The sequence below is a fragment of the Mchenga conophoros genome, linkage group LG9, assembly GCF_057382185.1.
Source record: "Mchenga conophoros isolate Kocher_MC1m ecotype Shallow Benthic linkage group LG9, M_conophoros_male_GT1.1, whole genome shotgun sequence".
Taxonomy (NCBI): domain Eukaryota; kingdom Metazoa; phylum Chordata; class Actinopteri; order Cichliformes; family Cichlidae; genus Mchenga; species Mchenga conophoros.
The window spans coordinates 8630062-8702150 of NC_140534.1; the positions used below are offsets into that span (position 1 = coordinate 8630062).

A 72089-nucleotide genomic window follows, 5' to 3' on the forward strand; every position below is an offset into this window, starting at 1 on the left:
ACCTTCAGTAATAGTAATAAATCACACAGCAATAGTACATTCACGTTGTTGTAAAAAGCATGATAATATATTAAGTAATCCAAAGTATTCAGAATACGTTACTGTCATTGAGTAACGTAATGGAATACGTTACAGAATACATTTTGGGGCATGTATTCTGTATTCTGTAATGGAATACATTTTAAAAGTAACCTTCCCAACACTGCTCTCCAGTGACATGCGAGTGGCGCTGTGGGCTCTTGCTGAATGAAGCTAGGACAGCCACTGATGTTTCTTCATTAGTGGCAGTTTTCTTGCGTCCACATTTTGGCAAATCCAACACTGAACCAGTTTCACGAAACTTAGCAAGCAGTTTGCTAACTGTAGCATGGGAGATGGGTGGTCTCGTAGGGTGTCTTGCATTGAAATCTGCTGCAATGACCCGGTTACTGCGTTCACCAGATATCAACACAATTTCGATCCGCTCCTCACGTGTTAATCTCTTCGACATGTCAATGGCTGTGAACAAAGAAAAACTTGTAAATAACTCATGAAAGAATAAAGTTACATTGAAACCAAGCACACCATTGTTTTTCTTGTGACATTACCAATAAGTTTGATGTGTCACATGGCCCTCTTCCTATTGAAAAAAACAAAAGTTGTATCCAGATGGCCGACTTCTAAATGGCCACCATGGTCACCACCCATCTTGAGGAGTTTGCTCCCTCACATATACTAATGTGCCACAAACAGGACTTAAATATCACCAACCGTTCCCATGTTATTACGGTGTATCCATATAAATGGCCCACCCTGTAGTATAATAGCAATAGAGTATTAGAAAAATCATAAAAGATAAAAACAACCAGACTCAATCACCCTGATGGAAATAACTGTGTATCCCTTTTGCTAAATGATAGCCTGCAGTCATTTGTTGCAGTTTTCAACAAGAGTCACACATGCCTCCTGAGCATTCCCAATCCATTCTTCTTTGACAAAATGTCAAGCTCCTCCTGATTTGATGGACCTTGGTCTTCAGTTCACCCCACAGATTTTCAATGAAATTTAACTCAGGGCTTTGTGCATCTCAGTCTGGAGATAGTTCTTTGCCAGGAGTGACGTATGTTTTGGGTTATTATTATGTTGAAAGACTTCAGTTAGTTCTGTTTAAGTCTATGTTTCCCTATTTATGTTCCTCCCATGTCGGTGTCTTCCCTACTATGTAGGTTAGTGTTGTGTCTTCAGTGTGTCAGTCTGACCATGGGGTTGAGTGACCCAGTGACACTCAATCCCTCCGATGAGCTCCTAGAGGAAATAATCCAGACTGTGGAATCACTATGCAGTGAGTGGTTGGAGCTACCCTTCACGACCGGAAGGAAGTGAATTGCCAGTTGCATGGATGTATCTTAGGTTTTCCCTGGTTGATGGAGTCGGTACACCCCCTGGTAAGGGACTTCATATCCACCGCCTCGGCTTTCCCTCCACCGTCCGCAGAGATAAGAGTCAGCTCACTGAGACTCTCCCCATTCCCAGGCTGACCTGCTGCTATGTCCATGTTACTACAGCAAAGGGACACCTTTGTTATTTTGGAATAGGCTTGGTCTGCCTTGGGCCTCCCGTGATGCACTGAGCTGTTCTTCTTCACAACGTTAGTGCACTGTAGATCACTGTATTTTATCAATAGTAATTATCAAATTCAGGCTTTTCCTCCCATAGTGTGTCTTTTATTCTCTCTCTCGCTCTCTGCTCTTTTCTCTTTCCCCTCTCCCTCAACTGGTCATGGCGAATGCCTGCCCCTCCCTGAGTGTGGTTTTTCTGGCTTAACATTGCAGCTGCAGCCATGAAAGTGGATTCTTTGATCTGAGAAGTTGAAACCGTAACAATTAGGGCAGAAATCTAAGCACTATCTCTGTGGAACGACAGTCGATGCTTATGATCCGACTAGTCATGCTTACTAGTCACTACTGATCTAGATGGACAAAAACAGCAATTTCATTGAAGAAAACCTAAATCAAAGTGCACCCACCCGAAATTAGTGCACTGGTTCACTTTTTAATGTAACCAAAGCAGTCCACACAATCCAGAAGTGGCTCACCATCTAAAAATAATTGTATTCAAACAAAAAAAACCCATAGACTATTGATCAGACTGTATGGAAGTCAATGCTGATTTGTACTAAGGGGTCAGAATTGAAAGTTTTAAGTTAGATCAGATGGATAGTTTCAGAAAAATTAAATAAAAGCTAGAAGGAAAATTACAAAGGCCAACATTTATTCTGGGCTCAGAATAAATGATGTGATGAACAACAGAGTTGTCTCCAGGCAAAGTCTTCTTTAAATTCTATCTGTTCACAAGAAGTTCATATTTTTCTTTTCGTGGCCTGGCGGCGCCAACACTGGAAGCGCACCAACATAAAGGTCTCAAGCAGCACCTCCTCTAATGATGGGAGGACAGGAGACCAATGTTAAATAAGTTGCCCTCTTTGTCTGTTGTCGCTCCTTTTATTCCTCTCCTCACCTTTTCCGTTTACATTTTCCATTCAACATCTATCTTCATCTCAGTTCACATCTAAGTTTTCCTCAACGTGTTCTTCTTCCCAAAAACAAGCCGACCACTCCTTCACTCTACCCTTCGGTCATTTTATTACCTCTTGCCTAGCCTATTTTCTCTTTTTCAACACCTCAAACTTCCCATCTTTCAAACACAGCAGAGGGACAGAACAAATGTCCTCTGATGTCTATAATGCAAAAGTCAAATTGTATAATGATTAGATCCCCAAGCATTAACAAGTGTGGCAATGCCAAACAATGATGGTCTCTTAGACTGCTGTCTCAAAATGATAATTATAGTATAAAAGATGAAGTGAGGGGAACAGAGGAGCAAGGAGGCAAAGGGAGTAGGAAAGGAAGAGTGAAGATCTGTGTTTCTATTTAAGTGTTCTGAACATTTTAAAAGAGTAGAAGCAGCTGCTATCTGCAGGCAAAAAGAGGCAATCAGTCCAACAAAATGGATTTTGGCAGCTCAAGGTTACTCATAGGACTTTATGAACAGGTCAAGGTGGGGGCAACATAACCTCACATGAACTACACAAAAGAAAACCATTATATTAGTTTTTTTGTTCGTTTTTCAGTTTGTTTGTTTTTTGTTTTGTTTTTTTTTAACTTAATTTAAAAAAGGCCTTTTTTGGAGCATTTTGGCTATTACCTTAGCAGACAGACAGAAACAAGGTAGAGGAAAAAAGGCATGCAACAAAGATAACCAGACAAACTTGGACTGGGACAGCTTAATCTCCAAGTGATTAGTATATAGCACACATAGCCACCACTGCCGAGACCAGATTAATAACTGGCTGAATCAGATAGCTGCAATTAGCCCACTGATCTGGACATTTGATTAACTGCATTTTTTTCTGTGAATTTATACAACTTAATTATAACATAAACTAATTAGTGGTACTCTGGCAGAGAGGCTCATAATTCAATGTTAATTGTTTTAGTTTACTGGAATAGGGTTTTGGGATTATAATTTAATATAACTTAACTTAATATCAGTTGAAAAAATGCTGTTATCTGATGTCAGAAGAGAATGGCTATATGTCCAGTTGCTCAGAAACACTGGAACTTAAAGCAGATGAACTACAGTAGCAGAAGACCAAGTCCGCTAGTCCTCGGCGGTCGACCTGCCATGTCTATGTTGTGTTTGATGTCCTTCTCTCTTGGCATCTCGTTTCCTACTGTACATGTTTGTATGTGTCTGTGGCGGCATTCGCGTTTCTCTGCAACATCAAGCCAGAGAGTGTTTCCCATCTTGGAGCCATACACCTGTAGAGCAATCACACTCACCTGTTGCTGATCAACCAATAGTGTGCTACTTAACAGAGTAGCTGAGCTACGGGCAACGCTGGATCTTTGAGAAACACAGCCAGTTTTCCAGCTAGAAGGTGAAAGTGTTTTGCGTTGGCCGGTTATGTGGATTGTACTAACTGCAGTTAAAATACAGTTTATTTCTGGAAAACATTATTATTTTTAATTATTATTATGGGGTGTTGTGTGCAGAATTTTGATGTGAAAATGAATTTAATCCCGTTTCGAATGAGGCTGTAACATGACAAAATGTGGAAAATGTAAATATTTTTCAGATGCATTGTAAATTGACTCACTTTTCAGGAACATGAGAGAAATGTGAGAGCAGATAAGGTTGCAGTATTCGCCCAGGATACCCAAAATCTGCTGCAGGGAGTTTGCTTGGAGCTTCACCTAGCTACTTGGCATGAAACACTTCATATATGGATAGTTCACAGAAAATACCATGGATATGTATTTTACAACATGCTTACAAGCTTACAACGTGCAAGACTAAATGTTAAGTATGTCCAGTAGTGTTTAATATAGGTCACATATATAAGAAAATGATTGAAATTCTATAATTATAAAATTGAAATCCAAACAATACTCGTGATCTGTTTTGCACAGCACAAAACTATGCTCATGACATCCATGATGTTAACATGGCCTCATATTTGTCCTACTATTTTTACATTAAATGACAACGTGCACATTTAAAGCAAACACTACATACCCATCAGCCAGTCAGTGGGTCTGAGAATATTCTAGTTCAGGGTGATATGATTTTCTCAAAGATATGTTTTGTGGTTGCATGCGCTCATTCAGCCTCTTTGGAAATACATAAAAGTTCGAGTAAAGTCCCTCAATGAATTCCTAGAGGAGCCAAGTGTCGCCTTGCAGAATTGCAACCTAAATATACAATATATGCTTTAAGTCATGTAGATGTAGACTTTGTCATTGGTTTTCCCCATAAAGCCTGTGGTCATAAATCTTGTATTACTTCTATATTTGACAAGAGTCTGTTCATTCCAAAGAAAGCACTGGCACTAAGCGATAGCCACTTGAAATACATACTGTACACAGTATTTGGAAGCCACAATTGCAGGTTTATGTCCATAAGAAGCTCAAGCAATGACATAGTTTCAAAAAAATACAATTTCTCAGCAGTATCGGATTATGTTTGCTGAGATTCGTTTGGAACAGATTTTTGATCATTTTCATGTAGTGATTGTTATGACTCCAACGCTTACCTCACATGGTTCAGGGGCGTTTCCAGGATTTCTGAAAATGGGAATTCACAGGGATAGGGGGCAGTCAAAGGGGGCCTATTAAATTTATTTGAATATTTGGTGAGATACAATTATTTTATGTTTCAGCAAATATACTGGTTCCATTTATTCATTGGGCAATATGGCTGCACTGCCACAATAAAAAACAAAATTAACATGGTAGTAATGGAGCTTGGAAAATAAAGGGAAAAAAGCAGATTATAACTATACTATTACTATACTATAGGCAGTTGAGACAACCACTGTGAAAAATATAACAGGAGTTGGTTTTTCAAAACTTCTAAAATGCATTGTTTCTCATCTATAAATAGCACAAGATAAATATGCACTGTCTGTGCATATTTATGGGAAGGCAACTAAAGTCCTTCCCATCGTAGGCCTGTGTTGGTTGGTTTTGCCTGAATTACCTTTATTTCAGTCTATTGTAACATCACAATATGATTGTTTAATGCGGGTAAAATCTCTGTGTGTGCTGAGGCATAATTATGTTCAATTTTCTTTGGCAGTGCTCTGTTTGCTTCTATCACTGTTCTTTACAATGTAATGGGGGACTAATGCATCTTTCCATTGGCCTCTTGCACTAGTGCCTATTTAAACAGTCAATAAGTCAGGCAGTTCTTATAGCCACCAAATGACCTCACCATTGTCTGTCATATTCAAACAAGATAACCAGAGCAAGGCTGCTCAATAGAGTAGTACATATGTGCCATGAACTGTTCCTTGGGGAAAAAAATTATATGACATGTCTTCAAGCTTCCTATCAATCATAAGTCACCCATGCTGAATCCAATTTAAAAGCACTTGCCCGCTGTTCTCCATGCCTAAAAACACAGAGGATTATGGGAAAAAACAGACAGGCTTCTGGAGCTTTTTACAAGTTGGGGATGTGGTCACAGCCTCTTCTTAGAGTCCCTTAAACTGTTTTCTATTTCAGAAACTCACATGAATTAGTGAGACACATCTCGCAGGTGCTCATTACAATGACCAGTGTCACCCTTTTCCTTTCCTGCTTTAACCGCACAGCTATAAGCTGCGCTCAACTGGATTTGACAAGATGCCTGTAAAAACATCAGAGCTCTTGCCTGAAAAACAAAGAAAGAAAGAAATACAGGAGACACGCTTTTCCAGCTCTTTTCAAACCAGGAGCAGGAGCAGGAAGGAGTCTGCGCACCTCCACATCATCACTCTTGTTACGCATGCACAACCTTAGTGTATGTTTAATCTGGGTGTTAATGGAGTGTTGTGGCGGCTGGACGAACAGTGAGCGGATGCAATCACGATGTCAGTGTGTACAGACACAACTTTGACTTTCTTAGTGTGTCGTCAGTGTGTTTCCATGCAGTCCAATCAGTAACTCAACTCACTCTGCAAAGAAAAAGCACAGAGAGCAGTTGTGTTTATTATGCTGTATTAGGTTTTAGTCTGAGAAGATCTAAGAGTGAGCAGGTGCTTCTGAGCACAGTGTATATTTGTTTTACTTTGTAAAAGACCCAGGCTGTGGGGAACATTTCATTTAATCCCCTTTAAGGAACAGCAATTAGGCAAGTTAATGAGACCCTGAGTATTAAGACCCTCATTTATCCTTCTTTTTCCTTCACTGTTTTCTTTTAGTCTTCCATCCGTCTTCACTAGATTTTTTTCTTCTTACTGCCTTACACACAGTTGCATGTGGTTAATGTTAGAGTTGGTGTCTGAGCTTCATTGCCTGAACCAACTCTCTAACTCAAGCAACATTGGAAGTGTTTTTAATGTACAAGCTGTCTAAATTAAAAACACTTCCAAATGTGATACCTGGAGGGCAGCAAATCATAAATCCACAACAACAACAACAGTGAGAATCCTCTCTCTTGATGCACTCTGAGGCTCTCTTCTCCTGAGAGACTCAGAGTGATTTGTTCAATTCAACTCACCCCAATGGTGTAAAAATAATTCCACTTTATTTAGGTAGGCATTGCACCAAGGCTGTAGACATGCTGGTTGGCTACCTGTCTGACAATGAAGACACAATTTGTTCCCAAAGACAGATAATTGCCCACCTATGAATCACAAATAAAGCACCCCAGGCAATGGAAAAAAATGCCTGGGGTGCTTTAAAATTTGACAAGAACAGCAGAGGTACTGTCAGTCTACACATACAAAGGTAGTATTTTATCAGAGTTCACATACCTGCATTGACAGGCATATTAATAACTTTGAGTGAATTGCGTGAACTTATTTGCTGTGCCTAAATACAGCATATCCTCTCAAATAGAATGTTTTCACTACCCAGTGTTTGCCTGCAGTACAGTGCCAAACCAGTACTGAGAGAGGAAATAGGCTCTCAAATATGCGGTCATGTGGACACTCTAAAAAGGAAAGCATACAGGGTTTTTTTTATTATTGTGACAACATTTGACTTGACATTTTAGAGTCTCTCACAATTGCAAGTCTAACTGTAAAGTTAGACTTGACACAGGAAAAGTACCACTGCTGATAGTGTACACACGCACACACACACACACACACACACACACACACACACACACACACACACACACACAGATATGCAAAGCTGTCCTTAGTTTGGATTTGGTAAGTTTTGACTTAGCTCGTTTGCCATCATGTTTACCAGTATAGTGCAAAAAAAAATAAAAAAAAGAGGCAGAGTAAACTGTGTCAAAACAAAAACATGCCTTCATTTGTTTTGAATGAGTCCTCATGGCCAGTCTATTATCACCAGCAAAGTTTCAAATAACGACGTCAATGTATGTAAGGCAAAAACTCAGACTTCAAACTGCACTAAATACCCAGGTTAGGACATTTTTCTGCTCTTGGCTTTCTAAATATCAAAGGCCACATTCCTAATATGGACATCTAAATGAAGCTGTTATGATACCAAGCACAGTTGACTATGCACATAAAGATCAAACCTTTATAGGGGAACGTCAATCAGGAGAAAGATGGCTTGAAAGGAACCAAAATCCACACAGTCTGAACATGTAAAGACTTCAGTTCCCTTTTAAATATGGTAAATGGCCTGTATTTGTATAGCATCTTACTAGTCCCTAAAGACCCCAAAGCGCTTCACACTACATTCAGTCATCCACCCATTCACACACACATTCACACACTGGTGATGGCAAGCTACATTGTAGCCACAGCCACCCTGGGGCGCACTGACAGAGGCGAGGCTGCTGGACACTGGCGCCACCGGGCCCTCTGACCACCACCAGTAGGCAACGGGTGAAGTGTCTTGCCCAAGGACACAGCGACCGAGACTGTCCAAGCTGGGGTTCGAACCGGCAACCTTCCAATTACAAGGCGAACGCCCAACTCTTGAGCCACAATCGCCCCCAATATGACAGTGATATAGTTCACATGATATATTTCTAATCAGATTAATTGTTTAGAGCGAGAAGACCCTGGTTGGCGAGGCTGCCTGCATCCACGAGGTCTTAAAAGCTCTGCTATATAAGCCTGTCCATGTAGAGCTCTATGTTTTTATGCTAATAGTAGAATTTTAAAGTAGATTCTGAATTTCACAGTGAAGGGAAGCAAGGTTTAATATGTGACCGCCGGATATTTCCGTTAGCAGCCTTGCTGCTTTGTCCTGAACTAACAAGCTATGGAGGACTTTGAGATGCTCATGAAAAGTGAGGCAGGAGAAAATTAAAGTGTGTATTAAAAGTCCAAGAACACCGATTGACAGTAAAGGTTTGAATATGAAACAGCTGACCTTTATGTTTTTTTTAATGAAGGTCCACATGGGGCTCCAAACTCGGAAACGAAGAGCCATGCTGAATCTTTAAGAACCACATGCTGTTAATGTTAAGTTTTAGAGTATTCCAGACACAGCGATGGGGATATCATTGACCAGGGCTGCCCAGTGGACCATGGCCAGCTTTAGTACTGGCAAACTGGCATCCACACCAATGAATGAGTCCTTGTTGAAAGAAATCCTGCACTTTGTGGAGCGCTTTAGTTCCCAACACCCACAGGAAGCTGAACATGTGTTTGAGGAGCCACTCCAGTGGAGTACCACTTTAGTGCCGTCTGATTTCAAAACAGACTACGACATCAGGTTGGTCTAATCATGAAGCGGGCAGCTGGCTGGCTCTCAGTATTATGTGTCTGTGCAGGATTTTCTGTCACCATGGTGTCCAAATGTTTTTACCTTAGACATACTCAAAGCTGCATGTGGACTGTAATTAATTTGTTTTTCAGCTTCAGTAAGATTGAGAACGTTCCACTGTATTTCATCAGAATGTCTGCTCTACTTTAAGTGTGTGGTTTCCTTTGTGTCTCATAGTATGAACCTGGAAAAGTACAAAAACAAAGACTCAGATCTCCATTAAGCATTTCAGGCAATTAAAGTTTCTTTTTTGTTTTATTTCCTACTTTGTGACTCAGATGTTCAGTCCCACGAAAGAGATAGTGAGGGCCATCCACTCCTGCAGCTCTCTCCACCGACTGTTTATGTACGCAGCTTCAGCCAGCTCTCTAAACTGCTTCATCTGGCAGATGATAAGAAGTTGGCGGAGGTTCGGGCATGTCTAGAAGGTAAATTTGAGTCCAATTTGCATCCTAAGCAGTCCAACCACCAGCATTCCTCCATAACCCACAGACTTAATTTGTTTGTCCTCCTTGTTACTCTGTACAGCCATCCAATTATGCCGCCATTGGTAATTCTTTACAGATATGCATTTACTTTAGGGCCACTGCCAAGAAGAGATAAAGTAATATATATTTCTTTGACAGATGGATACATGATGAATATAGTAATACTTATTTCATACTGCCAGTGGATTTGTTATGGAGAGATAATATTAGCTTAGCTTGTAAGAAAAAACAGAGTACATTCAAGACCAGCTGTTTTGATAGATTAAAATGAATCCAACTCACCTCTTGTGTTGTCAGAAAACAGAGAGCTCGTGGTTAGGATTCTTGGTAGGAGCTTTGCCTTTGGCCTGGAGAGAGAAGCCCGTGCTGATGCAGTAAGTGTGGTAGACAGAAAGGAGGAAGGCCTAGCCAACGACTTGGGGGTCAAGGTCAAACTGTTTCTGTTGTTCCAAAACGTGGACAAACAGATCCTTGAAAACCTTCTTAAAGAAATATTTGATATTTATTTGTATTCAGTAATCAGTTATTACACAGACTATGTAAAAACATTTTTAAATATATAAATTACCCTCTCACCCCTGCGTGCAGTCTTTTATGCTTCAAGCTTGGGTCTTCTGCTGGCAGCCTGGGAGCTTGAAGTTCCCATGCAGTATCTTTGCTGTTCCTAGGACTGTGCTCTTCTGGAGAGAGATCTCAGATGTTGTTCCTGGGATCTGCTGGAGCCACTCCCCAAGCTTTGCCTCTGTGCTGTCTTTCAGTCCAGCTTTGTCCAGCCACTGGTAGGATTTCTGGATGTCAGCCACTTCCTCTAATTCATTCAGTTTTTCATTATATTAATTCATCATTGAGATTCAAACTCATCCAAGATTTTTAATAGATACATTTGTGGTATCAATTTCAAACACCTACATGGCTTCGTTCTTGAGTTATCACATCCACAAAATTGGGTGTCCGCTTAGCCCAACCACTGGTCTGATGGGGTGATGACAATACCTCAGATTTTTTTTCCCATCTGCGTTTTACAAAGGGTAAGAATAAAGCACCTAGGCATGCAGACTGCTTTCTGCAAAGCAGTCTGTGAAAGAATGTGTTGCTCAGTCTTTTCCAGCATGCTACTGGATGCTATATGTGGATAGTCAACTGTGATTGGTATTATAACAAACTGGAAGCGATTGGGAATGACAACAACTCACCCATGAAGTTGCAGGGCATGTAAAATCCCAGAGTATGGTCAGAGAATGCTGAGGCACATAATGCGCAAAAGTCACCAACTTTCTGCAGAGTCAATCACTAAAGACCTCCAAAACCATATGTGGTCTTCCATTTACTTCAAGAACAGTGCGTAGAGAGCGACATGGAATGGGTTTCTATGGCTGAACAGATGCATCCAAGCACATGTTGATGCAGTGGTGTAAAGAATTTCCCCACTGGACTCTAGAACAGTGAAAATGCAATATCTGGCACAAATCAAGTGACTGGCGATTTGATAGATAAGTCTGGGTTCAGCGGTCACTGGGAGATCAGTACTTGTCTTACTGAATTGTGCCAAGTGTACAGTTTGGGGGAAGGGAGGATTCATAAAAGGAACTCTTATGCTTCAGTATACCAAAACATTTTGGACAATTTCATGCTCCCAATTTTGTGGGTACAGTTTGGGGTTGGCCCATTCCTGTTCCAACATGGCTACCTGTGCACAAAGCAAGCTCCATAAAGACATGGATGAGTGAGTTTGGTGTGGAAGAACTTGACTGGCCTGCACAGAGTGCTGACCTCAATCTGACAGAACACCTTTGGAAGAAATTAGAGCATAAACTCTCAGTCAGGCCATCAATGTCTGATCTCACAAATACACTTCTGGAAGAATGGCCAAAAATTCTCATAAAAACTCCTAAGCTTTGTGGAAGGCCTTCTCAGAAGAACTGAATCTGTTGTTGTTCCAAAGAGTGGACAGAATAGGTGTATCTGTTAGGCAATATAGGTGTATAGGTGTATCTGTTAGATTCCAGTTTTGCAAGTCATTTTTCAGTCACGCTATTTGCTTCATTGCAGCGGATTTATCATGCTCATAAAAGCATTCAGCAGCATTTATCACACACCAAGTGATAAATGCAGTCTATGTCCTGTGTTCTCTGGTTAAAGTGACACCCTCTACTTCCAAAAAAAAGTACTCTCCAAATCAGCGTTGAAAGATGATGTTGTCACTACGTGGCTTAGTTTTTTAGTGAATGATTTATATTACAAGTAAAACCATGGCTCAGCCTTGGGCTCATGCTGTTCTCCTTCTCCTCTTTAGCAGACCAAACACGTGATGATTTCACCTTTTCCTTTTCCTTCCTTCCTTGGGGACAAATCTGTTGTGAAATGATATCATGCTGCCCTTCATAACTTAAACAATTTAGTAGGAGTAGTAGGAGTTATTTTCCTGTTTATTTTTATTCATCTATTTATTTATTTATTTATTTTTGGTGGGGGTGGGGCTGTGGTGCACCATCTTGACAGGTGCAGGGTGAGATTTGCTACCTTGTGATTGAGCCCTGTGACAGTGCAGCACAGCTGGCACAATGTGCTAAAACTATGTTTAAAGGCATTGTGATCCACATTTTGATCTTTTATATTTCTATCCAAACCTACAACATAGTTACATTTTCACACAAAGCCAGAAAGCAAGGAAACCAATTACACAAATAACACAAAACCTTTAAATTATTTGCCTTCAGTGACTGTTGGTCAGTCTTTCACATCAGCTTGGAGGAATGAAAGTGCAGCTGTAACTCCAGGATGTTGATTGGGGGGTGGTGCGGGGTGGGGGGTGTTATATCAAATTCAAATTTTATTTGTCACGTACACAGTCATACACAGTACGATATGCAGTGAAATGCTTAGACAACTGCTCGTGACCTAAAGAAAAAAAAAATCAACTTCTTGAAGTGTTTCCACATCATTTCTGTTGGTTAAAGATCAATACTTTGACAAAATACAAAACATTTTCTTCATCCTTCTTTGACTATTCTCTGGCAAGATGGGATTAGTGCCTAGATGCTTGACCCACTTTCTCTTTATGTGTAATTCAAGGAGAACTGTCTTAAAATTTTCCATTAGAAATCACTGATGCAATTCAGAAGATCCAAACTTTGATACTTCCACCATATTTCACAGTTACAGTGAAAGTCATTCATTGCAGTGCAGTGTTTTCCTTTCATGGAACAGAATGATTTTCATTTAAACCAGCAGGATCTATTTTGGCTTTGCATTGTTCCAGATGTCTTCTGGCTTGTCCATGTGACCTTTCAGAAACTACAGTTTCTCATTGGGGTGAAGTCGCTTTCTTCTTGTGGTCATGAAATACAAACCATTGTTGTTTAGTGTTCTCCTGATTATGGACACATGGACACTGGCCAGAGTTAAAGAGATCTTTAGCCATTTAGAAGTTACTCTGGCTTCCATTTTTACCTCCCAGTCTACCAAAACCCCCACTGTTTAAATAACCTTGGTCTGTTAACCACTTCTGTGCAATAGAAGATGGGCTTCAGTTTCTTCCATTCATACACAGACTGTCATCATCAAAACAGGGTGATCACTGACACCTGTTTGTCATCCCATTTATTGCAATTGATAATTCAAATTTTATCTTTAAATTTGCTAATTTTCCTTCTGCAAACACTGGATTTTTTTTCTGGATTTAAAAAAACTGTAATTTATAAAATCTTTGTCTCAGTTCTTCAGTTGTCTTCTATTTAACTCATTTTAGAAGTCAAGTAAAAATTCTGTGATTGGGTTGCATTTAAACAGAAATTGTCCACAAACTTTAATGCTCTATTATTATTAGACTTTCCTTTGATCTAAGCAGAAATATTTTAGTGAGTTTAAGACAAGACTGCAGAAAGTACATTATTATAGCAACAAACAAACAATGTGTGTGACACATAGCAAAAGAGCTTAGACAATATTAAGTTGGGATGTATAAGCAGTTTCTAAAACTACCAGAACAAAGCAAAGACAATAAAGAAGCAGATGCATTCAACACAAGTGCTATTTTCCACACCATTAAAAACTGACACCACCAGTAATCTCTTCTGACATTTTTAAGTCCCTCTGTACATTGTTCCAGCTGGAAGAGGCAGCATATTGCAATAAAGCACAGTGCAAACGTATAATCAGATATGAAGCACTGTGCTATGCTGCATCTTCAGACAAGGCTATTCTGTAAGAACTGATTAAGACAGAATTAAGACATTTTAAAATATATTGAATTGCTCAAGACAACAAAAAAACTTACCACTGTATTTGGATGCTGGAACTATATCTGTTATAAACACATCAATGTGCAAAGTCTTGCTCCATCCCTGACTTTTTAAAATTTTCATTATTATTACCAAGAAGTCAGACTTGTGTTTGTTTAGAGTGGCCTTGAGGAGTACTTCTCCAGCCCTTTTAAAGTTTTTCTTTGGACATTGGCTGCTTCTTTGGTCATTTTAGTCTAGTTCTTATCCCTGGCCATTTTTGAGTAATTGTGTTTTGTTTTGTGTATTGGTAGGCAGCTCGACACACCACATTCAGAAAAGTTAGGAAGGTGAGAGATGTCATTATGGAGGCAGAGAGGTATAAAAGTGAGTGTATAGACATCTTAAATAATGTACTTCCATGTATGTTTGCACAAGTTACATAGATTTCCTATGTCCTAGCAAAATATGAAGAAACTGGAGACTCTCGCACACAGGAGTCTTGCACAGTACCCTGTCTGGTGAAAATATTGACTTATTGGCCTCCCACAATGCAACTCCCTCTTATCCCGTTATTGTAAAGAGAGCTTCTTTCATGCTTTGCACTCTTTTCTATTTGAGGATTTTACATGCCGCAACACCTTTCACTCCACCAGTGACTTAGCTGACAAACTTTAAGACTCCTGTTACTGTTTCTTCAACTGAAAATGGTTCACACAAGTTGAAAAAAGTCCACTGAAACTGAAAAGGTGACATTGATGCAAATGAAACCTCAAAGAGGAGCTTTGTCATAACCGAATTCAGCAACTTGTATGATTTTACACTTCCTCTGCTTTCAGATACTTGGAGCTTCTAGCCTTAGCTATTCCAGCTGACATGTGGGCCACATTAAAATTGTGGTTTTTAGAATTAATGAAGCTGTTTTTCACTTTGTTTTCACAGGGCATAAAACAGCAGGGGCAGGAGCATGGATATGAGTGAACAAGTGATACTTACAAAGACCTGGTAACACTTCTGAAGAGCAGATCTCCACACTTTGCTGAGAACACAAACAACCAGGTGGAGTGGAATATAAGCAATTAACATCAACACATTAAGGCTTGTCTTTTTATTTTAGCTGTGAATAATAACTCTCAAAGCAAAAATGTGTGGGTGCTGAAACGCCTCTTTGTCTTATGAACAAGCTCCTTCTCTCTAATACTTCGATTTGATTTCTGATGCTGTGTGACTCATATTCGTAAACAGATTGTGTAATCAGCGTCTGTGCTCTTCCACGCTAGTGAGCTAGTGTCTGGTTGTCACTGTGTTGAAAAATTTCTGAATTGACCTCCTCCCTGTTCCAACATCAAAACAGCAGAGCCACATCCCTCCCACCACCTACCCCCTTCACACTCACACACTCACACACACACACACACACACACACACACACACACACACACACACACACACACACACACACACACGCACACACACACACGCACACACACTTGCTCATTTCCAGACATTGAAATCTGTGTGATTTATTCAGTAGTGCTATTTCCTGCTTTAGAAATTTGACGACATAACAAATCGCCTCAATAATGGACTCCATCTGCTCTCGAAAATCTGTTAATCATTTAAAAACATATTTTTTTTCTTGCTTGAGCTGATGTTTGTTGGAAAATGTGGCATCATCACAAGCTCATCAGGTCCTTTGAAAAGCACTTACTGCTTACTGTCTGCTTTGCATGGATATCAGGTCTGTTTGAGGTATTTCATCACTGTCTAGTTTTTTGTTTGTTGGCTGTCATTCTTATCCAAATAAAGTATGAGTGTAATTAAGAACAATAGTATTTGCACAGCTTTTCAAAGCAAGAATCAAAAGTAGATCAGTATGAGTAATAGCATTTACAAAAGATCAAACAGAATTGACATGTAAATGTATTTACAGTGTGGTTTTGCAGCACTGTGATACATATAAACTACATTTGAGATGAAAGCTGAAGTCATTTTAACAAAACAAAATGTTTCTTTGAATAATTTTTAATTTTTAATGTCGGGATTTATTTGGATGTTTGCTTTACATCTCATGCTTCGAACTGTCATTACCAGGTATTAATACTAATATTAGTATTGCTTCATAGAAATACTACACACTGGCAGCATGGCTCTGCGGATGTGGTGGATGTTTGTTGTCCGCCACCTCTTTCTAAATTTCCCAACGACTGTTGGACGGATTCCCTCAAAACACTTTACAGACATTAATGGTATTCATATGGATAATCCAAATATCTGCACTGACTTTAGCACAATTCTGTTCAATATTATTTATATAAAACTAACAACAGGCTTTTCAAGGTACATTATATTTATGACAAAAAGCCTACAATACTAGAGAGGAAAGTCCAACAATCAAAAAATCCCCCATAAACAAGAAGTCGGTGATAGTGGGGAGAAAGAACTACCGTTTAACAGGAAGAGACAAAACCACACCCAGGGCAACAATCTACTGTGAAACTGTGAGGGGAAATAAGGTGAACAAGGAGATGAAGAAAAACACAAACTATGGTGAAAGAAGGCAACGCGTATCAGAACCTTCAGCCTTTTATTTATCCAGTGAAAAGATGTATTTGTTGGACTGGAACAAAGTCCCATCAGGCTAAGCTCACTTTCTCATTCTCTTTGGTTTTCATCTTGCATCACATTCACGTCAAAATTCTTCTCTTTTTCAGTACTTTGTTTCAAGAACAAATACCTGCCAAATTCTTTAAATTTCCAACAGACTCTGTTGCTCTTATCGAAAGATATTAGCATTGGAAGCAGATGGTTACTCTGATACACTGCATTGCCATTACCATTAAACAGCTGTTCATGTTTGTAGATTTCTAGGCTACATCGGCGCAGTATCGCAAAAAATGGACACAGTTTTAAACACAAGTTTGAAAAGTGATCTAATGTGGAAGTGTCTTAGATCTGCATTGTTTCTAGCAGCCAGCAGGAGGCAGGAAATCTATGGGAAAACATTCTTTTGCTTTCTCAATTTATGACCTCACCGAACACTTTCCTGATGTATTTATGGTCTTAACTGGTAGTTTCACCTCTTACTGAATAAAATATGATGTTCATTTTGTAAATTACAATTATTGTTAGAGTCCAAATAAACGACAAAGCAGGGTCTGCTTTTGGATATGACTACAGTGTGTTTGGGTGGTTATGGCATGAGCCTGCAGTGTCCCTTAGTTTGTCACATCCCACCAGGGTTTGCCACATTCAGTTTTTTGAAGTCACAAAGACAGTGATGTGACAATGCTTGACTCCTCTCTGAGGTCTCAAAACCAGACTTTGCTAATCAGTCTAGGATCTGCACTTACTCTCAGTTTACACCAGCGTGGTGTTCTCTCAGCTATTTTAGCTGATTGTCAAAGTGTGATATTTTGGGGGGCTAAAGTGCATTTTTGCCTTTAAGAGAAGAACTATATATTCAGTGTACCAGTCACTTTTCTGAACAGTCATACTTTCTTTTGTGTTGAAATGAAAATATAAGTTAAATTCTACACGTATTAGGTAAGACTCAAAATATCAATCATTTAGATAGTTTTAGTCTTCATAGCTTTCCCTTTAAAAGTAGTTTCTTCATATTTGTGGCATAGTGGTGATGTCTGTATGTTTTCATACAGTAGGCAATGTAAAGATCTAAAGTGTTCTACGAAACCCATCATAGGGTTTATGATGACTACAATAAACCAATAAGAAGTATGGGGCTGACCTGTGTGAAAGAAAAAAAATCTATAACAAAGAAAGTTATATACACATATTCAGGCTTTTATGTTTCATGAGTGCTCTGTGAAGAATGATGCCTTTAGTCTGAACGATCTAAAAATGATGGACAACAGCCGTATAAATAGCTGTGAATAAGTGTGTGGAGGCACAAATCACTGTCAAGGTCTTTTTTCTCTTGGATTCTTTAACTCCTTTGATATGTGCAGCATGCAGTGTCCTGTAACTTTTGTCTAGATCTCTCTGCCTCTACTTCAGCTAAACCTTTTCATGTGATGCGGCTAGAATGCATCACATTGAAATCCATTTGACTTATTGCTGACAACATCAATCAAATCTATATCATCCATACAAGATAGTGAATAATTGTAGTCCTTCTTGTCAGTCTGGCCCATTGCAGTTTTAATTTGAGAAAGCAACAGTCAGGAACACAGTCTTCCACTGCTCCGCCTCAGTTCCCTGATTGCAGAATGGAGCCCAAACCCAAAAGACGATAGCCAAAGATAACAACACCTAATCTCCAAACATATCTGCTCATTTTCAGTCTGAGGAAGCAGGTCTTTTTTAACAGTTCTATTAGATTGGACAGCCTCAATCAAATGAGCTGCAGCAGCCAACGGAGATGGTGGCTGCAACGCAGGGAGGAAGCAGACTAGCCTTCTCTGTTCAGTGTTGCGGATTCATTTTGACATCACAGCGTGATTGGAAATGGAACATGCTGTGTGTATGCATGCACAAGATGCTTACTGAAAAACACAAAATCCCTGGGTTGTCAATTGTTTTTGTTATTCACATCCTGAAATTAATACAGACTGCCTCACTGCCATAACCATTCACCAGCAGCTGCTGGAATTCTCACACTGACAGATGTTTTATGGCCACTGGCTTCACAATTTGTTGCCCTGCTGATTTTCCATCAGTATGGATAAAGTAATTAGATACAAATCTGCCCCAAACACATGTAAACATTTGGGGTTTAGGTTTTAGTAGTCGATTGCTTTATGAAAACGACAAATGAAGAAACTTGAAAAGTCCTAATGGTGTAATGTTACATGCTATAAAAATATTTTTTTAACTTCAGATTTCAGGCGTCAGCCCTGCTTAGCATTTGTCTCTGGACCTGTACTGGTTTAAGGTTTTTTTTTTACTGCAGCATGTTAAGAAATGTCGAGTGTTCCCTTCTGTGTAAGCAAATGGACTTTGTCCATTTCACATATAATGGAATTAAAGAAAGTTGGTTAGTCTAATAAAGTCAGGATGTGGGTCTCTGGTTGGGTGTATTGACTTATGTTTCCAATAGAAGGTCACTTTGTGTTTTATGAAAAACAAGTCTTTGGAAAAGTGATCAGGCAACTTGGCTCCAGTTTGTGCATGAACACAACCCAAAGAAATACGTTTTAATTATTTTCCCCTGCCCTTAAAAATCTCAAGCTCCTAACAGCCAATGACAGACTGAGCTACTTCTGCAAAAGCAGGTGTCTGTGATTAAAAACTCTCATGCCTGCAAACCTTTCATATGTGTCTTACTGGCGTTTGTGTGTAGGTTGTAAAGTTTGGTATAAAGACCTTGAAAACTTTACCTGAATAACAGTGACACAAAGGCGTTACTTAGCCTGAGCCAAGCTGTAAGGTTTTAGGTGAATGTCGAGAAACAATGAACTTCTTGACATTGTTCAGCCATTTAACCAAGAGAGACCTCTTCTGTGCAAAGCAATGAGAGTTTGTTATTTTATTTCAATACCTCAATAAAGAATAATATTGAGAAAATAAAGATTTTTTCAAGTCTGCATAGGATTGAGAAGGGGCTTTTATGTGAATTTCATGTTTTTATTTGCCACATAGGGTTTTCTAGTATTCGCCTTCTGAGTAGCATGAGCAATTCTTTGTCTGACATAGATATGCGATGACTTTCCGATAATGAGACAAATCATTGCAAAGCGTAAGTGGAAAATACACCACATTGACTGATAAAAAGTGAAATAAATGCGAAACAGATTAATCAGAATAGCTATTTTTGTTTTAATAAGCATAAACTTGACAAATTTACAGCCAGATTACAAAGCACTTCACAATCAGATTTTGCTCATTCTGTTGCAAATTGGAAGAGGTATTTACACTCAGTCTTCAGCTTCTGGCTTTCCCCCTTACCAGCAGGATTCTGCAGTTCAAGAACTATCAACACAAAAGATTCAGCATGTGGAATCGGTTGATGGAGAGGAACAAGGCCAACCCCAGAGGTCTTACGAGCAACAGGAAAAGAATGTGCATGAGAAACTACAGCGTACACTCTACAGGGTAGACCGCGAGAAGATATATGAACCATGTCCACGATGGAGTGGACTTAGTGTCTTTTCTACATGTGGGTATGTGATAATTCCTCACGTAAGAAGTGTCCTGAATTTTTGTTGCATTGCAGAGATTCTTCTTGAATAGCAGATGAACTTTAGATGACTGTGATGCCAGGCCTTCAACACATGTGCTTAGTGCATCTGCCAGCAGTCACACATTATAAAGAGATGGTTATATGGTTTATAAATTTAAGGGCAAGTGCAAATATTCCTCATTACACAATAGTCAGAGTTAATAAATTCTCCATATAATAGAAACCCTTTCTGCTCAATTACAGATGCAAAACTTGGGAAAAAGTATGAGAAAAAATATCCCCAAAAGATCTATCACATATGGTCTTTGATTGATAAATAGATCTAGCAAGGGCTGAGCTGTTGCAGCTGTACCTTGTGATAACTGTACCCATTTGAGGAGAAACTGGCTCAAGATAAAAGTATCTCAATTGCTAAAAAAAAAAAGAAAAAGAAAAAAAAAGTCTGCTGAGCCCTGTCTCGAATTGTTAAATAATGATTATGTTAGAAAAATAACCATTTTCAAAATAGAAGCAGGCATAATGACTCTTATTTTACATCATTACAGTAAAACAGAGGAAAATAAAGGCCGTAAGAGCTCTGAAGAGGATAAAAGAGTCTAGGACAAGGGGCCAAGAACAAGATGAAAACAAAATTCTCTGTGTCTTCTTCACCTGCACACATGTCCTCCCAGACATGGTAAGATAGTTCTGTTTTGTCAGAACCTATAGAGGTTCCTTCTTGCACTGCAGCTGTGGTAAATTAAACTCAGTAGAGGTTAGAAGTGCAAGGAATCTGATTGTATGTCTAATTAAAAACAAAGAGCTTAGAGATTAGTTTGAAAATACAACCAAGATAAACGTGTCTCACTGGCTAAAAAAAAAAAAATCTGCTGAGGTCTTTTTTGAATTGTTAAATAAAGATTATGTTGAAAACTAACCATTGCTAAAATAGAAGCAGCCATAATGTCTCTTATTTCACAGCATTACAGTAAAACACAGGAAAGTGAATGCCATAAGAGTTCTGGAGAGGAGAAGAACATTCTGAGACAGAAAAGCCATGACCAAAATGAAAGCAGAGTTTTCTGCATCTTCTTTACCTGGACACCAGAAACTTCCTTTTTTCTGAAACTATAAGGATTCGTTTTTGCTCTGCAGCTGGGGCAAATTAAACTCAGTAAAGGTTAGAACCGTAGAAGTTCTGATTGTACGTCTAATTAAAACCAAATAGGTCAGAAGTACAGGCAACAAAATGAAACAAATGTAAGTACACCTGTTGCCATGGTAACAAAAAGGAATAACACATGTAATTTCTGATTGAGGGTAATTACAATTACGAATGGAGTTATAAAGTGACCCATGAACAGCACAGCTCTCTTATAATTGTCTAATGCAACGTGACTTACCAAGTAAGAAACCAGACTGCCATCCTTGATGCAACAACAACGGCAGGTGACTACCCAAGAGTTACATCTCTGACTCTGCAGGTCTTAGATAACATTTCTTAGATAACAGGCTGCAAGAGAAGGGCATTTCTCTCTAAGTTGAAAACACTAAAGCTTGGCCCAAATTGGTAAAGATGAGATTCTTTTAAAAATCTAAAATCTTGGCTGAATTTTTATTGTGACTTCATTCTACACTTAAATGCATTAATATTACATGTGGTCTAAGTTAAAGAATTTTGACTTATTAACCATCCGTTTGCTATTTCAATATTGACACAGTTTGTTATATAGTCATATCCCCCCTCCCCACCCCCCAGTGAAAACTGAATTAACTGGATGTTTTTCACCATTTGTGACTTCTGCTTTAAAAACTGTCAGCTGCTAAAATTGTTCTGAACAAGAAGCTAAGTAAAAGGTTTTTCCTTGTTTGGCTTTTGGCAGGTACAGCACATAAGCCATCTCCATACTTGAATGTTGTCTGTATACAAACTGCAAGTGTAATAAATCATTAAGTCACTGACATCAATCTTTGCTGATCATCATTTTCTATACATGCAATAAAGACTCCGGGGTGCGTTCACTCAGTCACACTCATCACCTCACATCAGTGTAGGCCTGACAGCCACAGGAAGGTCTTGTTCAGTGTTTATCATACCGTGTAGTGGAAAAAACCCCATCTATCAGCCAGCCCCGTCTGATAATACGCTCCCCTGGAAATGCTATTTGCATGTACCTGGGAACTGCCTCTCAGTGGGCCCATTTGAATGTGTACCAGATTTCATTGCTCTACAGTGCCATATTTTCATGATACATTCATCCAAGTGGCCCATGCAGCTTTAAAACACCATCTGCATTTCTGTTTGCATCAGTATACAGCAAGAACTTTGACTCTGTATGATAACGGCTCCATTCCCCTCATGATATTGACTCCAATTTTATTTTCCTGCTACTTAAATTCTGTGAAGACTTGAATTTCGGTCTTTAATGGATCTTCTTGTGTGGGATAACCAGCTTTATTTCCTGCTTAAAACACCAGACAAGAGATTTTATGATCTTATATTCCATCCCTCTATTTATCTCTATTGTCTGTCCCAAACGTTTGGTGTTGTAATCTTTAGTCCAAAGCTGGAACTTCCCAGTGAGAGCTCCACTGAGAGTGAAGAGGAAGAAGAGCAGGCATATCGCCATCCAGAGACTAACACAGACCTGCCCTATGAATACTGGCAAGTCCAGTATTCAACTGGTCAAGTATCTCAAGGTATGAGAAGTTCACTCTGCACAACAGTGTTTCCTTCCTCTCATGGATTTCATCCAAAAACAGTGAATTGAACTGAGCCACAGACATACTAGATCTTTTCCTGCTGTCTGTACAAGAATCTTGATGTTGACCTGAATCAGCATACAAATTTCCACAAACTCTCCACAATTGCATTTCAAGGAAAATAATATTTAGCCATGGATGTGCACCAGAACTTATAATGGGATATTTTCCTTTCACATAATTCCACCTGTCTGTTTTGTTCAATCACATCAAGGCACACTCAGCGACAAAAGGGATGTCAGATGAAATGAAGTGTAGGTCTCTCCCATTTAAAATGGTGCTTTGCAGGGAGATGTTTATTGAAGTGGTAGACTCGGCTCGTGGATTCCTGGTTTCTGACACAGGCCTGTTTGGTTGCACATGCGAGCCAAGTGCACAGGGGGAAAGAGCTGTCTGACGGCAGCAGCTGCATGCATCGTTTGCCCACACCGCAGAAGCATAAAAATGAAATGCACTCGTGATAGGTCTGACGGGGCATATGGTGAATATTAATGTGTCAAAACATGGAAGGAAAAGAAAAAGAGGACAGAATGACAATGGCCCAGACTGGCTGTGAATACCTCCGACCGCTTGACTTGAGCAATTACCCTGCCTCACTCAGTGGGCCCAGTTATCTGTTTATGTGCACAGCATCATTCAGACAGATGATATTCAAGGAACGTATTTTGCTGCATGCCTGTCCTTTGGTATTTAGCCGTAACAATACCTCAAATGCTGTTTCAGTTGAAAGAAAATGAGTGTTATTTCAGTGTGTAACATTAGTCTAGATTTCATATTTTTACACAGTGTGGGATTTCCTGATGTTGCTGATTTGGCTTCCGAAGCACATAGCTTGGTGCTAAATAAGATCATTCACAGTGCAAGTAAAACTTTTATAGAAAACACTGCCATAAAGTACAAGCCCTGGTGAATATTTTTAGCTTAGCTAAACAGAATATAATGGAAGGAAATTCCCACTCTAAAAGCAGGCTGTTGCTCCGTTCCAGAAAAAAGAAAAAAAAAGATGTAAACGATACGAAATTCAGATTTAAAAAAAGAAAAACAAAAAACTCTCTGGTTTTTAGATTTTGTGCTTTTCAGTGGGATTGTGGCACGAGCTTTAGGGTTGTGTGTGCAATCCTGCTTCAATACAATGCAACAATGCCGTAACCAACATGTCCCAGCTTTCTATCTGTCTGGACGCCACACAGCACAGTTATTTATGGGGTTTGTCTAGTCGTCATTTTATAATATCATTACCATCAGACACTGAAAGCTACCATGAGCCAAGTTAAATATCTGTTTTATTTTAGGAGGAGATCTTTTTTCTCCTTCTCCTTCGCACTATAGACAGCCATTTGTACTCTAGGATGTTTAACACGTTCATAAAGTGACACATGGATGTTCTGTTTTGTGTTTTAATGATATTTATGTAAGAATATTTGCCGACGTGTTTGTTTTTGTACCCGCATAACGGTGACCTGTGGCTATGCTATGGTAACATGATTGTAAGTGTGTATAGATGAAAACTTTAATTTACGCTCCTTATTCATTAGTTGTAAACTACCTGTATCATAATGTGTTTATGCTTATAAAGGCTGTGCATGCTAGGACAAGAATTCTGCGAATTATTATAAACGCACAGGCTATGGAAAAAATGCAGAGGAGTCAAAAGAAGAGCTGCTTTACTTATCGGGACTAAGCAATGTTAAACAAATACAAATACACTAGCTGCTATCAGTGATGTTAGACATGTGGCTTTCTAAACACAAAACAACAACAAAACAAACACACTCTCACAAAATATTTTGTCTCATGTAAAATATGTTACCAGTTCACACATAAACTTTGTGCTGTAAAGATTTTAATAATTGTCATTTTAAAACAAGAAAATTTGCTTTTTCGTTTTTTCTTAACTAAATGTTTTTTGTCATCAGATTTTTAAAGTTTCTAAGGTGTCACTGTTAGAGCAGACTTTCTCCTTAGCTTTAAAATACATCACATCACACACACACACACACACACGCACACACACACACACACACACACAACATTGTGCTCAGCCCTCATTATGGTTTCTCCCCCTCTGCTGGGCAGTCCCAGTACTACCAGCACTACTGCCCTGTGCTCCTCTAATGACGGCCGTCCTGCTAATGGCTGCACTGAAATTCATCTCCAGTGTGCAAAATCCCAATGTCATGTCATTTTCTCAACAGCAGTGAATTTGGAGTTAATTATGTTGTACTGTGAATAATTATCTGTTCCTGATGCTGCTTTTAATAACTGCAGCACTCAGTTAAAACAATTGTGCTTTTAGTGCCTGTAATGCATTTATAGCATGCCTAATGTGGAGATTTATTTTTACAAAAAACATTGCATTGGTTCCTGAGTCAAGCAACTGTTCAGCTCAAGACCCGAGTCTTTGCAACCCAAAGACCCGAGTCTTTGGGTTGCAAAGACTCGAGTCTTTGCCCAACATGTACTGTGCTCATTTTATGACTGCCAACCCTATTAAGTGATCAGGTTTAATATTACAGGAGATCAAATATGAGTCAAGAAACAACGTGTAATCAGTCATTCTGTCCTTTTAGTACTCTTCCCATGAAAGGGATGGGTTTGTTCTCTCTATGTCTGCTGTAGACTGCACAGAGGTATGAAAACTGCTAAGTCTGAATCATTTTGTGTTACAATAATTGGTATGAAACACTCTGAGTGGCCCAAGTCCCCCTGTCTCCAATCAGGCATTGCTGAAACATTCCTATGTATTTGAGCACCATGCTTAATATGCATGTTAACCCCTGCTGAAAGGAAATATCCCACTGAGCCCCACACACACACACACACACACACACTAGTACACAAACATACACACATACACAAAATGTCTAAATGCCTGAGGTCAACAGGCTATCATTGACAGCACTGTTAACCCCATCCCAGCTCCCACATACTCAGTGCTGTGATTTATAGACCGAGAGAGGCTCAGCCAGGGCAGTCTGTGTCTGCAGTATCTAGTCTGCTGCTCCAGAGGAAACCAGACTAGAATAAGACCTCCATTCAGTACTGTGGAGGCTGCAGCTATTTAGTAGCTCAAGGCCGAGACACCTGCAGTAAAGGAAGAGAAAAAATGTGTAAAGCATCTTTATGTGGCTGATATCAAGTTCACCATTGGAGCTTGTGAATGCAATTGGATCCTCTACTGCTTAATCCCTTCTTAACCCATTTTCTACTGCAATTCATCAGACATTATTATTATTATTACAATTATTGCTATATGATTATTAATGAAGCTTATCAATTACATGGTGACAAATCCAAAGTGTTCTTAATAGGAAAGTGGTTGGGATGTATCTGTCCCAGGTATTTTAATACATTAACTAAGCTGTACAGTATATGTAGTATGAATTTATTTGTATTATGATTTTTTTTTAATGATTTTTCCCTAGCCTCACTGTATGGCTTTAAACAACTCAATGTCAAGGCAAGTTCATTGCCAGGTTGACCAAAGAGCTGTGCAAACTAAAAGAGGCACTTTTTTCTTTCTTTTCCATAATTAATGCAGCTAAAAGGATTCACAGTAATGATACTATCAGAAGTAATTCACATGATATCGTGCTTTGATAAAGTGTTTGCCGCTCTCTGAGTTTTTTTTTTTTTTTTTTTTGGGGGGGGGGGGGGGGTATTTTATTCTTTGCATATTTGCATATTACAAACACGTAACCTGTCTAAATACAAAATACAGTTTTTAAATAAAGATTTAATTTATTAAGGGAAAAAAAAGTTTAAAGGGACCCAGGCCTATCTGACAAAGTATTTCACGCAACATTGCTGTAAGAGTGCATGACTAATACAAAAAAAAAAAAAAAAAACAGAACGGCATGTGAAAAACTTCAGGCCTCACTGGTTTCAGTCAAGATCAGCATTCATGATTCAGCAAAGACAAAGACACTGGGCAAAATGTTCCAAGCCAAAACAGCTGAAAGGCTCATCTCACATTTAACAAAAACATCTTGAGACTTCTGGGAAAATATTCTGTGGTCTGATCAGACAGAACTTTTTGAATGGTTTATGTCCCGTGACATGTGGCATAAAACTAACAGCACTTCATAAAAACTGCATCATACCAACATTCAAACATGGAAGTGGTAGCATGATAGTCTGGGGCTGCTTTGCTGCTTCAGGACCTGTACAATTTTACGCTATTGATGGAACCATGAATTCTCCTCTCTACCAGAAAATTATGAAGGAAAACGTTGGATCATCGGTTTGTGTCTCAAAGCTCAAGAGAATTTGGGTTATGCAGCCGAACAATGACCCAACAATACACCCGCAAGTCCATCTCTGAATGGCTCAAAACACAAATTGAAGGTTTTGGAGTGGTCCAATCCAGACTTGAATCCAATTGAAATGCTTTGGCATAGCCGTAAACAGGTCGTTCATGCCTGAAAACTCTACATGACTGAATTAAATCTAGTCTGCAAAGAAGAGTGGACCAAAATTCCTCCACAGCGATGTGAAAGACTTGCCGGTTTGCCATTTATCACAAATGTTTGATTGCAGTTCTTACTGCCAAGGGTGGCACAACCTCTTGTTAGTATTAGATGTTGATTACTTACATAATGCCAGGTAGGTTTGGATAGCTTTTTTCTCTTTATAAATGAAATCATCATTTAAAAACTGCAATTTTGTGTTTACTCAAAGGCTCAGTCCTTAAAGAAGTTAAATAACTATTTGTAGCAAAGCAGCTGAGAAACATGCACAATGTTATTTCAGTCTGGTAATCACATAGAGGCAGTCCACCAAATCATTAAACACTTAAAGTAACATTATTCAGTATAGACACTGGAAAATCACCCTTCCACAACACAAACTGTTTTGGAATTCATACAACCTCTCCCATTATTATGCAGACTCAGCACAGAGCATCATGTAAACAGATTTGTAGTCGGACACATCAATGTAGTGGCAGCCAGCCTCTTTGAGCCATGTTCAGAGTGGTAGGAATCCTATAAAATGATAGCATCCATATCAATATGCTATATTTAGAAGAAGTATAAGTAAAAATATAATGTTATAATAATTTTTATAAGAGAAAGTTGACCACAGGACAACACACTTCTTACATTTGTGAAATCCTCATCATCAATGAATGTGGGTAAAATGGAAGCTACAGCTTTATAATTTTAAATAAGCACCACTGATGTGTGTCATGAAATTACCTCAGCATCTTCTTTCTGCAGCAACAATGAAAGTTATTAGGGTAATGATAAAAGATGCTGCTAAAACACCAACACCTTTTGTGTGAGAGACTTTAACATGATATCAATCTACCCTGTACTGTCGTTAATAGGAAAATTAGGAAAGTCTAACATTTGAAGATAATTACAGAAAATAATACTAAAATAAACTATTGTTAATACTCTTAATAGTTATCTTTAGGGGTGCTCTGATAAAAAAAAAAAAAAAAGGGTCTTAAATCGCCTATGGCTTCTAGTCTTTGATATTAAAGACCTTTGCAGCCTACTGGTGAATCATGTAGCAGAATTTGCGTGACGGCTGTTGTTACACATTGTTGACTCACTTGTCTTTGCCCCCTCCAAACATGCAAACACTCACCAGGCCTCATGAAACAGATATTAAACTTGCTGGAACTACTTTGAATTTCTTGTTCTGAGGTCGAATGGTGGTTGAATTTGTTCCATCTTGAGCATCTGCCTGTATCACGCTTGGAGAAAGTCAAAGATCTTTCACCATAAAAGATTGTCAGATGTTGTCGGTATTTTAAAGAATGTCGACAAAACTTCAAGACCAAAGCTACCAAGACTGAAAGCACATGATCTGTTTTTCTCCCTGCTATCACTCCTAAACACAGCTTTTTTTGTTGTTTTTACAAGGTACGAAACTCGCCCGCCGAACCCTTTGAAGAGTGAGAGTGAAGGAGACAAAGGAAGCAGTAGATCCACTGCTGTTAATGGACAAATGGTTCACATTTAGGCTCGCGTCATGATATGGGGAACACATGTGCCTGTTATCCTGCTGAGTACTGCTTTGTGAGCGAGATATGATCAAACACTACTTGAGACCATGCTATAGGCCTGACCAGATCAGCCAGCCCCTCCAACAGCTGCTTAAAACTCGCTGGCTGTTTTCTACATATATGGGTAGCTGTTAGCAGAACATGATAGATTCATGTCCTGTTTTTGCGTGAAATAACTCGTGAAGTCTCACAGTTGTTTGTGCAAAGTTTGCCTTGGAATCATAGAGGCAGCCTTGAAGTTACTATAGGAGAATCTATCAGTGCCATGTTTTAATCAGTGCAATAAAGCGAGCAATATTTGATGGTTCACTTGCCAGAATATTTTAGACTGGACGTTTCAGTGACATGCCTGACCCCCAACCCTAAGCCTCCCTGAGCCTGGTTCTGTCAGAGGTTTCTTTTGGTTAAAAGGGATTGTTTATTCCCACTCGGGCTCATCTGGCTGCTGGGGTTTTCTCTGCATTGTTGTAGGGTCTTTACCTTACAATATAAAGCGCCTTGAGGCAACTGTTGATGTGATTTGATGATATATAAATAAAGCTGAATTGAAATGAATGTCAAAGCTGAATAAAACTTTTGCATTTTTTGCTGTGAACACTCAATGTCATGATGGGAAACATTGTATGTGAACCAAGTTTGTTACATAACTGCATGTGATTCAGACTAAACACAGTCATAAACAAGCAAAAACACCACCACTGCCTGCATTTAACCATCACAAAGCAAGAACTGTAACGCTGGTATTTCAAGTGCTGTAATGCTGTCATCATCCATCCACAGCTAGGACATTATGTGGATTTATGTAAAGAGTATATGAAAAAACCAACAAAAACTAGTATTTGGACTCTAAATTTAAGGAAAAAACAATAAAATAAAATTAAGGTTCTGCAACTGCGGCGCATGACAGCATTTGACCACACATGCACTATTTTAAGTCCGTATTGTTTCTTTCTTCTTTTTTCTTTTTTTCTGTTTTTTGTGAACACATTGAAGTTAAGTGGCAATAAAATCTAATCAGTTCCATTTCCTCTCCCATATTTGTCGAGGGGCTTGAATTTAAATCAAAGACCAGACTTTCCTCCCTCAAACCACTTGTTGACTGAGTAGTGTTGTAGTTACTAAGTTGCTAATCACTGGTCTAAATTGATTTGTGTGTATATAGCAACTGACAAAACACACAACTTTTGAATTCTAACTTAAAATTAGTGTCAGGGTTTCAGTGTTAATACTGTCCTTTTTTGCATGAAACCAGAGCACCGTGCTCTTTGTTAGCAAATTATTTCATTCCATCAGTGTTAACCACGACAACGCTAAACACATACAGAACAAGACCATGGCATAAACAAAACAGCAGGAGTAGCATTATAAAGAGAAACAACACAATGAGTGTAAGAGGAAGGAGAAGTCCGAGGGAATGGAGGGAGGCTTTTCTTAATGTTCAGTTATTTCCTCCTCTCCTACTTTTTAATTCATTTGTGTTTGAAATTATTGTTTCAGGATGGTGACCAGACTGTTGACACTCTTTGTGCCATGATGGACTAATTTGATGCAGGAGTCATGCCAAACTTCTGTCGGTGCTGTGCTTTTTTTGGAAATCGAATTTCCCAGAGGAACCCACCCGAGGGATTAATAAAGTTCTATCTAATCTAATCTAATCTAATCTAATCTAATCTAAATGGCTATCCAGGACACAGGTGGCCTTAAAGTCCTCCTTAACTTACTGGATACAGATGAACACAAATGCAAAGTGAGTTGCCATGGCAAAGTTGGACCTGCATGGCCTGCTGGCATGAACAGAGCTGGCCATGTGTGCCAGCCTGTGTTTTAGTTTCAGAAACATGAGTGCAAGGTAGAAAGCATGCTGTTTAAAAAATGGGGTAGCAATTATTCTATAGCATTCCTAATGAGATGTGTGGGTTGGTGCTTTTCAACTGGGTTGTACTGCAACATTTTATCTACTTTTAGTGGAAATGAATATTTGGCTGCTTAAAAAGTTTCTCTGTCATAAAACAAATTTAATTTTTAACTATCCATCCATTCGCTTCTGCTTATCCTTTTCGCTGGGGCCTATCCCAGCTGTCATAGGGCGAGAGGCGGGGTACACCCTGGACAGGTCGCCAGTCTGTCGCAGGGCCAACACACAGGGACAGACAACCATTCACACCTAGTGACAATTTGGATTATCCAATTAACCTATCCCCACAAACTGCATGTCTTTGGACGGTGGGAAGAAGCCGGAGTACCCGGAGGGAACCCACGCAAACACGGGGAGAACATGCAAACTCCACACAGAAAGACCCCGGCCTGATGGTGGAATTGAACTCAGGACCTTCTTGCTGTGCGGCAACAGTGCTAACCACTGTGCCACCGTGCTGCCTAACTTTTAACTAGTCATATTTAATATTAATGTGTGTTCTTGTGATTAGATTGGATCTCTAATCCATCGGGTTATTGTTGACATGAGAGGCGTGCAGAGCATAGTGAAGATCCTGGACTCACCAGTCAAGGAACTGAAGGCCTTAGCTGCCGAGACCATCGCTAACGTGGCCAAGTTCCGCAGAGCAAGAAGAAATGTCAGGTTATATGGTGGTATCAATAAACTGGTGAGTGTAAGCAGAGTAAAATGTAAGTTCAGAGTGTGACATGGCTCAAGCTCTACAATCCCATGGTGAGGAATGCAGCAGGAAAAAACACTGCAGATTTGAGCCTGATCTTTCTGTACTGGTAATAACGAAAAATGTCCAACAGTGGCAGATTTTCCTTGAAAACACAGGTCAGCTTATTTATGATGTAGTACTTTTTTGTACTAACTTCAGAAAACTTGGACACTTTTGTGAAAATATGTGTTTTATTCTGATGAAATCTATATATTAACATAGTTCAAAGGGTAAAAAAATTTTGTTGTTGTTTTAGCTTCCTTGAATCAAAGAATTATGTTCCCTTTTCACACAGTAAATGCCCGATAGTGGTCATCCAGTTTTTTTAAATTAGAAAGTGGGTGCTGGGTACCAGATAGAATGTCTCCTACATCCTCTAACCTGCATTTATGTTTGTTGATGGAGGGACCTTTGATTAAAGCCACCATGCCTTGTATATTTTCCTCAGCCCCAAATCGGATGTTCTCATGTGCAAGTTGCTCACGGAGGCAGATTAATTTCACGCTATGCTACAAGACCACCTTTGAACTGTGCAGTCCGTAATAGCTTTGCCTGGTCTGTCTTGCTGGCCAGGAACTATGGATTAGAACACAGAATGATGGCCATAAATGGTCACACTGGGCTTTTCAGACCTAACATCAACATCTATCCTGACAGTTTTCCACTCCTAGCATCTCTGGTGTTTTCATCCTCTCAGACCCAGTGGTAATAGAACTTTAATTACACCTGTAATCAGGGCCAAAAACTTGCTATTTCCATCTGGAACCATCAATTATTACCCAAATCTTGCAGACAAACTTTTCAGTTTAGTTCCTGAATTTATATCAGTCTCACTGAGTTTCCATGTAGAGATTTTACTCGGCTTTAACTGTCTATCTACATGTAAGTTTAGGGGAGTCTATATCTCCAATCAGGTGGACTGCCTTCCTAATTTAGCCAGCCTGATTCCCAACCAGGAGGACGATATAGAGGTGGCCTGTTGTGGGGCTTTAGCATTATGAACCATTTGTAAGGCTGGGGGTATTCCTCTGCTGGGACCCCAGCTCAAGTCTCCACTTCAGAAAATGCTTATTCCAGTGACTGGCAACCTACAGGAATATGCATCAGAGGTGAGAGGGGCCTATGATTGATAACAATTTGTCAAGTCATACTCTGCACAATAGTGTGATTCTATATTGAATTAACCATCTATTAAAAGTGTTAAAACATATACTGCAAAGGAAATGAGAAGGCTAACCATTTCCCTTGATTTTTTTATTGCACATACATTTATTGAAAGTCCAGAACCAACAATGAGCTGATCCTACTGACATGGATTCTATGCCCAGAGCTTAATGTTCCTAATCCCTTTATACCCCTGAGTTGCAGTGTCATCAAAAAATAATGTAAAGACCTAAGCTGCATGTGTGACTTTAACATTTAACAGAATCTCTGTACGACTCAAGTGCTCAATAATTTAGATGTGAACCAATGTGCCCCAAGTAAATCTGTCTGAATTTCACTTTGGACCAAAGTGCAGGTGTAATCATGACCTACTCTAGAAGAGGTTGTTTTTCTTTTGCAGTCAGTAGCAGTTCCACATCAAAAGCAATACTTTTGCTTCTTTGCCTGCCTATCATTAACTTGTATGGAGCATGGCATTGTTTGAACCTACCATCAGCAAACACTACTATAGCATCAGTCAGCTAACTTGGATGATGACATGCTGAGAATCTTCATAGTCCTGGCTTGCTGTAGAGACTAGGCCATCACTCTGGTATTAGCTGATTTGGGGGTAGTGCAGCAGGTGCAGCAACAAGCGCGACTCTGAAAACAAAACTTGGTGCATCTCCTGTAAATTCTGTTCTCCAGTGGTAGTTTGACAGAATTTCATCTGACATTGCGTTTGCTGTTTTGTTCATTGACTTTCTTTGAGATGATTGAACAGAGCACACAATAAGACACTTTATAAGAAAGAAAAGAAAAAGATAAAGATACAAACACACTCAATGTTCAGATTAAGTATGTATTAAGTGGTGAAATTGTCTGTCAGACGGACATGCTTCTGACATCAAGTACATCAGAAGCATGAGTCAGCAGCTTGTGTATAATAGCTCTGACTCCCGGAAGGAGAGCACAGATCTGGAATCTTCCATTTCTGTCTTTGCTTGAATTAGTAAGTGCAGGCAGTATTAAGAGACGATGATTCCATGATTGTTGGATACGGTCTTTCCATGAAGTTTTATTGATCCCCATCTAAACACATTTTTGAGACATATTAAAATACTCGGCTTTAAATAATAACTCCTGTCTGACAGGTTATTTCACAAGAAATCCCCGTTTTGTTTTTTATTTCATTAATTCTGCTTATATGTAAAGTTAATTGAAAAGTGCTCCCAGTGTGTGGTGGATGTTTCAAGTTTTCACATTACAATCAGATAAAAAGTTTAAACTATTGTGATTTCATTATGCTTGTACACTTTTCTTCTATTAAATGCTACACATCTAACAGTCTAGACAGTGAAACTAAAACAACCAGTGATATAAGATTAACAAATATATATGAGCTGAGCTGCAATAATGATAATAAAAGTCAAGATTAAGTTCAAAACTTAAGACCGGTGGTATCATTCATGGTTATGTGATCTGTTTATTTTTGTCTAACTACAGGAGAGCTACAGGACTGACATTCAGACTTTAGGCATGATCAAGGAAACCTAAGCAGTGACAACAATTAGTATGACTTTGACAAATCACTTGATGACCCTCAGTGGAAAAGCTGGTTGATAGCAGTAAACCATTGCATTATCCACATGTGCCCATTACTTTTGGATCATATGTTTGCCAGGAAGATGTTATTAACAGCAGTCTGTGAATACATCAATAGCAGCGATGGATATAGAGCACCAACTTGCGTGCATCAAGGATGTTATACCATCACCACATGTTATTTTTATGGGGGCTTTCACTCATTCACGACTAGCTGTGTCACTTTTTCCACTCGCATGCTGTTGTCATATCTCTCCTTTACTATTGTCTCTCCTTGAAGTCATTATTTGTATAAAATGTAAAGTTTTTGTATGGATTCTATCCGCTCTGATCTTTTATGTAAGTCTTTGCGTTTAGATTTCAGTCTTTTCCGCTGCTAACAAAGGATCAAGCGTGCGTGCTGATTTTATAGACATAAGTGATGTGTTGGTTAGGGCCTTTTAGAAATGAACCAAAAATGGGCATACTGAAAGAATCAGCTGCAGACTGACTTTCTCTGATTTTCTAATGTCAGTAGATGCAGGCTGACAGGGCCTTTAATCATTTGTCTTGATAGGCAGGGGTTTGTTTAATTGTCATCTAGCCTGGTTCCTATAGTAATGACATTTGTGCGATGGTTTTGGACTTGCACTTTAGTGTCAGATGATTTTTAAATCAGTAATTTTCCCTCTTAAATAAACAATGTCCTCAGAGCATGCCCTGGCAGCTCAACACATTTCCACTAGTACTCTCTTAAAAGAACAATTTAGTTTTATTTATTCTCTTAGTCACTGTGAGTGTGGGACTATAATATACAGCAAGCAGTGACTTAACACCTTGCTACCACATTAATCAATTCAGAATCAAGTCCTTTCAGTTTAGCAAAGGAGCTGATAAACTAGTCTGTTTTAATAATTGCTATGATAAAAAAAAAAAGTACTATACGAAGTTGAAGTCTTTTTCCAGAGGTAAGATTATGTGAAAATCCCTTTTTTCTTATGTATAGTTCCGATTTCAGTGGAATTCTAAAAATAACAAGAAAAAGGGTTCAGTAGCACTCACAAGGCTTTCTGCACTTCATATATCATAACTGACACAATGATATCCTGCATTTAAAGTCTAGGTTAAGTCCTCCCAACTGAAACTGGAGTGTCTGCTGCCACACTGAGTTAGCATGAATACCTTCACTTGAAGCAAAACTACGAGAATATTATCCTTTTAGAACAAGATGGACAAATCAGTATCTCCTTAACACACACTTTATACTTAATGATAGAAGCATAACTGCTAAAGAGAGAAGTTCCCTCTTCATGGAACAAAATAAGGCTTTCAGCGGACGTCTTAGTCATTTCTAAACAAATAAGGCTTTAAAAAAACAACTAAAATTGGGAACCAGGCTAACTGCAGCTTGGCATGGTGATAAAACATCCTAACTGCCATGAGTAATGTGGCAGCTTAATACACTTGCTGCCAGTACAGGCTCTCTGCCATACTTAATGACTTGTCACACTGTTACTATGTAAAACAGTTATCCCGCTACTGATAATAACAATAATAGAAGTAATTATAATGATGCCATTAATCTTATGTAAAGCACATTTAGTGACACTTCATTTACAAACACTAAAAAACACTTTGGTTGCCCTCACTCTAAATTTAACATGTCACAAAGGTATCTTAGTAAGAGTATCAACAGGCCGTAATATGAATAGAGTTCTCTCATTTTGTGGTTTGGTTCCCGTGTGTGTTGTGTTATATTTTGTTTTTTGGATGACATGCACAGTTGGATATGAATGAAGGTGAAATTGGCCACCTCTTCGGGAGGAAACCAGCGTGATGCACAGCAAATGTTTTTAATGCCCACTTGAATCTGTAAGTGGATCTGTTTTTTCGTACTCTCTCAGGCTTATTTGAATCACTTAAAATGTCTAGGTCAGGCAAAAGCTTGGAATGAAGCGACAGAGCCATTACTGTCAAAAAGGAAAGGCTGTTAATGGTAACAGGGTTTTAGGGGCATTTGCTCATTTCAGAATCAATCAGAGGCTGAGTGGCGTACTGAAATGAAAATCATTTTGGAATATGTTTTGTTACAGCAATAATGAGAGGCAGAGTCTGTTTTCTTCTCTTTTCTTTCATTAAGTTCATAGTCAGAGGAAACAGAGCCTGTGGCCCACTGCAAACAACAGCACTCTTAGCTACTTTTTCATTAAGTCAGCTCCCTTTTGCCTCCTGGTTGTCTTGGTCTCGTCTGTGTTATGTCACCCTCTGTCTCTCTCTCTGCTCTCTGCGTCCCTTGCTCTCGATATTTAGTCAGTCTCGTCTCAGTGTTTCTTTCCCCATCTTCCTGTGCCTGAGCCATAAGCTTCCTGTTTTATTGTGACAGTCTCTTGTACTGTGTGCATTATGTTCAGTTCTATTTCCCTTTCTCGTTAGTCTGATTTGGTTCACCTGTGTTATCTTGTGTCTCCCTGATTGCCCATTGTGTTTATTTAAGCCCTCAGTTTACTTAGTTCTTTGTCACATTGTTGTTGGTCTTCCTGTCACTCTCTGTGTTCTGTTCGTAGTAATGCCCCAGTTTGTGTAGGATTCTAAGCATATGTAACTCAGCAATAAAGCTACACTCCAGTGCACGTCTGTCTCCAGAGTCTTGAGATGGGGTTCTCACGCCGTCTGCCACACACCTGGATACAACACTGTGACTGATGCTTTGCATGCTCTGGACAGTAGAGAATGAGGCAGGGAGGACTTGCAATCAAGACAAGGAGCAGCACTTATTAGCCATTTTCTTGATTAATGATGGATCAAAATGAAAGATGATTGATGTCCTGAAATATAATTAAATTCATAATGTAAGTGCGTTTGGAAAAAAGCCACATTGCCATAACCTCATGTTATTCATAGGAGTACCACGATGCCTGGGTCAAAGCTATATGTATGAGGAAAACCTTAGTAGAAAGCCTGCTTGGAAACACTGCAACATTATTTTGTGCAGATTTATGGATGCATCCAGATGTGGCTCCTTGAGTCTGTATGCTGAGGTGTTATGGACACACAAAAATCCTGTAAAAAGCCTCAACAAAAGGGTGAGGGAATAACTTTGCAATGGAAAGTCACAACTGCCAAGTTGCGGACTGTGTTTGCCAGAGCAGTAATGCTCGGGGTCAAGATTGTGGGGTTCGCTTCCAATTACTGACTACCCCTCCATCTTACCTCTGTTCCAGCCCTGTGATGAGCAGACCATAATTGCCTGGCTAAATGATTCTTCTCCTTACCTCACAGACACTCTATGCTCACCTAAGTCATTCAATGCTCTACAACATTTTTTTTTTTAAATAGATTGATTTATCTGTTAATTTCAATCTCAGCAGATAACTTTCTCTTTCTAAGTTCATCATTCCTGTAATATCTTACTTTCACTTCAGCCTGCCTAAAAACTCTATAAAACATCTATAAAGCACAATTTCATCTTTCTCCACTTGGTTAGACTTGGTCACTTGGTTATGACTAGAACAGATGAATGAAAACAGGAAAAGGCAAACAATCAATCATAAAAAAAGAAAATCTGCTCCACAGAAGCTCCACTGTGATTCCTGCGTCTTCAGATAAACTTCCAGTCCTTGCAGTAAAAGCCGCTTCGGGCAGTTTTGTGTAATGTTGCTCTTGCCATCACGTGATTACTTCAGCTGGGATTGGGTTAACAGAAACAGACACAGCCTACTGTTCATTTATCAAAAGCTATGTCTGTGATTACAAGACAATTCTACTGTAGTCAAGTGCAGAAGACACTTCAGCAATGGCACAGGAAAACCATTGTTTTTTGTTATGGTGAATTTCACTGAAGTTATCTTTGGCAGCTCTTCTGTTCATTAGCTGTGTTTTCACTTGCAGGAATAGGCTGTCTGTCAGTGGACCCTGACCAAAACCAAATGACCTTGGCCATCTACAATAGCTTACAGGCCACGATGCCAGCAACCGTAACTGTGAATAAAAACAGTCGTAGAACTTAACTGTACATCAGAGGTTTGTTGAGGTTTTTGCAACCGCATTATATCCCTTTTAAATGTTTACTATAGTTTACCACTCTATAGCAGTGGCAAACAGGAAAAATCACAGCAAAAGAGGGAGGAAGTGTTTCCAAGCCGCAGCAAAGCTTTGGTTATGCAAATAATGTACAAGGGACAACTGTGAGGAACCATGGGAAAGCTGTCTGTACTGCTGAGTTACAGTAAGATATAGGACGTAGTGTGGCTGAGAGCTCTTTATGTTGATTTAGTCAAAAACAGCAGTTACAAAGGAGCAAAGATGAGGTGGGTTGCAATGTGGTTTGCAGATGCAATTAAGCCTAGGCATGCATGCCTTGTGTGGGGTAACACTTTACTCAGTCCTTAAGGACCCCAAAGCACTTTACACTATATTCAGTCATTCACCCATTCACACACACACGCACTGGCAATGGCAAGCTACGTTGTAGCCACAGCTGCCCTGGGGCGCACTGACAGAGGCGAGGCTGCCGGGCACTGGTGCCACCAGGCCCTCTGACCACCACCAGTAGGCAAACATGGGGTTAGTATCTTGCCCAAGGATATTTGGCATGCAGCCAGGAGGCAGCGTGGGATCGAACTACCGATCTTCTGATTAGTGGCTGAGCTGCTCTGCCACCTGAGCTACAGCCACCCCGTTGGTTAAACCACTTCACACTGTGGTCTAGAAATTTCTCAGCAACTATTAAATGTATTAGAAGGTGATTGAAGAATCAAGCCTGTCAAATAAAGTGAAGTAGTCTAAAAAATCTAAAAAAAACCCCAACAACAACACATCATGCCACCATCCAAAGAAACTCATAACAACCAACAGAACAGAGAAGATGATAGTGTAATGTCAGGGCCTGCTTTGCTCCTTCAGCACCTGGGCGACTTGCTATACTCAGTGAAACCATGAATTCTGCTCCCTATCAGAAAATCGTTAAGGAGAATGTCTGGCCATGATTTCATTCCCGAAGCTTAAGCACAATTGGATCATGCACCAGCACAGATTAAAATTTTACTCTTGAGATGTCTGAGGAAGGAGTACCCAGCTTTAGAAATACTCATTGGGTCCGAAGGAAGCCTGCAACCCTTATTAAAAGATATTTAAGTTTGCTTTTTTGCATGATTACATTTCATCAAATCTTGGCTGCTGGCATTACCCAATACTGCAACTCTGATTTACGTCCTCCTACAGTCAAGCGCTGCTCTGTGACTGCAGAACCACAGTTTCTCTTTCTCACTGCAGCTGACCATCTGCTCATTGCTGCTCCAACTCAGACCTGTTTCACCACAGCTGCTGCTTGTCAACCACAAAGGAGAAAAAGAGAAAAAGACATGGCTCTTGGCAGAGAAAACAAGGTCCCCAATACGTGACTTCGATAACATCACATGAACTGGTCTTCCTTTTTATCTTAAGGGTGATGCCATGTTTTAAACATGACATACTGATTTATGCATCCACTTTAGGCAATCTCACCAGCCACTGTGATTGGTTAGGATAATATGTTGTAAGGCTATGTCTCTCTCTGTACATCCAATTAGCTAACATGATCTTTAAAGTTTGCAGTATAATTTACAGACAAGACAAACAGCCTCATATGAGGTGTCTCTTAAAATGTGATATGTCTGACTCACTGTTATTACTAAATTAGGTCCAAACATACATATTCCCAACCTTGCATTGATGTCATACGGTTTTACAAAAGAATGACATCAAGTCTAGGATCTAAACACGGTATCATTAACTGGTCATGCATTGATGCTTCAAGAAATCTCCTGTTTTTAAAATTTGTAATTATGCAGGTAGGTTACCCTTTTATCCCCGGCTTAATGACAGATTTTAAAAGCTTTGTTTATTGTACCTGCTGTGTTAAATATGGTTGCGGTTTAATTCCTAGTGTTTTACTATAGGCCTGCGGTCACTGTTAGGAGCTGAGCTGGTCAGACTAACATACCTAAACCCTGCCCTGTCCAAGACTACATGAGTGAGAAAACACAGTGAAGCAGAGGCCAGAGCACTCTTTATTCTCTGCTCATTTAACCTCACCCTCAATACCGCCGAGCTTTGCGGAGCTTCCATCTGTACCTCATTGCTTTTACGAGGCTGTTAAGGACTACAATACCCGTCTTAATTAGCAGTGGACACAAATGCAGCCTAATGTCAGAATTCCCATTGTTAGTTGGCTGTTAATGCTGTTGTGTGAACCTATTACATTTGTTTGGAGTCAAAAACCAAGGAGCTCAATAAAAAAATTGTCAGCACGATAAAATATAGCCAGTTACTGTGGTAAGTCTCACACAATGGGGAAAAATGTGTTACATTTGTTCATCACGCTCTCCATGTTTTCTCACGATGATCATATTTAGGCCAAAGTGTGGAACCTTTCTGCCTTCACACTTAGCTGTAAACAGACATTTCTTTATTTCAGCAGCCACCTTTTTATGTTCTGCAGCTATAGTTTATTTTGAGACATGTGTGAATGTGTACGGCAGTTTGCTGAGCAATTAACATAACTCACATTTGGCCATTTCTTGCTTCAACCCAACACAGCTAGCACTGTTTTTCAGATTACCAATGATAAACAGTGTTTGGCTAGCTAACACTTACGATGATATATGAATGATACCACACAGTTAGCTACAACAATCCTGTCAGTTAACATGAATTCATTATAACTAAAGAAACTTTTTCTCTAAACCCCTCTTTGGTTGATCATCACAATCATTTTCTCATCATCATTGTCGTTTAGGTCATCCATAACTACAGAAGACCCAGAACAAACATTGATTACTTTCAAGTTTTCCATGAAATACTCACATGTTTGTTTTCATTCTCAACCAGTAGGCAATGTGTGGTTAATGACATAACACTTCCTGAATCTTGTGTAGCTACAAGAGCGAACACACGTTGTTTTAATGCCTCCAAGGTTTGTGGTCTTCTCCTCTAATCCATCACTGTCGGCTGCAACTTCATTGCTAATCTATTTCATACCTGCTTCATGGGAAGACGGAGCAGTTTTGGCGGTCGATATGACGCTTCACTTTTGTTTTGGGGCCGGATTTAAGAGGCCCAGCAGACTCGAATCTGATGTTATGATCCCTCTAGACTGATTTATGTGCAAACGGAAGACAGATGGCGCAAGGGACGTCCCTGATGAGTGTTCACTCGTTGCCAGTCACGGAGATACTGTGATTAGGGAGTGTTTAAGTAATTATGACAACATTCAATGTCGGCCTTGTTGGTGGAAGCACACATGGGGAACACGTTACATGTTATTTATACCAGACAACGGGTGCACTGTGGCGTAATTCTTTGAGTTCTCAGACCTTGACTGCAGTTTTGAAAACAGGCATGTATACTACATGAAATACAGCTCACGCTTAAGTAAACTTCACTCAGACTGAATGAAATATAGAACGACCTGTCTCTGGCTCTGTTTGATTTGGAAAGTGCTCCTCTTTTTGGTTCTGGTTTAAAAACAAGCCACCAATGTAAAGTGTAAATTTGTCTCGGGTTCTATTTATAAATCCATGTATGAAACACTACACATAGATGTATGTGAGTTAACCTCTGGCCCTAGCATCACTGATCTTTTTCCATGGAGAATGATTTGAGTGAGCACACAGTAGAAGGGTTTCAGACCCTGGAAAGAAACCTAGATAAACTGAAGGCAAGTTGCGATGAAAAGCCACTGCTGAAATCGATTGACGCTTTGATCCTGTTTGGTTGTATTTGGATTGAGCCTGGTGCTGGCTGGGCTGATACAGCAGGGGCTCTGAGAAATAAACATGATTAAAAAGATATTATCATATATCTTTCAAGCAGAGAATTAGCTTTAGTGAAAGATCTAAATGAAATCACAATGTAACACTTTTTAAGATTTTCTATATTTGCTTGTTCATTCTTTTCTTTCATTCCCTCTTTTCTCACAACACTTTCATGTCTTTCTCTTTCTTCAGAATCATTGACCAGCTTGATGGAATCCGTCTGGTGTGGTCGCTGCTAAAAAACCCCAGTGCAGATGTTCAGTCTAGTGCTGCTTGGGCTCTTTGTGCGTTGAGAATGCAGAAATACAGTGAAGTGCATATTTCTTATAGTTATCCGTGACTTAAAGTTAATTGGCCTTCTGCCTCTGTCCTGTTCCTGCGAAGTGAGGCACATCACCAGCACATATTTATCCTGTAAATCAAAGAGTTCTGCAGTGTTCGTGTCATTTCAGAAGGGTTATCCTTCTCACAAAACAGAAGCCATCTTATATCATCAAGCTTGTCTCCTAAGCCCTTCCTTCAACCTGCTGCTGCTGGGAGGTTAGCAGGGGCAGAGCTGTGTCAGAAGAGGCTTACATGAACCTTGGACTAATATGAAGCAGAGAAGCTTCCTTGGCACAAAGGGATTGGTGAATTAGGAAGCAGGCGGGGAGAAAGACTGAGTAATATCCTGTGGCATGGCTTCTGATTTCCCAGCTGAAAATCTTCCCTTATCATGCTACTAGCTCCAGAGGCACACAATCCACTACATGGTTTTGAATGTTGTTCATATATGTTTAGATAGAACCATGCACAGAATAGGAATACATAATAGTTTTTAAACAGGACATGTTTCTTATAGAATATACAGCTGTAGCCACTGCGTGATGCACCTATTACAATAGCATAGCTTCTCCAGAGCTCTCCAGAGCTTTCACGAACTGAAAATATTTGGTGCATTAGTGTCACAAAGAAGACCCAGGGCTGTTGAGCTGCTGTATTGTACAAGAATGGGACATGGGAAAAGGTCAGTAATGGGTGCCCCCCCGTAAGAAAAAAAAAGAGAGGATGCTACACAGCGGTAAACATTGCTCCGTTTACCAGGTTTTCTGAGATGTGTTGCTGCCATCCAATTCAATCTAGGTTTTTTTAAGTTATAATGAGCATCTTTATGCTGTTGTTTGAGGTCTTTAGCTTACTATTACAAATCAGTGTCGTCAATCAACCTTAATTTGGGTTACATATCATCTGGTCTTTGATCTCCTGAGCAGCTGTATTGTTTCCAGCCACACCTAAAGTTGTTCTATTAGATTATAGCAGTGATTAAAAGTAAACAGCATGTCAGTAGAACTGTCTGGTTAAGTTTAAACATACTGGACCCAGGCAGGTGTCTTCGGGGGGGGGGGGATCTTTTTCTAGTGGGAATTTTTCTGGCCTAGAAGTGTACGCATGGCAGCCATGTGGAGGGTGAGGGGGAACTGCAGACCCACCGTTGAGTGCTAACAAAGTTTGACAATGTTTGTCTGGATGTCAGTGTGCCAGTTTTTAGGGAAATTCATGAACATGCTTTTTGGGTGATTTTCCTGGGACAGGAGCAATGAGAAGAGCTAAATAGCGCTCTTTACCCATTGACATGGGAAACCTGATACTGCTGCTTTGGTGCATTTGTTATTTAGATAAAAACTCCATGTGGTTTGAGTTAGCAGTTCCATAGTGGATTTATGAAAGAGCCATGGTATAAATGCATCTGCTGGATGCCCCATACGGTACTTTTGCCCCTCCAAGGACACAGACATAGACAGACACTATGCTCTGTGTCCACAGGTCTACAACTTAAGTTGATTTAGTACCATAAAAGTACTCTAAAGACTTAGAAGTGAATCATTCATTTATCTTTGTTCTTAAATCAAGGAAATACAACCTTCCCACTCACACGTAATGGGGTGTATCATTAATTTGCCTTGGATGCTGAGGCACATTTAGATGCTTGATTTATTTTTCCTTTACATAGTAGCCATGTATGCTACAGAAGTCTGATTGCTCTAGAGATGGGGTCAGGGCATGCTGCTGCCATTCTGGGCTTGGCTCACTCCCCTCAGCTTGAGATCACGCACAGCACATAATGTGTTTTCTATTTCATTTCATCCTGGGTAAGAGGAGGGGAGAGAGAGGATAGCAAGAAAGGCCTTTCCGTGTGCAGCCTCATAATGCTGTGGTTTCAAATCTGGGGGCCCGTCCAGGCCATGAAAGAGATTCTGGCTAGTCTGTCGCAGCTGGTGGCTTGAGAGAGCTTCCTCTGTCGCAAGGACTCCTGGCCAGCCATCATCAGTATTCCTGAGGAAGAGCTTCCTGTGCGTCGGGGGGTCAGCTCCTGGCTCTGGCACCCCCCTCACTGGTCTGCACTGCACACATGGTTCATCCTCTGGCACAGCATCACAGGGCCCATACACCGCATCCTGGCTTGATCTCAGCTGTGAGCTCTCTGTAAGAGAGGAGAACACAACAGTACATTAAGCTCTTCCAAAGTAGCTGTGCACTAAAACTGTAAATCAGCTCCTGCCTATTTTTCATTGCTGAATTTGATAGAATCCCATCATCAGCTCTGGATATGTAGATTGATGTCAAGACAGACTCAAAATTAAGCGTACTTTCTGATTTGCATCCAGCGATCCATAATTGTATGCTTTGGAGAAAAATTCGGTTCTATTTTCAAAGTACTGAACATTACAGACTCGGGCACCTTGATGTATTCTTCCGTGGCTTACGATATGGTGAGTTGTGATTTTAAACAGCGGTCTGATGTGCCAAACCAAACTGAAGCCGGTGTCTCTGCCAGCTCTTCCGCTGTGGTTCGCTCAGCGCTCCCCACCAGCTTTTGGTTGTTTGGTAGGCATCACCCCACAAGTCGAAGAGAGTACCGTGAACTCAAACCATGAAGCCATGAAATGTACATTGTTTCACACTGAGGGAAAGGTTTTAAATGTCACCTCTAAGCTTTAAATTCTATGTTTCTTTTTCATTATGACAAATTATGGCCGGAGTAAGGAAAAGGTTGTGAGCATCTGGCTTGCTCAACAAAAGCCAATACACAGGACAGGAAACTGGAATACGAATACACTGCATAGCATCCACCAGTGAGATTAATGACACTGAATATAGCTCTACTTCCAAAAAGGCTGGAATATGGTTCAAAATGTAAATAATAACAATGCACAAAATTAGTCTTTTACAGTGGATCCATGCTGTTGTAATACGTGTACTTGATTTAGTTTTATGTTGAGAAATGTTATTCTGTTGTTGAACCGTTTTTCCAAAGTGGTCTGAAACAGAAAGGACAGTCCTTCTGCATGCTAACTCAAGACTCGGCCTCTTTTGGGATACTTGTTTTACACTGAATCATCATCATCATCATGCAATGGCCTCATTGTTTATTAACTAATCATTTCTGAGATGTGATATTTTTTAACATTACACAACCGTTCCAGTTTTCTCTTGTTACCCATTTCTCAACTCATGAATTAAGTTTCAGCATTTGATCATTTCTCTTTGTGTAAATGATTTGTAAATGCTTGCATTCTGTTTTTATTTAAATTTTTAAAAGGATCCTGCCGTTTTCATCTCTTCTTTCCTCATTCATTGGACTGCTCCCCTCTTCATCATCTTCTGTGTTTGTTTGCAGCTAATAACAGACTTTTTGACTCTAGGATGCAGGAGAAACGGCACGCTCAGTAATCGGTGGATTCCAACTGATTGTTAAATTGCTGATTTCAACAAACAATGAGGTGCTGGCAAGTATTTGTGCAAGTATTAGTATTTATTTCTGCAAAATAGCCAAAGACGAGGGGAATCTGGCAATCCTCAATGATTTCAAGGTCGTCCCATTGCTGGCCAAGCTGACTAACACAGTAAGAACACCTCACTGCTGGGGAAATTCAGTTCAATTTCATTTCATTTATACAGCACCAAAATTGTAAAAATTGCTCTCTGGGATTCAGTAGAATCTTATTTCTCTCGATACTGATAACAGGTTCTGTCACCATCTTGCTGAAACATGCTCACAGCGATGACCTGCTGTGAGCATGTTTAAGTCTTTACTCAAATCACGGCAAACTTTTGGAGAGAGAAACCACAAGAGGTGCCAGAAACAGTCGATTGATGGAAGTTTCTGCCTGAATTTGAGTCACTTAGCATCATTTGGTGAGGTGGAGCTGTGGCATAGCAAAGCCATTTCACATTACTTGTTACTTTTCATAAAAGTAATGAACCGCTGGTTCCTCCATAAAATGACCTGAAATGCGTTGTCTCATAATTACCAGTTAACAATATAAACTTGAGGCTGTGATGCTGTGCCAGAGGATGAACCATGTACCTGTATATGACAAATCAAGATAAATCCCTTGGCCTGTGACTGAAGAAGCCACTTGGATGAGTCCCTTGGATGAGTGAAAACCCTAATTTTAGATGAACAGAATTAACTTGTGTGGAGGCTCAAATAGACTTTAAAGCCACAGTGAAACACAAACATACTCATCACTGCCTTCAATGCCTGTTTAAGATGAGGCTCTGGCTGCTGTTCTTGGCTAGCTTAGTGTTAGAATGCTGTCTGTGCAGATGCTTGAGAAGTTGTATTAGCAGCATAATGCTGAGTGTGCACTTTACCATTGCACATTTGTCCTTTTCTTCAATAAAAATAAAAGTCCACATGTGTGCTATAGACTGTTCCACCACTTTGCTCCTATGGCACACTTAGTAATCTGTATTTATTTAGTCTACTCTTTTTTTTACATAAATAATTTTTTTTTTTTTTATAAAGTTTATTTAAATTTTTAATTATGTGCAATTTTGTTTTCTTTTAGATGCAATATTGAGAGGACTCTGAGCTTAAGAATTTCATTGCCAGTAGCGGTATGCCATTGTTACCTGTATATGACAAATAAAATTTGAACTTGAAATCAGCTAATTGTAATGCAAGTATGCAGGAATAAAAAACAACTTTGTTTCATGATTTTCTTTCTTTCTATTCACCCACCATGCAGGTAACTGAAGAACCTTTGTGATGGAAGTAATAACTGTAATGTAAGTACTGAGTTCAGTACAGTAACTTGCTACATTACTGCATTACTAAAAATGTAATTTAAATACAGTAACACGTTGCTTTGTAACACATACATTTAATGTATGTCACGTCCCTGTGTCAACTGTCCAAGTACCCCAATAACTGCATTACCATCAATGAGAAAGGAGTAGTTACAGTTACATTGCGGTTGTACCTGGATTTCTGCCTCCATATTAATGCTTTTTTGGTAGAGTCAAAAACAGTGATTACTTGTAGTTTATATGGTGTCTTTTAGTATAAATCTAGCAGGATTGCACCAAGGAAAATGTGCTTTGCTCTCCCACCGCCCTTGTTTTACTGATGTGTGAAAAACACTTGAGTAATAAACTTTGAAAAGCTGTGACTATTTTCAGAGCCTTTGACCGATGGAGCAGAAACAAAGTGGGTTTTTATTCGACGGCGGAAACATGACTCCACTTTCTAGCCGTCATGGGAATTCAGAAAAGCAAACAGCTCAGTGTGTGCCAAGTGCCATTTCTACGGTAGACCCTAGATGCCATTACAGTGCAAGTCAAAGGGCTGTAGCTGGGGGTAACTGTTGCTAAGGACTGTTCCTGGACATGAGGGTAAAATGCAGCAGCAATACGGTTCAGGCCAAAGAGTGGGGTCAGAGCTGTTCAAGACCAACAGAGAACAATGTTTTTTTTATGGTCAAGTTTTTCTCCTCTGTCAGCCTACATCCGCCAGCTTTCCTCATCGTGGCAGTTGTGTAGCACTCTTCCAAAAAGGAACAAGCATTGTTTTGTTTAACATTCGAGCCTGTCGGGCTGTTTCCATGCTCAGCTCCAAAGACTGTTTATGTTTGTCTCTGCAAGTGATGCAGAGATTCTGTATTAAGATTACACTGTAACTGATGTCTTGTCACAGATGATAATACACACATAGTTCAGTATATTGGGGAAACATTGTTAACTTCCTCTCTAATTCAATAATGTTTCACAGAACAACTTTACATACAACTTTCACATGAGAAGTCTCCCTGTGAGTATGAGTGAGCATCCCTAAATAATAACAACTATATATATATATATATATATATATATATATATATATATATATATTTAGTGGTAATGCTATTGCAGCCAAATATTTTTTCCCATGTTCATTAAAAGGTCTGCTTTTGCTTGATTTGCTGTTACAGTGTATGTGGTTCCACACTAGCCATAAGTGGTTTGCTGGACTCAGCAGTGGGTGTTCTGAACACGTTATGTCCAATTTGCAAAAGTCATTAAGCTGGATGCCTTTTGTAGTTAAAGCAGTGACAAAAACTGGACAAGCCCTCTTTTTTTCTGCTCTCAGTGTGTCTATATTTGACATTCTAGTGTGAGAAAATGGGTGTATGTATGTGCAAATTCAAGAAATGCCACCCTTTTTAATCTGTCTCTATGTTTGCCCTTATTAATGTACCAGTTAAGAGTTGCAACACTACTCCATAATGTATTTTTGGACTTTTAAAGAGCTTAATTACCAAAGGCCACATAACTGCACCAGCATTACATTTGTTCTTAATCTCAGACATGGAAACACAACACAGGCAGCCTCATTGTTCAGTGTGACCACGGTCTTAACCAGTCTGGACGGGGAAGGCTGATACTTACCTGAGTGACCCCGAGGAAACATTACAGTGAGGGAGCTTGTCAATCTCCAGCACTAAGTGTGCACGGCAATGCTGTGGTTCATGATATACAGACAGCTGCTAGCAAGAATGTGTTAAAATAATATTTCTAATAGTTCTGACTGAGCTGGAGAGGGTTTATCGATTTATTGGTGCAGGGCTCTGTTTTTAATTTACAGCCCTGTGTAAAATTCTGGTCTGCCTCTTGTATTATTGCAACTGTATTTCAAAGAGTTTTTCTGTGCATTTGAGAAGCTCTAAAAACATGTGCAGTGTATAGTTTCAAATAAGCAAAAGTTTCTTCTGCTATGGCCCAGTTCCTAAGATTCATGAGGGAAATTAGGCACTGAAAAGAATGTATTTCACACTGGAAAACACATTAGTGACCCGTCCTTGTCTGTTGGTGAGTCTGTCTTAACCACACAAAAAATGTTCTCTAATTTATTTACTTTGCTCTCCAAATATTAAAGATTGTAAGTAAATGAGTTTAAATGTTAGCTTTTTTATTTTTGGTGAATGTGCTGGATCAGATCAGATCTTGTTTAAGAAAAGTATTTCAGGTGCTCTCACAATTAACATAAGACGCAAGTTAGACTGAGATGAGTTTATTTGACGACCCCTCTTGGTGTCTTGCAGTTTCATATGGACGTGCTTTATTTTGTGTTGTACGCAGAATCAGTGTGCTTTCACCCTGTGCTTTACATCGCTTCCATGGGACTGGGGATTGTTTGCTGAAACCATAAATCCTTGTAGACAGCTTCAGCCAGCTATTTGTACTAAAGAGGCTCTTTCATAAGAAAAGCTTTGTGAAGTAAATTGATGAAAATTACAAAATGCGACTGGTAATTATTGGTAATTTTCAACTGAAAGCATTCCAAAGCGCAGCCTTTGCCAGGTCCTGGTATGTAGTATTTTAAGGCTTTTACTAATCTAAATGAGAAAAACGTTTGCACTTTTGTTGCCATGAGTACACTTCTTACCCAGCAGAGTGAAATCATGTTGCTCAGTGGTTGTGGAAGTGTGCAGCTTGGGTGTTTGGGGGGGGGGGGGGTTCAAATAAATCCAAGTCGCACATCACAGGTTTACTTCTGCAGTTTCTTCTGGGTTTGTGTCAAACATGCTTCTCGTGGGTGCAGTGAGCAGATGAGACGGGCACTCTGTTGCTCAACATGTTTTCGGCATCCACGGAACCTAATGTCGCCTTAAGCCGTCACGCTTCTTGTTGTGTTCTTCAGATTAAGAATTCGAAATATCTGCCCTGAAAGTTAAAAATTTGAATGGTTCCCTGCTTTTCCTCTTCCTCTTTAGAGACACAGAAAAAGCAGTTCAACAGTCTCTGGCTCACTGGAGACTACAGGGAATGTTATTTACCTTGACTTCCCTTACCCGCTTCCCCTCGGCAAAACATTGCTGCCTGTTTGTGCTTTTTGCTTCTTCAGTGGAGTCTGCAACACTGAAATGGAGGAATGGCCTGTTGGGGGATGCTGGTGAAGCTGTAAGGTCTGCTAGACCTGGCACAGGAGAATTTGAACCTCAGATCCCACAGCCAGGCACCATCCAGCAGAGCACGCTTAACACCATGACACCTCCATTGGTGACAGAATGTGCATACACGTGCAACAATATGTGCAGCCCTCCCAGACTGCATGCCTGCTCCTCCCACACCTCACCTCAGGAGGGGGAGCATGGTCCACATGTCCCTTCTTGGAAGTCAGGACTCACTGGAGCTCTCTGAAGTGCAAAAAGCTCGCGGTTCAGTTTTTAAATGTGGAACGAGTGTTCATGTTGCCACAGTCAGGGAGTAGCTAACAAGTGGAGTATTATATTCCTCGAGATCCCAGCTGGGAGAGAGTGCGAGCAAGAACAAAGGGCAGTAAAGAGAGATATGATGTCTTATCCTAGCTGTGCACTTCAGGAGACTTTATTTGGTGAAATCTGAGTAACGTGAGGTTGGCAAAAACGCTGCCTCTGGCACCTCTCAGGCATCCTCTCTTCTCACAGGACAGACTTGTTTAGTGAGCGTCATGTGGATGTATGTTTGCTTTTAGAGGTCTTTTGGATGCTATTTAAAAATCACATAAAACTGGAGGGCAAATGTTTTGCACACACTCCTCGACACTGATGAGACTGCTCTTTGACTTTTTCCACAAAATAATGTGGTTATAAGTGGAAGAAGAACAGCAGTTTCTCAGATTTTAACTGGACATGTGCTGTAAGTTCACAGCCTTTTCGTGCTCATACCCATAGGCTGGCTCACTTTATCTTTCGTGTTTTCCTTTCACGGTTTGTCTTTGCCCTGAAAATCCTGGAAATGCCTTGTCTCTGCTTCTTTGCAAACCACACTGATGTGTAGAGCGGTCTTAAATTTGCATGTAAAACATAGAAAGGTCGGAAGGTGTTTCTAATGCATGCTTTGACCTGGGAGAAAAACTGGTTTTAAGTTGAACTTCCATCTGGAATTAAACGTGCTGTAAAAATGAAGCTTTGCTTGCTCAATTGAATTTTGAATAAGAGGCAGACAATGAGCAGGTGGAGATTAGCCAGAAGTAGAGTAAGACTGACTGCTTCTTGGATCATGTCCTTTGGACAGTGACAGTCTAGATATTGTCCCCTGTGCTGCTCCCGGTCAACATGGATGTGACATTGCAGCAGCGAAATGAGGGGAACAAACACACCACTTAAGCCTGCTGCTACACAGTTTGTTAAAGTCATTTTTTTTCAAAGTCCACCAGAGAGCACAGCTTTTATATGTGGACCTTAAAAGTGCATCAGACTTCTAAGCAATGTATTCATTGGGGCTTCATTATGTTCAGGAGCTGGCAGTGTTTAAGTGCTTAGCCGAGGGATGTAATGTTGCCATTGGTTCGTTATCTATATAAACAAGCCTATGTGGAAGAACTGGAAGTGTGTCACTGGAAACCTCAGTGGTACACCATTGTAATTTTACCACACAGCACACATTGTACAAATTTAGATTCATCCATTGAATCCATCCATTTACTTTTATTTTGATTCAGCCCCACAGCTGCCCACAAACATAATGTAGTGATTTGACTGCAGATACAAGAAAAAAAACATGCCACTCTGTGGTACTCCATATATCCAGTTTGTTCCTTTTTGCTTAGCTCCACATAATAATACCTCTTTGAACATACGAAAACATTTTAAATGTTCAATTTTATATTAGCAAAAAATAAACTTCCAAACTTAGAGATTTCTGGAGAGCTCAAAACTTTGTTCTGCAATAAGACCTAACGAGATCCATTATACAAGCCACTAATAGTCGGATATAATCTGACCTTTGGAGCGGCGGAAAGGCTGTCGAGTGTTGTGGTTCATGCTCAGGTTTTTAATGTCGAGCCTACCCTGCACGACTTCCATGTGAACAAACTTGCAGAAGCATGTGCGCATGCAGCTGTAACCCCTTTGCTGAGCCACGGTTTGGAAGTGGGATATACACGCATGCACACTGAATGCACACAGGGGGACACGTGCCAGTGCAGTTGGAGACAGTCGTTGCACAGCCACCGCTCTGCAGGCCCCTCTGGTCAGTGGGGGTGTGCAGTGATTCCTGCTGACACGGAAACATTAGGAGGAAGTTATTTATATAGGCACTGGATGTTTTAGTGCAGGGGTGTCAAACTCAAATACACAGTGGGCCAAAATTCAAAACTGGAACAATGTTGCGGGCTAACATTAATATTTATTGAAAAAAAATCTTTCTCCAGATATAAGAATCAATCTTTTCTTATTGACTCAAACAAGTTTTGCTGAAAAACTGAATATGGAACAAGCAAGGCTTAATACTAAACGATATATATATAGATATTAGCTGTATAATACCAGTAGGCCAGCTCTAGTAGTAATTTGGTATGGCTTCGCGGGCCAAATGTAATTACACTGCGGGCCAAATGTGGCCCACGGGCCAGAGTTTGACACCTATGTTTTAGTGGGGTTTTTTTCAAAGATGCAAAGATGTTTTTCCAAAGGTGTATAAGTTCACTAAATAGGTGTAGTAGTCCAGTGGAATTTTTTCCAAAGATGTAATAGTCACCTGGCTATGGTTGACTTAATGCTTTTCTACTGTTTCGATTCACTTTGGAGAAACTCTGCTTAGGAAATGGGATTTTATGGGTATCACACATTAAGATGTGGTGGGGAAAATGGGAGACATCACTTTGACTTGATTTAACAGCAGATGCTGTCAGTTTATTGCCTTCTAATCATTACACAAGCAGCAACTTCCAAAATGTCAACCCATCCATCCCCATCTCTCACTCATCCAAAAGTCCGCCTTCTCAATTCAAACTGGCCTTTCACAAATGTTAGGAATCACTGTGTTCATCCCTAACACAGTTCATCCCTAAGGATAGACTTTAAAGTTCTGATGCTGGCCTATAAAGCTCTGAATGGTTTAGGACCAAAATACATCAATGACCTCCTGACCCAGTATGAACCATCCAGATCCCTCAGGTCATCTGGATCCGGTCTTTTATCAGTTCCCAGAGTCAGAACCAGACACGGAGAAGCTGCATTCAGCTTTTATGCTCCTTATATCTGGAACAAACTCCCAGAAAGCCTCAGATCAGCTGAAACACTCAGTTTATTTAAATCCAGGTTGAAGACTCACCTGTTCTCAGCTGCATTTGAATAAAGCACCAAATCCACACTTTAAGCTTAAATTTCAAAACTTACATTTAACTACTGATTTTATCTACTGTTCTGATTTTATCTGTTTTGATTTTATATACTGTTGTTTGTTGTTTGTTTGTTAATTAGTTAGTTAGTTTATTTGCTTGTTTTAATCAATTTTAAATCATGCTTTTTATTTGTTCTTGTTTCTAATGTCTCTGTAAAGCACTTTGAATCACCTTGTTGTTGAATTGTGCTATACAAATAAACTTGCCTTGCCTTGCCTTGCCTAACTCCCCTATAGTGGTTCTCAAACATTGTAAAATGAGTGCTAAACACACCTCTGTGGAGCACCGCATAAACAAAATGTTTAGTTTAGGCCACTCAGGTCAAACCTCTGTGGCAAACATCTTGTCTTGCAGGTAAAGTGGACGCCCGCCTCAAATGGAGATCTTTTATAGGACGTGAGTTGGTAAGAGTAGGAGTTTGAATTTCTAGAAATTGTCAACCAATCAAACTAATTAAGTGATGTGTGGAGTTACTTGTAAATTCTGTATGTGTGAATATGATAGGTTTCCTTTATATTTCATTACTGACAAATAATTGATAATGGTGGGATTATGTGTGAAAGTTAATCTTCGTTGTTTTTCCTTCCCTCTGGAAGGATTATGTGATAGGCCAGCAATTAAAGCAGGCAAACACTTCCACAACCATCATGAGCAACATGATTGGTTCTGATGACGAGGACTGTGTGCACAACGTCTGACTACTGTGCATGGCCAGCAGGAATTATTCACTTATAGACACTGATCACAGCAGCAGGGTTATTAAATTCAGCTTGAATTGTTTAATTGCCATAAAAGAAAATATCTGCAAAAGCCCAAAATACAGTTTGACAGTAGTCAAATTAGCATTTGCGAAATATTGGTAAACATGACAAATAGCGTGATCTTTTTAGCTATTTTAGCTTTGTTTTTGATCATTAGAGGAAGAACTCCTTTGGGCTGCTACTGTTTCATAATATTTTCACTTCACACACATTAAAGCTGCTTTGTTGGCACGTTGTGTTATGGTTTAACACTAAGTAAATGTTCTGTTGTTCTGTTATAATACAGAACTGACGTGCTCATTATGTTCAGTCTCTACTAATGATACTTTAATGATCCACATCTACTGCTTCTGAAAGCTGCTTAAGGCAGTATGCAGTTTCATCCACAGCACATTCAAATGGCACATCCCCTATTTTTGCAAGTGTTCAGATTATTTTACAGCCAGTATTGTAACAAGAGAATATATTTTAAAAAAGCAAGTTTGCCTTTCATTAAGTACGAATGTCTACTGTTACTTCACATCTTCCCTGCTATAACGTTTGTACTAATACTGTTTATGTTCATGGAAATCTTTTGTCTTGTGGTTCACTGAAACTGTTGACTAAAGTGCTTAAGATACATTGTTACAAATATCAATACCGTAAGTCTTTTTAAATATGTTCTTCTGAGAAGGGTTTCAAATAAAATGCTTTACCTCGATCGATCAGGGTGTATTTGTTTGCTTTCTTGTTTCCATTGTCGCAGGGAGCTTTGATCCTGAACTCCTACCTTACATCATTCACCTCATCTGGAGCTCGAGCAACCATTTTTGGAAGCCCTCCTCGCTCTCTGACCATCTCCACAAAAATAAATCTGACTTTCTCACATTAGTTCTTTCTCCAAATTCATACGTATGTAAGAGTAAAACTCTTTGGAGTTACCTTCTCTCCACTAAGTAACTAAAAGAGACCTCGAGGTCAAAACAACATCTGCTTGCTTCTGAACACATCGTCTGTGAAGGTTCTCAGTCATCCAGGTCATCGTAGTCAAAGGAGCTTGAACTGAAGAAGCTTCTCGGATGAGAGGTGAAACATCTTCAAGCAACTTAAAGAAGTCCAGACGCTTTTCTTTGCAAGCTCCTTTGACTTCTGAACACATCCAACCACCAAAACCTGCAACAAAGCACTGAAACAGAATAACTCACTGTTGGTCGTATGGCGTCAATGTGGAATACAGGACATCTTGAGAAATGTTCTGGATAAGTACCCTAAAACAGTCTGAACACATAAATTCAAGTGCTGTTAGCACAAGTGGATAAGAAATGTTTATAACAGTTAGGAACACAATAGAGTGTTTTTTCTCCACGTCAGCAACCAGCAGAGTACCAGAATTTAAATCATAATTTTCCACTGTTTACTTACAGTATTTTCAGATTTTGTAGGGCTTTTATTATAAATAGTAAAATACATTTTATAAACAAGCTCATTATTTTTCTCAGTAAAAACTAGAATGTTGTAGATTTTTGGCTAGTTAGGATCATCTCTTTACCAAAGCAGTTGCATTGGCCTGAAATCAGCAGCAGCTATAAAACAATCTAATGAAGGATTTTTGTGAAAAACACTGAGCTTTTTCCCAAAAGTAGTATTTGTTTGTTTTGTCTGCCTTCGTTGCTGAGTTTATTTTAAAGGTTATTTCCATAATAATAATCCAGTACTCGCCCCCCCCCCTACACAATGCAGTAGTAGTAGATCCTTCCTTCGTCTGATCCTCCTGTTTTCTGTTCCTGTTTCTTATAAACAGCCCATGTCAGGCTCAACAGTCTTGCAGTAAAAGACTGCTGGCTTCTACTGCCTCTCGCTGCCTCTCACTTGTTTCTCAGTTTCTTCTGCTCCCGCTGTCCTGGTCCCAGTTAGCTTAAATGCAAAGCACTCAACCACAAAGGGCTGCCAAAAGTTCTCACGGGGCTTCCATCATTAATATCAGCCACGTGCAAAAATTAAAAATTAGCAAAAGGCTGAAAATGTGTGGTTGAAAATTGTCATTGCCATTTAAAGATTAAGCACTCCCAGCTGTTTGTGGGGGTCACTGGAAGAGCACAGATGAAGGAGGAGTGGATGAGTGAGTTTATTACGCTGAAGAAGCGACTTCCTCCCAAAAACACAAAAAGTAGGAGCTGGAGGCAGCCACTGTCTCTAAAACAGTCAGAGCAAATAAATTCTAAGTGATTAATGGATCTTTAATTCCATGTAGTGAGATTTGTGGCTTCAGCAACATGAGCAAATGTCAAAACTCATTCTTAAGAAATGTTTAAGCGAATATCATTTAATTTTTTAAGCAAACAAAGAGGAAAATCTGTTTTCTTCTTTTGCAGCAACTTAGTGGCAACTCTGCTCACATGGATGTTTTATTTCATTAAGTTTCCATCAGCTCTCTTTCTTTTAGAAAAACAAGTTGTATAAATCTACTATTAACCAGTGATTCCACAGGATACCTCACAGACATATGTCAGACATCAGGGATTGTCTGAATTCAATCTCTCTACTGTAGCAATACGGTCAACCTCACAACCCAACTACAGAAGTTACAGACACTTTCTTTTTTGTGAAAGTTTTCCTGAATTCTCTGAAGATTTGCAAATAGCTCGGCAGAATGGTGGTGTGGTGGTTGGACCAGTTGCCTCCTGGCAATAAGGTCCTGAGTTCGACTCAACCATCTTCCCTGTTTTTGTGTGGAGTTTTCATGTTCTCCGTGGCATGTCTTTGGGGACTCCCACAGTCCAGAAACATACAGTTAATTAGCAATCCTAAGTTGCCTGTCTCTCTGTGTTAGCCCTGCAACATACTGGCAACCTGTCCAGGGTGTACCCTGCCACTCATCCTGTAGCAGCTAGAATAGGCTTCCCCTGATGTCCTTGAACTGGATAGGCCAAAGAAGATGGATGGTTGGCTGGTTTGTGAATGAAGGCCTTGATGTTAAACCTTGTGGAGCACAGTAGTTTCAGGAGCCTGGCCCTCAGCCTCATCGGTCATAAAGCCACAGCAGAATGTATTAGTTGAGCCACAAAGCCTGTGGGAAAGAAACTGCCACTTTCTTTGGCTTGCTGTCCAAAACAGCGACATTATTCAAGGGAAATGAGAGGTTACGCCTCCACACCTCAGCAGGGACAGCAATTATGTCCGACTCTGGCCTTTCTGGTCACCATTCAAGATCTCATGATTCTCATCGCTTCACCGAATGTATGGAAATAGAGGAGGGATATCTGTTATGTTGTTGCTCCTGTTTTGAGGGTGCATGTGGGCCCTGTTGTCTGCCACACCCATATATCCCAACTGTTGTGTCTCACCATTGACCTAACCTTCACCCTGTCTCCACACACTCCAACAGATGTTTCCCATAGGTGGGAGTGATGGATGGATGTCTACTTTATTCAACATTACATGAGTCTTATGGGTGGAAATATCCTCTCTGTAGCTGTGAATTTTCTCTGTCCTTATTTTGGGTGGACAGGGCAGTAAATATATAACGCTTAATTTTTAGGTCTTTGCAGTCCTTTGAGTGTTTGCCTTGTATTGTGATACGAGCTTAATTGTTTTAAAACGCAACCGCTCTTTTGAAGTTTTTTTTAGATCCCACATCTCCCCAGGCGTTCTGCTGCAATATTTCATAAAAGAAACTAATGACCAGTAAAAATTCCTTCCAAATATTAGAAGTGGCTTTCTGTCCCCTCCAGTGTCTAAAGTGTATTTTTAATATAAAAATCACAAACTGTTGCACAGCAGCGGCAGAAGTAGTGTGGTTTGCTTGCCGATGCTGCCATCAAAAACATGCATGTGCACAACAACCTCTTAGAGCTCCATCCAACAGACGGCTGTGCTCTCTGGTAGCCAAGGACTGGGGGGGTGAACACGGCTTCTGTTCTCAATCACTAAATTAGCTTTTATATTACTGCTGCTCGCTCACACCATCAGGCCCGTTGAAGCGAGTCTTGCGTGTGGTGTTAGCTCGCTGTTTGCTCACTGCCTGCTCCCTGCACCCATTTCCTTCTCACAGTTCGTTGCATGCTGTCCTCTCATGCACTTGCATTTCTCAGCGTTTTTTGAAGATGCTTTTAAAAGAGCTCTCATGCGCTCATAACGTATCAAGCTGGCACGACAACAAATAAACAGAGTAGTGAGTAGGTAAATACTATAATATCTGTGTTGTAAGTACAATGTTTTCATAAAGGTCTCAAAAAAATGCTTTTTAGGTTAATAACTGTAACTGCAGTTCATTGTAAGCATCAAGCATTTTTACAGGAAGCTTAAAGTCTCAGCCACATGTAACTGCAAAACCTGGAAAAAGTGAGTCACTAGTGAGTAATTGATTTTTTTTTTTTTTACTTTCAAAAATTTAATTTTATGCAAATATCCTATAAATTTGAAAAAGCAAATATTTTCTTTCTCTACTCCATAAATGAGCACACTAATCACCCCTCTCAAAGAGCATCTGAAAACCACACTTTGAGCAATTGCCTGAGGGTTTGCGGGTGCTCAAACTCAGGTTTGCTCAAATGAGTAAACCTGAGTTGCTTGCAAAGTAAGGCTTGAACTAAAAATGTCTTATTTTACTTTTACCCCAGCTTTTGTGGATAGTAGGTGAAATATAACAGGTAAAAGCTCTATAATAACAAATGGAAAATGCATTGCTAATGTGTTCAAACATGGTTTAAAATCGAATTTGTACTTTTGGTATGTGATTTGAATGTGAACACAAATAAATAAAGACTCATTAAACACATTCACCTCTGTCTGATGATCTTCGAGCAGGTGATTTGGTCCCTGGTTGGTTCCTTTCATGATGAGAATGACAGTTTCAGTCTCCTCAGATAAGACGGGCTACACTGCAAACAAGACAAGCTAAAGCTACAAATTTAGCGTGTACATATTCACTCAGGAAAGTCGCAAAAACCTGAAGCAAGAAATTTGGAGGCATGACTGACAATATATTATTATTTTGACCATCTTACTGATATTCTAGCTCCTCACTGAAAGTGTGGTTTGTCTTTATTTTATAGCTAGCTTAGTTTTACTGGGAGTGATTTAGCTAGTATCAGGTGTGAATATGGTACAGTTTGTATTATTATCTTCTTCAAAGGTTCATTTCTGGCTGACTTGTAACTTTTGTACAGGTGGTCTCACTTTGTCCTCAAGTACTCTTCAGAATGATGTGGAATTCATAGTTAAATCAATGACTCTGAGCCCCCCAGTTCCTAAGGCAAAAAAAGAAACCCCAAACTTACAGATTTCTTCCAGACGTCACAGGTAGTCTCCTGAAAAGCCACATTTAGACTGTGCCTAACATGTCCTCGGTTACTGTTTCCAAACAACTCTTTCATTTGTCTGTCTAGAGCACATTTGACTCTGTGTCCTTTGACAAAGCAGTTCCCCTTCAGTGTTCCTCGTGGACAGCAAAGGCTTTTTCCTGGCACACCCTCCACATATCACATGCATGCTTTTTGTGACTGACGAAGTATGCATTTTGACACCCACAGTTTGAAGAGTTACCTTCAGATCTTCTTATAAAATTTGTAGGTTCTTGGAGACTTTTTTTGTGTCAAACAGCCTGCTGTAGTGTGGATTTTCCTGGCATGGCCAGTCCTAAACCAGCTGACAGTTGTTTAAAATCTACACCACTTGTAGATAATTTTCCTTATAGTAGAATGATTTATTTTTTCAAATAATTTGGAGATCTTTTTAAATCCCCTAGCAGACTCATAGGCATCCAAAACCCCTTTTCTGAAGGCCTTAGAGGGCTCTTTAGATCTTGGCATGATGACACCAAACACTTTAGTAGCAAAGAGAACAGCAGGCCCTGGATGTCAGAGGTTTAAATAGGACAAGTTTGGGAGTCTGGAACGACTGATGATCATATTATGGATTTGAAAGTGTGATAATTATAGAGGTGTGCTTAGTTTTTCCATGTGACTGATCTGTTTGTTTGCGGCCAAGCCTTTAGAGATCAGGATCCTTATGTTATACTGTAGTAAACGGAACATTTTTTTTTTCTTGCTAAAACCCCTGACTTTTTTCTCCCGTAAATATGAGAGGAAGAACAGACTGGATGACGCTTCGTGCAGCAATCACCCTGAACTGTTACGGCACTTAACATCTAAGCATTTCTAATGAAACGCTCTTTACTCACCGGATCTGTCTGTTGTAGTCAGTGTAAAGGTAGATGAAGGGGAGGGGGGACCTGGACCAGGATATGCCTGTCAGCCACATTAACAGATCATAGCTCTTTTCCTTACCTGTCCTTGAAATCGAGGAAATTGTGAAATCTTAGAGACCAGTGCTCTGATTTGATGAAAGTTTAAATGTAGGATTCTAGTACACTGATTGGCCTCATAGGGTAACTGCAACATGCAACCCCCTTCTTTTTTTGAAATATGACGTGATAACGCTCAGCGCACTTTTCAGTTTTGTATTTGCCTCACCTAAAGCCTCTCTTCTTGTGTTAACACTAAACTGGAAAGGAGAGGATCCTGATAGCCAACAGGCAGTTATATTTATTTGCAGACAAAGGATAGTAAAGATACTCAAAAATGCCAAGTTCCCCACACGGCAGACAGTGATGAATTGGCGTGTGCTCCCAGCTGCACAGCTGTGAACCATAAGCCCAGCCAGGTTTCCCCTCACTGGATCGCGAACCAACCTGAGAGCTCCGTATGGCACCCCACCAAAAATTATATTATCCCAGAGTTTTCATCAGGCTCTTTTCATCAAACTATCACAACTCTGGACCTGAGGGGAAGACATGTAACTGAGGGGAATAGCACCAAATCAACAAATCATCAGCAAGGCATTATAGAACATCCTATTTAAATCTGTAACAGATTGCGCACCTTAAGACATGAAGACAAAGTACAAAACCATAGTAGACACCGGTGGCTTAAATTTCTTCACTGAATTAACAGTAATATTTGTAAAAGTGGTCAATTAGGCCTATACTCAAAAGTGCATTCTTCTTATTTGGCGTGTTGGCCACAACATCTCATTGATGTGGCCTCCTCTTCTATTTGACCTCTAAACTCAAACGTGTTTGTTCAACTTTAATTCTGACACTAATAAATGCCCTTTCTTTTTGCCTTATGCATAAATAACCCCTGTCCCAGTCTACCTCTTGCTGTCAGTTTGCCCAAGCACTCCCAAATACTTCAGAGCTTTGCAACTGTCTGCTCACGGAGAAAAATATCTGGAGACTCGAGAACCAAAGATAGCAGCAGCAGAATTATAGAGGTGATGACACACGAATAAGTGAAAAGTTTCACTGAAGTTTTAACAGCACTGGCATTATAAATGAACAAGTCAAACACGTATGCTTCTTTGTTATTCCAGCATGACTGAGGACTTTTGGCAAGGCTTAAGTGTGCAAAAAAGCATGATTTGTTAATTCAGCTTGTATCGACAGTGCATGAAAATCAGAGGGTTCGGTTTGCAACAAAAGCTTGACAGATGAATCCATCACCACCATTCATGCTGGATAGTGAAGTGGTATCTCCTCCCTGTAGAGTACTATGTGCCAATTTAGTAGCCAGTCGTGTATTCTTGGAACGCCATATTTGCAACATGCAACACAGATGCAACACAGGACAGGAGGGTTAAACAGTACTGGGTGTTCCAAGTTGCAATTATTCCCCACTGTAATTTTAGGGATCAATCCCAGTGACTGCTAATGGAACTTGATTGCTTTCACTGGACATGTACAGACAGCACACGCTTCAGCTCACTGATTAGTGTCCCAAATGTCTGAAACCCCTCTTTGAAAACAGCAATTGGGTCATTTTATACAACCTGCAAATTTTCTTCTCAGTCACACTTTCCACCATAGCTGGAAAACTTTTGAGCAAATATGTTTCTGGCTTTACAAGTAGTTATACTATGTAATTGCAACATGGTTTACATGGGCCCAAGCATGGAGTGAAAACATCATCTTAAATGAGGGGCAGATGATGGGTGCAGAGGCTGCAGCTTTAAAAAATAATTTGGATTGAAATGGCGTAAGGTAATTTGGATTGAAATGGCGTAAGGTGTTGACACTGATTTTAAGTAATGGCCACTTTTCATAGCCAGATCCTTTAATGTGCACTGAATGATGAAGTAGCTCAAGGCAAAACCGGGTGTTCCCTGTTGGATCCATGACGTGTAATGAATGTCTGCTTTTTAATTTTACAATCCCTGCCTCAGAGAGGGACACTAAAAAGGAAGTCTTTAGGCCATGGCATATAGAGCTACATATCAATTTTTCTGCAGCTTCTTTACTACAGCATTTTGTTAATTAAACATAAAACACATTTGAGTCCCTCTGGAACTTTAGGGATTAGAGCTGAAGTGGAAGTTTAAGGAGAAAACACATGTTATGAGCGAAAGTGTATAAAACTTTAACTACAAACGCCCCTCTGGCAAGCCAGACCAAACCCACATACAAATGAACTCAGTCGATGTCATATAAAACAATACAAGAGAGACTGTCATTGGTATATAAAACATACAGACACTGGATGCAAGAACAGAGTTTCCCACAATTACACTGACGTACAACATTTAAATAAATGAGTCTTGGATGGAGTGTAGGGTAAACTAATGGTTACTTTCTGGTATTGTATGAAAATGCTCCAGATGTTGTTTTACTAAGCATAAGGGATCTGATATATACTGACATGAATCTATGAACCAGTATGGATATACTGGAGTTGGTATTTTATGAGAGAACATCAGGGGTTTAGTTTTATACAAACACAAACATCAGTATGGAAAGTTGTCAGACATTTCTTGTAGTTGGTCATCAAGACCATGCACAGGAATTTTGACCCAGTCCTCTTTACAGAAACTCTCTAAATCTCTAAGTCCACTCCATGGCCTAAATGCACTTCCTCTTTAGCCTTTGTTGTCTTGGTGGTACTTTTTGGATGATTTAGATGGGTTGTGGATGGGTCTTCCAGGAAAACAATGTTCTGGCTGAGGAAAGGAGGTTCTCATCCCAGATTTTATGGTATATGGGTCCATCTGTTAGCCCCTCAATGCAGTTAAGTCATTCTCTACCCTTAGCAAAAAGCATAATGTTTCCACCTCTGTGCCTTGCTGTGGCAATGGTGTTCTTTGGGTCATACTTAGCATTACAAATGGCAAATGGCCTGCATTTGTATAGCGCTTTTCTAGTCCATAGGACCCCAAAGCGCTTTACACTACATTCAGTCATTCACCCATTCACACACACATTCACACACACATTCACACACTGGCGATAGCAAGCTACATTGTAGCCACAGCTGCCCTGGGGCGCACTGACAGAGGCGAGGCTGCCGGACACAGGCGCCACCGGGCCCTCTGACCACCACCAGTAGGCAAACATGGGGTTAGTATCTTGCCCAAGGATATTTGGCATGCAGCCAGGATGCAGCCTGGGATCGAACCACCGACCTTCTGATTAGTGGCTGACCTGCTCTGCCACCTGAGCTACAGCCACCCCTACCCTTTCTCCAAACAAGTAGATGCTGCTCAACTTTGGTTTCATCTGCTTTCTCTTCTTGGGATGATTCACCACCTTACTCATGATCATCCTCACCACATATGGCAAGATCTTGTATGGAGCTCCAGAAGAAGTATGATTGATGATCATTTCTTGTTTCTTCTATTTCCAAATAATCAAACCAAAACTTGTCACCCTCTCATCAAGCTTCTTCCTGATAGTCTTGTTGCTCTAGTCTACAATCTTGTCCCTGATGTCCTTGGACAACTCTTTGGTCTTACCCATGGCAGTGGAGAGGTTAGAATTGAAGAAATTGATTCTGCAGACACACATGCTTTATACATGTAATGATTTGAGATCAGTCAATTAAATAACATTCGAGTACAATCTCTGGAAGCCAGAATTCTGGCTGGGTTGTAGGAGATCTAATACTTATTTCACTCAATGACTTGACTTTTTGGTTGATATTCTGTCACTCTCTCCATTACCACGAGAATACCATAAATATTAGTGACTGTTAATTTTTTTTGTGATAACGCAAACTTACAAATTCAGCAAAGCATACTTACTTAACCACTAACCACTCAAGCAGATCAATGCAAAAAATAAAGCAAAACATAAGGAACACGTGAAAGAGCCCAAGGTGTTGACCACTTCCAGCACCCTGTCCTGTGTCCTTGTCCTCCATCAAACAGTGAGAGCCTATTCACAATATAGAGCTGATGGGTTGTAGTATATGTGTTTATTTCCTTTTTCAGCAGCCCTTTAATCCTTAATATGCATGGGTCGAAGTCCAGAAAGACTGCAATACAAGCTGTTGTGACACTATGACATCATCTCTGGAGCTTGTCTGAGCTCCATGGGAGACAAAATATTATTCAACTGTTTTTACAGGCTGAGTTGTAATTACCCCTTGTGGGTCGACTAGACCAAACTGATGGACAAAATTGAGGGGGGACCCTCTAAAATCAGACAGTGAAAGTATGGTGAATTATTTTCTTTCTTAATTTTTCATCCAAAGCAGTAATGTGTTCCAGAAATGTCTAAACTGTGAGTGGAGTAAGACTGAGTCAGGTGTCACATTCAGCATTACAAGACTTCATGAAAAATAGATTATACTGCAAAGCTTTTCAGCTGTAACCCATATCTATAGACTAGAAATATATAATCACTGGTGCCAGGTTTCAAAAAAATCGTTTATAGTTTAACTGCAACACCCAAACACATGACGAAGAATAGACAACAAAGAAAACAGATGCCGGTGTAGTTTAGGAACTCCAGCCAGAGATGAAACAGAACTGTGTACGGGGATCGCCTGCAGAGTCCCTGCCACCAATCCTTATAGAGTGGGACATGATGATTAATGTTGTGCTCCTACCTGTTGAATCGTTTTGCACGCCCACACTTGGATGACAAGCAGACAAGCTCATAAAGAGAGGTTCAGGGAGAAAAAGCAGAGGCTTTGGAGAGGGTAGATTAAGAACAAAGAGATGCCATTTACAAGCCTCAAAACTTCCCCAGTCAAGTCTGTGCTGAGCCACAAGTTTAGATAGCACTGGCAAGGTCATGGGAGGTAACATGAGTTCACATCAGGTGAGAAGTCAAACATACATATTGTGTATAATCCAAGCAAATAAACTATTCTTAATTAAAACCATTACATGACTGGGCCATTCATGGTATGTTTGCACAAGCTGTTAGTAAAAGTTAACTTCCCCCATTAAATGAAAATAAGCACAAATAAACAATAATTACACAGGGCTCGAACCCTTCATATGGCTCTTGCTGCTTAGTCACGTCCTTCGAATAACTACCTTGGATAAACCCCAAAGGAACACACAGCTGAGAACCTCAGAATCTGTGACTCATGAGCCCATAATGTGACAGGTTTATAATGAAAGTCAATGAGAGGGTGCATCAGGAGTAATCAGCAGTGGCATGGCTATATACAGTCAGATTTTTTTTCTCTTTCTTCTTTTCAGTGTTACCAAAAATAGTTTAGGATTGTGTTTTTGTGCTGAATCTGATGGAATAACTCTCATTACAAGGAAAACATACGACCTTGAAGATGGTCTGATACACTGATAGGCAGCTGTATAAAAAAGTGCACTAAGTGGTTGCTAGAAGGGGACAAAATCTCTTGACACAGGACCATTTAGGACCCAAGTGTGATCGTGCAGGGATAAAGCATGATACACTCTTTACAAGCATCCACAACAGGTTTATTGCACTGTAAAGTGTCTGTAGCAGACAGTGGGTTTGACTCAGTCTACATCTTGCAGGAGCTAAAGAAAAGAAACCATAATGACTGACCTTGTTGCAGTATTTGGAGTTTTCTGCTGTTAGCAAAATCCCACATTTTGCAAATCCTTTGCACAGCTAGGACACTACATGTATGTGACACAGGTGCTACATTGTTTTTTACAAAGCAGCACATGACTGAAATTTGCTCATTTGGATTTAGTAGGGGAGACCGGGGATAGTTGTAACATTTTTGACATTTCTGTCTGTAAATTGAAGCTCTTTTAAGGTAGTGGATTCAAAATGTAATGCAAAGTATTTACATGTCTCTGCTATTAAATAGTGCAGCTATTTTCTCTGCAGCACAATTACCCATTGCATGGTATGGTCTCAAACACAAAGAGTGAAATGTTACAATTAACCCCATAGTCTGGGTTAGTTGTAACATATCCCGGGGTGAAATGTAACACAATGAAATAAGGGTACTAACAAAATATTAACATGTAATCTTTGTTTATTCAACACATGAATGCACTTAGAGCCATTTATGTAGCTGTGTGTGTGTGTGTGTGACAGAATGCAGAAATCTAGCTTTTGAACATATTCCAACCCCCCAAAAAAGACAAATTCTGGAATTTTCTGCAACTGAATATTTCATTAATTTTGGTTGGTCTTCCTTGAGTTTGGCCTCATTGGCTCAGTGGCCATTATAACCTACAGCTCTTGCACCAATTTTGAACATAACAATGAAGCTGAAAAAATGTAGTTGTTCACCAGCATCGCAATTCCATTACTTTTTATCATGGCTTACCTTGGTGTGGTTTGCAAAGTGCTTCAGAAAGATGAGGAAATCTGTTTCTTGCACCCATCCTGATTTATTTCCACTACCAGTACTTCCTACTGGTCCATCTCTGACACAGAGGTCTGCATAATGTATGTGTGGGAACACAAACAGTGGAGGAATTGTGTTGCCAATGGCATTAACCGCATATACAAATGCAACCAGTGAACCTCTCTCTGCTGATGTCGTTGCCCCAACTTGTTTAATATAAGTTAAAGTAATAGTGTGGTAAGTTGCAACATCTGCATTATTGTTACAACTAACCCAGACTGTTGCTGTTACAACTGACCCAGACTCCTATAGCCATGAACTAGCTAACATTACAGGCAACGGCTAAAACATTAGCACTAAAGACCTACACAGAATATATCCCCATAGACATACAAATAACACAGTTTAAGTTTGATGAGTTTAACTGAAAAGCAAATAATGCTATTAGAAATTGAAATAAAGTAGAAAAACTTACTTTTTGGCATACAAATTACTTTTTTTCGTGTTAAATTGTCTGTGTTTGACAAAATGTGCTGATTTTTCACATGTGATAGCAGAACTGAATTGGGCATGCACAAGATGAGTCACATCATTTGAAACTTAGCCCTGATTGGAGAAATTGGAAGTGTTACAACTGACCCACGTTACAACTATCCCCGGTCTCCCCTAGTGCTTTTTCGCGCTGCTTTCACAGTTTTTGCGCTTATTTTCTGGAAAAGACTGAAGAGAATCTGTACTCAGGTCTACTAATTTATCATTCTAATTACTCAGGCTTCATTAATGACTATTTATAATATTGCTTTGCAGTATTATGTTCCAAACAGAAGGACTAAATACCAGCCAAAGGGGGTTTTCACAAGCTGACAACTCAGAGTAACATTTCAGACTCCACCGTGGATTCGTGATTTAGACAGCCTACTTTTTGCAGCGTGATGCCTCCCCTCCCTCTCCTCCCCTCTGCTGGCCCCGGCCCCAGAACAGGCGTAAGCCATCAACAGTATGTTCGCAGTCTCAGGCTGTGTACTAGGAAACATGAGCAGGGTGAAATATTCAGAGTCCCGGGCAGCGCGGCGCAGGCCACTCGATAAAGCGGAGGAGGAGACGGCGGTCCGTGCGGTTTGAGCTCAGGATCTCAGGAGGGGAACATGTGAGCAGGGAATGGGTGACTGGAAACAGGATTATTGCTCTACACAGCAGAGAGACGCAGGAGGGACCCGGGACAGGTAACTGCACTCACAGTGATTTACTGCAGCAGGAATGGAGCCGCGTTACTGAGACTCAGGACAGAGATGATGTAGAGGACAAACACGTATACAACTTTGAATGAACTGGACCGAGTTTGCATGGCTCTTTATTCTCACTTGTAACCCCATATAGAAAGCTAAATACAATAAACGTGACACAGGTTGTAACTTAAATATTACTAGTAATACTACTAGTAGTAGTAATATCGCTTTGTGTTTTATTTCAGTGCTGTTGCTGCGCAGAATTTGCGCCAGGTTAATGATGAAAGCTCAAAGGTGCTTCTCTTGTCAGGACACATTCAGTATTCGACTAGAAGTTACAAATTGAGGGTGAAAGGAGGAAAAAATAAAAATGTCACATTTTTGTGAAGGCTGTAGGTTTGTTTGTATTAGATTTAAAAAGGGAGGAGGAGTGGAAGCACCAAACAAAATAAACCATTCACGAGTTCTTGACGCGCGACCACAGAGCAGAGGACGATACTTGGAGGTGAATTCCACTTGAACACATTTTACAAACTCAAATTTAGTGTTTACCGTTCAAATCTTGCAGTACCACTCCCCTGCTGTCTCCTGCAAATAAAGTGGAAGTGCATTAAATTGAAGAGAGTGGAATTTTGTCACGTAGAAAAATCAGATAAAGAGTTAGTAAGTTTATTTCAGCGCTGCATTAACGAGTCACATAACATTTATTTACTTGTCTCATAACTGATCTGCTGTCTGCACGCATTATTCACAGTTTTATTTATGTCAATTTCCTCACGCATACCTTTGCACATCAATGGATATTTGTGCATAATGAGTCTGCACAAGTGCTTCTGTTGTTTTGTTTGTAAAGCAGCTGATGCATCAAAGCTTTGCTGTTAGGTACGATCTGCTTTAATCAGATTGATCAGCTTTTTAAATGAAGTGTAAATAAATGAGCGAGCACATTTAATAAGGTTTGGAATTTCAATTTGTCAGAGAAATTTTTAAAGTGTGTTTTAAAGTACTGGCATTATTAAGTGGTTTTTTGTTTTTTTGTTTTTTTGTGATCCTTGTGGCCAAAGGTCAAGTTGTAATAGTTTCCCTGGCGAATTTACTTGTCATCCTCCGAGGTATTTCTGAGCACGCTTTGTGTAAAATATGTACACTTGTTCCACAGAAGAGACACTGGGACACTGTGACAACTCCGTGGATTTCCTTCCCTCCTTCTGATATTTTACGCGTCAGAGAAAAACGGTGGATTGTCTGACCAAAGATGAACACCATCGTCTTTAACAAGTTGAGCAGCCAGGTTCTGTTTGAGGAGAAAGCGAAGGAGGTGGAAATGAGCAGCAGAAATTATCTAGAAGTGATCGACGGACAGCATCCAGACCTCCTCTCCAGCAACCAGACCATCAGAGACAACCAGGCGATCAGACACCGGCGGAGCGGGTATGTGGAGCGTTCTGTTATGGTTAACGCTGCTGGTCAGCATATGCGGAGTTGGATTAACTGGAGTTCCCCTCCGGGGTGTTACTAATGAGGAGTGCCTCTATTTCACGGTTATTTCTCCCAGCACGAGCTAACAGAACGAGAGAGAGGGAACAACAATGCTGGTTTTGTTATCAGAGCGCTGTGGTTATCGCTCCAGTTTGTGCGCAGAATTAAAGACAGCAGACCAAACACCCAAGCCAGACTTTTGGGTTCAGATCCTGTTAAAATAAATATTTAATCCATGTGTGTGCACGAGCCTCACTGAGTTGTAATACAGATGCATTTATTAACATTTGGATTTGATAAAGTACCAGCAGCAGTGCGTAATTGCGCATTTATGCACAAACATTTGAAACTTACGCCGGCCTCAATAAGCCACAATTTTGGTCGTTTATAGGTCCCAACATTATGCTCTAGATCTCCGCACTGAAAGAAAAAATAATAATAATTAGTAATAATAATAATAAAAAAGTCTAGCTTTTTTTCATGTGGATTTAATGCACCAGGATTCTAGGGCTCAGGGAATTTATATTTCCCAATCTGGCCTTTATTTTGGTGCTGATGTTCACAGCTAATCTTAGAGTTAATAAGTAGGTCAGCCTTGTTCAGTAGCGGAGGTCGCCATCTGTTTTCAATAAATAAATTCACCCTTGAGCTCTCTGTGTGGTCTAGTCAATCATGTAAGCGGCCATTGATTTTTTTAAACTATATATTTTCTACAATAGGAAGCAGGTGTAGGTGAAGATATGTCCTGATATGTCCATGTTTTTTAGTTTATATCACAGCAACCTGGGGCAAAGCAGGTATGTTAAGGAGCCTTGTGAAGAAGAAACCCTCAGTAATATTAAAAGAATTCTGTGTGAACTTATGTGAGTTGTAGGTGTTTTTTCAGGGGATGGATAAGGCTAACAAAGTACATTAAATTTTTAAACAGAGTGCGTGTGTGAGAGAGTGTGCTTAAAGCCAAAGTTCAGAACATGGAATGAAATATCCTTTAAGATGTTCATAGCGATCTGCATTACAAGGAAAATATTTGTAGAACATGAACCTCGGGTAGACTTTGAGGTTAGACTAAAGTATGTTACATCTACAGTGAGAGCAGCTTTTTGGTGAGATAAAAGGAGAAATGCAGCACAGCACCATACTGACATCTACAGGTTCATAAGACCTGGAGCTACAGGTGAGACTGAGTCCTTTACAGCTCAGGAAAAGCAGACTCAAAGAAAGACTTTCTAATATATATTTAAGAGCTCATAGAAAATTCATATATTGTCATTTTTCATCTTGTGTAATTTCACTGTAGTGATCTTTTATGAGTTGCTGTTGTAGCTGTACTCACCACTGAGTTGCTGAATTGGGATTTGAGAAAATATATTTGCGATCTTCCAGGCCACAGAGTATATTCCCTACTTTGATTTTCTGTAAGTGAAAACCAGAAGTATAATTTCAGCTTTTTGTCCGTCCCTTGTGTGATGGTTTGGCTCAAGCCGTGGCCTCTGTTACATTGTTCTTGATCCACTTTTGCTGGGTGTGAAAAGTTAATCTGGCAAATCTTTGTGCCTGAGTAGAATGTTTTTGTTTGTTTCATGTGTTGGCGGCTTGTGGGACACGCAATGAAAAATAAACTGCAAGTGGCTATTCTCTTTCTCCCCCTCACTGACTCAGTCTCTCGTTCTTTTTCTCCATCTCTACATCCCTTTAACATCTCTCAGCTTAATTGCAGTGCTTTTGGTGAGAAAATTGCACACTCTGTAGAGTTTTCACTTTATGTGTCATGACTAACAAAGTCAGGCAACTTGCCGCTCCACTTAGGACTCAACTTGCTGCTCGCATAACACCGTTTGTTCATTTCAGTATACAGCACGATCCTGATTCTGTTTCATTGCTTTAAATTCAGATTTTATCACATTTTTAAAAGCAAAACAATTTGTTTACTTTTTAGTCTTTATTCAAATAAGACAAGCATTGTGTTAACTCATAAACGCACTGTGGGCACATCTCCTATCTTACTCATAGAAGGAAGATGTGTTAAAAATTAGGCATTTAAAGAAAAGATAAAAGATTCTACAAACTCAAATACCAGATACATACTCTACCCGTTTCTTCACAGGGGTCGTCCCAGTGGTGGTAAAGTCCGACACAAACGTCAGGCCCTGCAGGACATGGCGCGGCCGCTCAAGCAGTGGCTCTACAAGCACAGGGACAATCCCTACCCCACCAAGACAGAGAAAATCCTCCTGGCACTCGGCTCCCAAATGACGCTGGTTCAGGTGAGACCACTTTCTGGTAATCCTTCAAACTTCCAGGTCAGGTGACAAAGAAATTGACGGTGAATACAGAGCATTAGAGTTATGTTTAACAGTTAAGGTTGATGTCTGTTGTTGAGAGCATTGAAAAGCTGTATTTTCATTTGCACTTGAAGTAAGTGGAACATGCGTTTCATCTTGAGTACTGTGCACCTATGCAGCAGCACTGAATATTGTTGTTTCTTCACACTATTGTAAAAACACTTTGCCGATGACTGCTTTAGATTTACATTATTTTATAGGTCAGTTGTGAAAAACATAGACGCATTTATATATTTTCATTCCTTTATTTCTCAAGAAAGCCTCACATTTTTCTTTAGCTTCAAACCAACAAAGATTATACAGTA

General features: G+C 39.9%; 1 protein-coding gene and 1 pseudogene across 1 annotated transcript in view; both read left to right on the plus strand.

The window, feature by feature from the left end:
* The first annotated feature begins 8949 nt into the window (after nucleotides 1–8949).
* On the plus strand, nucleotides 8950–34189 carry LOC146566710 (outer dynein arm-docking complex subunit 2-like; annotated as a pseudogene).
* A 33647-nt stretch (nucleotides 34190–67836) lies between these two features.
* mkxa (mohawk homeobox a) overlaps nucleotides 67837–72089 on the plus strand; it is a 25797-nt gene continuing 21544 nt past the window's right edge. The window contains exons 1-3 of the mRNA XM_085286303.1: nucleotides 67837–67960; nucleotides 69123–69394; nucleotides 71547–71706. Coding sequence (XP_085142429.1) covers nucleotides 69219–69394; nucleotides 71547–71706 — 336 coding nt within the window. The 5' untranslated portion in view covers nucleotides 67837–67960; nucleotides 69123–69218. The remainder of the gene's footprint in view (nucleotides 67961–69122; nucleotides 69395–71546; nucleotides 71707–72089) is intronic.